At 36.9% G+C, this 72,089-nt stretch overlaps 2 protein-coding genes and 1 non-coding gene across 3 annotated transcripts in view; 2 read left to right on the top strand and 1 right to left on the bottom strand.

Moving 5' to 3' along the window:
• The window catches only part of LOC107634525 (DUF21 domain-containing protein At1g47330-like), a 2,512-nt gene extending 1,805 nt beyond the window's left edge, over nt 1–707 (bottom strand). The window contains exons 1-3 of the mRNA XM_021119036.2: nt 697–707; nt 372–485; nt 233–297 (exon numbers count right to left, since the gene is read on the bottom strand). Coding sequence (XP_020974695.1) covers nt 233–297; nt 372–485; nt 697–707 — 190 coding nt within the window. The remainder of the gene's footprint in view (nt 1–232; nt 298–371; nt 486–696) is intronic.
• Nucleotides 708–8,299: 7,592 nt separating this feature from the next.
• On the top strand, nt 8,300–16,156 carry ISA1 (isoamylase 1). The gene is made up of 18 exons (XM_016333846.3): nt 8,300–8,972; nt 9,187–9,369; nt 9,743–9,838; nt 9,923–10,075; nt 10,577–10,668; nt 10,786–10,927; nt 11,025–11,132; nt 12,075–12,160; nt 12,636–12,707; nt 12,794–12,917; nt 13,302–13,388; nt 13,918–14,010; nt 14,287–14,445; nt 14,723–14,806; nt 14,880–14,960; nt 15,045–15,127; nt 15,196–15,313; nt 15,464–16,156. Exons 1-18 carry the CDS (start codon nt 8,595–8,597, stop codon nt 15,725–15,727), a joined length of 2,403 nt encoding a protein of 800 aa, XP_016189332.1. The 5' UTR covers nt 8,300–8,594; the 3' UTR covers nt 15,728–16,156.
• Nucleotides 16,157–70,051: 53,895 nt separating this feature from the next.
• LOC148571618 (small nucleolar RNA R71) lies at nt 70,052–70,159 on the top strand. The gene has a single exon (XR_015907902.1). It is a non-coding gene; the product is annotated as a small nucleolar RNA R71 (small nucleolar RNA).
• Nucleotides 70,160–72,089: the final 1,930 nt, after the last annotated feature.

Here is a 72,089-nt window from a genome sequence, read left to right on the forward strand (position 1 = left end):
ATGTTTGTTTCTTCTCCAAAATTTTTCCTTTAATTATAGCCTCTACTATTTTTTTTTCTTTTATTATTAATATTTGGTTAGATATTTTCACAAACTTTAGATTATTAGCAAGCAACTAACATTGTATATGTGTATATAAAAAAGTAGAGACTTGGATAAAGTAAATGTCTCTTAAAACAAAAATGATGTATCAATTTTAAAGAGTACAAAAAAAAAATAATGTCATGCATACCATATTGTACAGAAGTCCGCTGCTTTATGTCTTTAATCTGAGGGCAATTCCCTTGAAAGCTTGATCTGTTTGACAGAATTCATGTAAATGTGGAGGTTGAGTAGAATGGCAAAACATGAAATGAGGATTAAATAAGTACCTTGGAACATGCAAACATTTGGGTAAGCTCCCAACAAAGAAGTTATATGAAAAATCTGCAACTTTTAATTGAGACGTACGACACAAGCCAGTTACATTCACATTTGAGGCATACCTGAAGAAAATTATAAGAACTGTAAGAGACAGACTCACCAGAAATAAATTTTGAAGGTGTAGCTTGTATCTTATAATTTAACAGTAAACCAGATAAATTTTCAGAGCTACAATAATTTTTAAAACAACTCAAAGTCAAAGTTCATTTATGCCTCCCTGTCTATGAATTCCTGACCAGACAATAGCAACTCAATTCCAATATTTATACTCACATCTCATGCATAGTTGAATCAGAACTTCCACCAGCTACATAGGTTTAGTTGCTTGCTGCATTAAAATGCATTTAAATAAGTATAACAGGCCAACTCAGCCATAGTAAAACCTTCATAGTGATGCAATAAATTCAAGCCTCCCCACATCTTTCATTCAAGTAAAAGGATATTATTTTTAAGTACAGGTGTTGCATATAATTTGTTCACAATGTTCTTAATTAGTTCACCAAATGAGACTTGAAAAACTATCACCTAATATATGATAGTTAATTAATGTGGCATATTAAACTCGATTATAATTCCAAATGAACATTGACATATAATAATTGTGCATACACATAAAGACAATGGTCTGGTGATAGTATAAAACTACCTAAACCAACTACTACCTCTAATCTATATATAATTAAAAAGTTCAAAACACTTGCTTTAGCAAGAGTGTCCATTATTCTTTTGTCGTATATATGGTAGTTGTTGTAGTTCTCTCTTTGGATCATCTTGCTTTGTCCCCAACTCTCCCCTTCATGGCATATAAAATAAATAGTAATAATTAAGCTGAGTAAACTCAAAAGTTAATTTGCATTCTCATAAGTCATAACACAGGAAAACATTTTTTATATTCAATGCAAACTGAGTTCTTCAAAGCTAGCTAGCTCCTTGCTTGTGCTGCCATTACCTACATACCTTCAGCATTTCGTTTTTTAATGTTTACCTACTTACCTTAAGTTAGTTGAAAGTATTGTGAACAAATTAAACAAAATCGTGAAAAAATGAGGAAGCTTGACATACTTGCAGAAGTTCTAGATGACAAGTCATCTTAGGCTAGTTTCACAAGCCTATTTCATTAGTTTTTACTTGGTTTTCATGCATTTTTAGGCAATAAGTAAGTGTTTGAGTGAGAATTTCATGCTTGTCTTGATTCAATCGAACATTGGTAATTTTATGCATTTTCATTATATTTCTTGCAAGATTTAGTTGATAATATGAATGATGCAAGATTTGATTATTATGCCAAGGCTTTGATGAATCTGTTTGGTTGATGATAGGTGAAAAGATGAAGGACAAGAAGCAGAAAACACAAAATAAGCTCAAAAGAAGAATTCTGGACACATTTTAAAGTTTGAGCACGCTTTGGAGCCTTAGGCCACGCTTTTAAAAGCGTGGCCCATGATTTAAACAAGGAGAGCACTCTTGGCGCGAGAACGCCACGACGCGCACGCGTATAGGACGTTTATGCGTCGGCCAACGAATTTTGAATACCCACATGTACACGTACATGACGCGTACGCGTGGAAGTGATTGGAGTTCATTTGCAAAGAAAACGCTACGCTGCATGAGTGAGCATTTTCGAGAAAAACTAAATTTGGAATGGAAGTTTGGCCATCGATGCGTACGCATGCATGACGCGTACGTGTGGGTGTGACATACTTGATGAAGCACACGCAAGCGTGGGCTGAGCGGCAGTGTGGAAGTAGCATTTCGGAACACCATGCGTATGCGTAGGTGATGCGTACGCGAGGTACAGCGTTGTCAAAGCAAACGCTACGTTCACAAAGTGAACACTGATATGGACGCGCGCGCGTATAGCACGCGTACGCGCCACAAGCCTAAAATCTGAAGGTCAAGCGTATGCGTAGGTGACGCGTACGCATGGAAGGCCCAAAACACAAAGGACACGCACGCACAAGGGACGCGTACGCGTGGGTGAATGAACACTGCGCTCAATTTGAAAATGCTCCATTCTCTTGGAAGCTGCAACTCTGGCTCAATTAATCTGATTCAAAGCCCATTGAAAATTAAAAGCAAGCATAGCCCATTGACATCACTCAAAGGCACAAGACACAGTTAGAATAGGAATTTCATTTTATTTGTAATTTGTTTGCAATTTTATTTTCTTTTTGTAAAGCCTATATAAAGGCATTAGTTTCATTTCATTAGAGGTAGAGCGCTGGAGTAGGCTGCATTAGTAGTAGGCAGCAGTAGGAGTAGGAGTAGGAGTAGAATAGAAGGTTCTCTTGAAACACTTTTATTTTTTTGCACTTTTACATTTCAGTATTGAATATTAATTTAGCTTATGCAATTTTAGTTTCTGATAATTCTCTTCTGCAAATTTTCCTTTCTGCAATTTTACAATTCAGTTTACATTGAGCTTGATTTACCTTCCTGCAATTATGTTCCTCTGCAATTTTACATTTGAGTTTGCTGTGAGCTTGAATTACATTTCTCTGCAATTTAAATTTTCCTGCACCCAATTCCCTTTACATTTGCTGCAATTTACATTTCTTGCTCTTTAAGATTCTGTCATTTACATTCTGGAATTTACAATTCTCTGCAATTTACTTTCTATTGCTCAAATCTCACTCAATTCACCACTGTTAGCTTAACTAAACTAATCACCTCACTAAAGTTGCTTAATCCATCAATCCCTGTGGGATCGACCTCACTTCTGTGAGTTATTACTACTTGATGCAACCCGGAATACTTGCCGGTGAGTTTGTGTGGAATCGTTTTTCCCTCATCAGTTCTTTCTCTCTAGAAGCTTTCCATTGCCGAAACTATTCTAATTTTTGTTTCTAGATTCCACATTAACAACAGCAAAATAAACAACAAGCTGGTAAATCTAGAGCATAAATTCACCAAAACAAATGTCAAATCAAATATGAATCCTACCAAACCACAGTGACCAGCAAAAAAATGAAAATTCAATAGGTAAATCAAATCTCCAAATAAAGAAGAATTGATTATGCTAATTCAGAATTTCATGATGAAGATAGTAGATACAAAAATTGAAAAAATAAATATAATAATCAAAGAGAGATAGAGAGAAACTTACAAGGAGCTGCGACGGCGACGGGCTCATAGCGACGGCGACTGGCAAAGATGTTGCAACAACGAATCTGTGGAAGAAGAAGAACTTACATATAGATTCACAAATCACAATGTGATAGTGTGATAGAGAGAGAGAGCGCGAGAGAGAGGAACTTGCATGAAGAGGATGGCACGGCGGCAGGCTCGGCGGGGGAGAAGAAGAAGAAGAAGAAGAAGAAGAAGAAGAAGAAGAAGAAGAAGAAGAAGAAGAAGAAGAAGAAGAAGAAGAAGAAGAAGAAGAAGAAGAAGCTCTGCTCTCCGGCGGCTCTCTGCCCCTCTCCGTGAGTGTGACTTCATCTCTGGCCTCTATTCTCGGGCGTTGGAGAAGAAGAAGCAGCCTCATTAAGATTTTAAGGTTAATTTTTGGGGTTAAGTAGCGTAAGTTCTGAATCTATGAAGGTTTGGGATTAATTTTGGAGAAATTGATTGATACTGTGGGCGCGGGAAGTAAATGCGGGCACGATTTTTTGTTGGTTAAAAATCGATGGTAGTTTTGTCGATTTTAATTAAAATAAAAATCAACACTTCAGCCGTCTATTTATATAATAAATTTATACCGTCCAATCAGTTTCAGAAAGAAATCTCAATCATCTAAATTTATTGACGGTAAAAGCCGTTGACATTATAATTATTAAAATATACAGCTAATCCGTCGATTTTAAAGAAAAAAATTTCACCCACCATTTCGTCGATAATGTGACGATAAAACTAAAGTGTTAAAAGGTTGCTAAAATAATTTACGACATGGTCGTCGATTTTAACATTTTATTTTTAATAATTTCTTTTTCATTTTATCGATGACAAGCCGTCGAAAATTATCGACGGAAAATCTGGCCATCGATTTTTAGCGTCGATAATTAGACAATTTCTTGTAGTGCGTAAGTTAGGTGAGTTGCTGTCACACTTTGAAGTTTTTAGCCTGAGTAAAACAACGACGGCAAGAGAGAAAGAGAGGAGAGCATAGGCACAACTCTAAGGGAAAGTGCAGAGCGGAACGGCGGCGGCAATGGCGAGGTAGACGCAGATGCGGCGAACGATACAACAAGACGATCCTCGGGAGTAACTGATAGTACGATTGACAAGCGTCCGAGACACATGGCGCGCCTTACTCGACGAGATCGTTGGTGTTACTGTCGACAATGAGGTTAACCAGATGATTCCTTCACTTCTCTGTTTGAGCTCAAGAAAGAGAAGAAAGGAGATGGAGCTTGCTGGAAATTAAAACAGGATTTAAGTTAGAGTTTCATTTTAAATTTAGAAGTATTTTTGTAATTTCAAATATTTTAGTCACTACTTTTATCTCAGACTAAACAAAATGTTAGGACATAATTCAATGTTATATACTTTTATATCAAACACAATATTAAAATTTATTTTAATTCTTATTTTCTAATCTCAGCTTCTCCTCCAGACGCTATCTAAGTCTTTTAGTATATATAATGGTATTATCACTATAAGCTTGGAATTTAGATAAATAAAATCCAAATCTAGGTCACTAGGTGATTTTTTCAGTCTTGCCCTCCTAAAATATTCACGGCTTTAGTATGTGCAAATGTCAATACTCAATAGTCAATACCCAATAATGGAGGCAGTTTGCACAAGCTGCCACAATACAATATAAATAAATAAATAAATATAAATATGTCAGGGTATGCACGCATGCTTATTGTGGTAAGTTTCTGCTCTAATACAGGTCATGTCTCAATCTCATGAGTCATGACGAATGTCAACAACACGATAGTTAATTAATGATGTTCTGCTGTCAATTAGGAGAAGGGTTGCAGTGCAGAGCCTCTAATTTTGAAAACTTGTTGCTACTTAGTACTTACAATGTTATATAAAAACATACATTATCAATTCTTATAATTAATATTAAATTGTCTAAATCTAATCATTTGAATAATTTATAGCAATTAGCCAATTACTCTTCTCTCTGGCCTCCCTGAAGGCTTGAAGTGGACTTTCTTAAAACAATTTGACAGCATGAAGAAACTTATTTGAGCATGCTTAACCATCTCATTAAATTAGAGCTCTTCAATTGCGGGTGGATTGAGTTAGCTTGTCAGTTGTCACCAGAGAATCAAAATTGAAAAAACAAATTGGCTTTCTTTTTATGAATTAAGAAAATATCAAATTGACTCAACTCATCCCAGTTGAAGAATTAAATATATTGGTTTGTGTGACTTGTTTTATTTTATTTTTTTAAAAGATAAATTAACAAAAAATACTGAATAATTTTAGCAAGTTTTAGCTAATTTAAATGCAAGTAAATTTTTTTATCATATATATTTTCATACTAAATTCTAAAATTCTAGTTATATATATGAAGAGTCAAACATGTGAATTCATATCTGTTTGACCTAAACTTGCTTAACTTGCAAATTATCTGACACAAACTAAAATGATTTGCTTATAAATGAGTTATATTTTTACTAACTTGAACTTGCTCATTTTTATGCACGAATGAGCCAATTCACAAACCGAGACTATACATTAAATAATAAATGCATTCTGTCTCTCTCTTCTTTTTTTTTGGAAATTTCTTTAGTGAATAGTAGAATTGGATGAAGAGTGAATATTTTCACTAAATTTATAAAGAATATGTGAATTGCATATGATAATTTTTTTTTTTTTTTGTAAATTTTTTAACTAAAAAAATATTTACTTCGTTCTTTTTTTAACATTATCATTCTGTATGTGTGTTTTTTAATGGGGTTTCAACATTTTGTGTGTAAGTGTGCCCAACACAAGAAAATTGGCCTCTTTCAACCACTTTACCCAAAACAAAAATAGAAATATTGGGCTTTCAGTTGTATAATTCTGATAAAAAAAACCGTTATAGAACAGGAGATTGCACACATATAAAATGGAAACACCATACCCAACACAAGAAAATTGGGCCTCTTACAAACCACTTTACCCAAACAAAATAGAGTTATTGGGTTTTGGGTTACAAAATTTTGATAAAAATAGTTAAAACTTAAGAGAATAGCTTCAACCAAAAATAAAAAGGGTAAAAGAGTAGCAGATTGTCAAGTCCAAAAAAAAAAAAAAAAAGAGTAGCAGATTGTATGTCAGTACATGAATGAGTGAACAATTATTTAAAGAGTAAAGTATACTTTTTTGTCCTTGAAGTTTGCTAAAAGTTTTAAAAATATCTCTAAGTTTTGATTTGTTTCAATTTTGTCTCTTAAGTTTTCGATTTGCATCAATTTTACCCTTATTACTAATTTTTTGATAATTAATATTTTTCTTTCCAAATATACCCCTCCCTTATACCTACCATCATCGTCATCATCACAACCCTCTGTCTCTCTTACTTTCTCTCTTTTCATCTTCACCTTCCTCTCCACCACCATCATCATCACAACCCTCTGTCTCTCTTTCTTTTTCTCTTTCTCCGACTCTCCATCTCCATCACCACCATCTCCGTTGAGCCCCATTCTTTGATGACCACCACCCTTTTTCTTCTTCTTCGCGCAAACCCAGACACAACGAAGTCATCGCTCTTCATCCTTCTCTGTTAGCAAACAGAGAATGAGATGTGGGATAGGTTCTATGGAACCGGTTTTTGGAGGAGCTCTTCTTGCAGGATCCCTCTAGCAATGCTTTTACCACTTTTCACTCTCAATATGTTCATTGAAATTTCAAAAAGCATGCATTTTTGCCCAACAATGAAGTTTAAAAAAAAAAAATCATACTTTTTGATGATGCAAGTGTTTAAAGATGTGGTCTTTTCTCTCATCCTCCTCTTCTTCTTATTTTCTCTCTTTTTTAATTTTTTATTTTTTTTTGGGAGAGGGGAGGAGGTTGGAGTATGATCATGATCATGATGATAATTTTGTTTGTTTTGGATGTTAGCATTTTGAGAAATGAGAAGAATTGTGTTGAAATGGATCATGTTTGGTTCTTTGTCATTTATTTTTTGTGTTATTAATTTTTCAATGAGGTATGGTACAAGTAATATTGAAAGAAAGAAACTTTGTTGTTGGGGTCAGGGTTTCAGGTTGGTGTGGCAGCAAAAGGATTTTGCTTTGCTTTGTGTGAAATCTGGAAACAAAAAAAAAGGAAGAAACTTTGTTGCTGGGTTCAGAGTTTCAAGTTAGTGTGGCAGTAAAAGAATTTTATTTTGCTTTGTGTGAAATCTGGAAACAAAAAAAGGTATTAACCCAACTAGTACTAATAATTAATTAGGCTGGGTTTGCTAACAGAGAAGGAAGAAGAGCGATAGCTTTGTTGTTGTTGGGTTTGTGCGAAAAAGAAGAAAAATGGTGGTGGTCATTGAAGATTGGAACTCAACGGAAATGGTGGTGATGGATATGGAGAGTCGGAGAAAGAGAGAAAGAAAGAGAGACAGAGAGTTGTGATGATGATGGTGGTGGAGAAGACAGTGAAGATGAAAAGAGAGAAAGTAAGAGAGACAGAGGGTTGTGATGATGATGATGATGATGAGAGGGTTGTGATGATGATGATGATGATGATAGGTATAAGGAAGGGGTATATTTGGAAAGAAAAATATTAATTATCAAAAAATTAGTAATAAGGGTAAAATTGATGCAAATCGAAAATTTGAGGGACAAAATTGAAACAAATCAAAACTTAGGGATATTTTTGAAACTTTTAGTAAACTTTAGGGACAAAAAGTATACTTTACCCTTATTTAAATAATAATTTGATTAGGATTTGAAAGAAGAATGATGATAGCAAATCAGCTATAAAAAAATTGAAGGGATCCAAAACAAAGTAAAAGAAAAGAGGGGTGGCCCCAACAAAAAAGCTTGAACAAGAATGTTGTTTGTCTCCGCTCAGAAACTAGCAGATATGTCCGTCCATCTGTCTCCTTCTGTTTCATGCGTATAATCATTTCGACTATGATTACGATTACGATTACGATGATATTAAATATAAGGAGTCACAAGTGAGTGACTACAATCCACACCTTCCAAATCGGGATTAGAAAGAAAGTCTTGTTTCCCTGCATTGCACTCCTTGTGTTTGATGAATGTTCAACTCCACCACTCTCATTCCCAATGCCAGTGTTAATGTCAATGGGGTGCTTCACTCTCATTCACAGTGCCTCATGCTCCCTCTTACCCTCTCCTCAAAGGGTGCTTGAGCTTCACTCTCATTCCAACTTTGGAGGGAGGATTAGAGTTACTCTTACTCCTCTCAACACGAGGGTCTCCAAGAACCTCAATATCACCACTTGTGCAGCCGTAGGGAATGGAATTGAGACCGACACAGCTGTCGTCGAGAAGCCTCAATTGGGTAGCCGCTTCCAAGTTTCCAGGGGATACCCCGCCCCGCTTGGCGCTACCCCACAAGATGGCGGGGTCAATTTCGCCATTTACTCTCTCAATGCTGTCTCAGCCACTCTCTGTTTGATCTCTCTATCTGATTTGCAGCATGTAAGTTCTTCCTCTTTCTTTCTTTCTTTCTTTCTTTCTTTCTCAGTATTTCACTTTTTGTGCTTGAGAAATGGAAACTCGAAATAAATCAGTTCATACCAATTAGACTTAAATTTTGAACATGTAACTTCAAAATATATTCTCAAAACCTCTGCTTGATTTCACAGATTAGTCTGTTGGTCTCGAAAGTTTCAATTTTCTTTTTGTGCTGTAGAATCAAGTGACGGAGTGCCTTCCTCTTGATCCGTTGATAAATAAGACTGGAGGTGTATGGCATGTATTCCTAAAAGGAGATTTTAAAGATATGCTGTATGGATACAAATTTGATGGCAAGTTTTCTCCACAAGAGGGACACTACTTTGACTCTTCTCGTGTGGTGCTGGATCCTTATGCAAAAGTTAGTAGCTCTACACTCTTAATTATTTTTAAAATGTTATATATGCATATCAAATGTTACTCAAAGCACTAGTGAACACTCTACACTGAATAGCAATACATATCCACTGTTAAATGAAACGAAAAAAAAAAAAAAAGAAACAGAAAAAAGAAATTCCCAGCCAAAACACTTCCTACGAATTTCCAGAATAATGTGCCAAGATATGGGATTAGAACCTCATAGTTTTTAACCACCCATTCCATCCAGATTCCAGCCACACTTAGCATTTGCTACATACGTGACAACTGTATCTTCAAAACAAACTTGGGCAAAACTAACAAGGCTGCTTAGCGTAGCTTTTTATTAATTTAATAATGTAATGCTCATTGTCTAGGCAGTAATAAGCAGAGGAGAATTTGGAGCTTTAGGACCTGATGGTAACTGCTGGCCCCAGATGGCTGGCATGGTACCTTTTTCTGATGATAACGAGGTACTTTACTTATTTTATGGTTGTTTACTCAAACTTTTCCAAAAACTAACTTTCATACACTTATTCTTTCTGTGTATTGTTTAGTTTGACTGGGAAGGAGATTTACCACTGAAGTATCCACAAAAGGATCTTGTTATATATGAAATGCATGTGCGAGGGTTTACAAAGCATGAGTCAAGCAAGACTAAGTTCCCCGGCACATATCTCGGTGTAGTGGAGAAGCTTGACCACTTAAAGGTGAAGTTTCTTAATATTTTTCTTTTAAAAAAAATTTTCAAGTGTCCCTTGGGGCTTTTCTTTTTACTGGTGGATATTCTGTGTAACAGGATGGTATACTGTTAGAAGTTATAATTTCAATAATTTTTTCATTTCTTTAGTGGGAAAAGTATATTGTTGATCTTTTATGTGCTATTATGTGAATTGTAAAGAAATTCATGAAAAAAAGAGAATTACAGTACAGCTTCCTGACTGTTCTCAAATGGGAAGTAGTATTAAATCAAATACACAGTGCCCAGCACGATGATTGAGTCTCCTAGCCTTGGTGACTTTGTCTGTTATATTACTGTTGTATCAATGCCATAAATTTAAGGTATGTAGATATTACATACAATTTAAGTTGGATTTCATTATGTTTCTCCTTTGAAGTGTATATTAAATCACTGCATCAAAGAAAGACGAATGCCGTAGCTGTTAACTAATTCATAATAATGTGTTAATTTCAAATTATTCATTTTGCAGGAGCTTGGAGTAAATTGTGTAGAATTAATGCCATGTCACGAGTTCAATGAGCTGGAATACTTCAGTTACAATTCTGTACTAGGGGACTATAAGTAAGATTCCTTAAGTGAATCACTTAGTCTCTACACAATTCTCATTTTAAGTCCTCTTTTTTTCTTGAAGAAATTTGTTTCAAGAGTATGATAATGCTGTATCTTTCACTTTTTCAGGGTGAATTTTTGGGGGTATTCAACTATCAATTTCTTTTCACCAATGATTAGATACTCATCTAATGGTATAAGAAATTGTGGCCGTGATGGAATTAATGAAATGAAGTTCATGATCAAAGAGGCACACAAACGTGGGATTGAGGTGACCAGGATAACATTTGATTTCATTTGGTCAATTCTCGTTTATTTTATTTTTTTCGGAATTAGATTATGTTTTTATTGCTATATTACTGGAGCAGGTTATCATGGATGTTGTTTTCAATCATACAGCTGAAGGGAATGAGAAGGGTCCCATTATTTCTTTCAGAGGTGTGGACAACAGTATTTATTACATGGTAGCGCCTAAGGTATACTTCAATATTTTGTTCTCAGCTTCACCTAATTGGTTGGAATATTTGAAGCTATGGAGGATCTTAAATCTTGACTCAACTAGTTAACAGTGGTCTAAAGAGGTTATTTTGTAACCTCTTTTTGACTTAGTTAATGTCTTGAGTGGCTTACTATATACACTTAAATATTTACCAAAACTCCTTTTATGAGTGTCCATAAATGTTATATGATATGTATCATCTTTTCAGAATCATCTACTTTTAGTTTACAAGAAAACATTTAAGTATTCTATTAGTTCTAGTTTCTTGATATTGATTCTCATGTAGTTGAGGAAAAATGGTTCTTTTGTAGGTGTGTGAATTCATGAAAATTAGACTTAACGCACCTGATAATTATCAGTCATGTTGCTTCCAGCAATTGGCCTCAGGTTCTGTCGCTAGAATTTGTTTTTGGTTCACTGGATATATGCTTCTTTAAGAAACCACAGACATGGGGACTAGAGGAAGTAGTATGATTGTATTATTCACACTGATGAGTCTGGATCTCAGCTCACAGATGAAGAGAAGATAGAAGAAAATGTGTGTCAAGCAAAGAGAAACAGGGCACTATATAGCAGCCCCACTCTCCCAAGCCAACTCCCAAATTTAGCTTCCTCCTCTTTCCCTTAACAGGAAATACACACACAATATGTACACACCCACATGGAATCATGGCATTCCCTTTGTTCTCAATTTCTGCACAAGTTAGTTAAGAGTTGAGGATTCAGTCAATTTTCCCACTCTCTGTTATGCTTAATTCCAAAGCTGTACCTGAACCTTTCGTGCTTGTGTACCTGTTTGGGGTATTTATCCTTAAAGCTAACAATTTCCTTTGTGACTATTTGCTAACTTATTTACACCTGCAAGTTTTGTTTTTTAGATCATGTTTAATGTTAATTTGGTCTATTCTCGCATTTTAAGGGGGAATTTTATAACTATTCTGGATGTGGGAACACATTCAATAGCAACCATCCAGTTGTGCGACAATTTATCGTGGACTGCTTAAGGTATTGTTACTATGATTATCAGTGTGTTATATTTATATGAAGTTATTTCTCATGGATCTGTTTAAATTATTATAAATTTCTTTTTGAATATTATATCTCTTTTTAACTGGAAAACTTTTTATTTAGTTCTTAGAAGATCGTTAACTTTGTGCTCGTGGGCATTTCTTTGTTTCTAAATTACCTCACCAAAGATATACTGCATCTTTATACCATAATTTGAGATTTAATAACACATGAAACAATTTATTGAAGTCATTAGAGAATATGTAAAATCTATACCTTACTAACATACCGCTCGAAAAATAATTTAACTTACAATGCTACCTTTCACTTATAGACAATACCTTTAGATTTATATCATAGGTTAAAATTATTGAATTCTGGCCAGATTTCATTCAAGTATTACCTACTATAGGGTTTACAAGTTGTTATCGTACTGGATTGAAGGCCTAACTATATTTCTGTTATGCAACAGATATTGGGTAACAGAATTTCATGTGGATGGTTTTCGCTTTGATCTTGCTTCAATTATGACGAGGGGAAGCAGGTTGTGTACCATACTTTTACTCCAATATTTTTCTAGAGACTGATTCATACTAATGTTCTTCTTTTCCTTTCCTTGTTCGTCATCAGTCTCTGGGATGGAGTTAATGTATTTGGGGATCCAATAGGTGACTTGATGACAACAGGAACTCCCCTCGGCAGCCCACCGTTGATTGACATGATCAGTAATGATCCAATCCTACGTGGAGTGAAGGTTTTTCTACTTAGATTATTCCTTTGATTACTAGTACAAAGGTTGATTTTACTTTGAGGACTTATAGATTTTCATTTGTCTAAGTAGATGTATATGGCAATTAAATCGGGTAAGAAGATGGGGAACTAGGTTATAGAATTTATTAACTCTTCTTGGATGGAATAAGTTAGACAGCATTCTTAGGTAGCCCTTCCTTCTAGGTGCTATTTCTCTCTTGCTTCACCTGGATTTCCAAATGCAAGTAGAAAGGTTTCCTTTGACTTCTCATAAAATATTTTGATTGGTTTATTTTATTTATTAATTATTATTGACCTTACATATCAGCATTCACTCATTTGGAAGCAGGTAACTAATATGTGCAGTTTCTTAATTTCCTCTTTCTAGCTTATAGCTGAAGCGTGGGATGCTGGAGGCCTCTACCAAGTTGGCACATTCCCTCATTGGGGTATTTGGTCAGAATGGAATGGGAAGGTCAGTGCAGATACATAAACGATGTCTTCATAACCCCATCATTATGCTGCGACTGGAAACTAAGAAAATATGGCAGCACAACATCAAATGGTTAAATTTATGGAAAAGAGAATTTGATAGTGCAACACTGTGAAATATCATAATTTTATCAATTTTACGTCATCATATCACATAAATCCTAACTAATCTTGTGGCTTGAAAAGTGAGATTCCAGAGTAACTGCATCAGATCTCATTTGTTTTGGAAGTCCTTTAATTTGATAAACTTGTGAACACCGAAATGCATGTAAACCTTGTTTGTGATTTATATTTGTCTATATTTGCTTATGATTTATATTTGTCTACATAATCTTTTCACCATTTATTTCCAGATCTATCCTTAATGGTGGATTGGTAGGGTCTCTGTTAATTGGATTATTAAAAACAGCATATCAATCTTGACTTTTTCAAATGTTCAAACACAGAAAGGTTTTGAACTATGGGTTCAGCATAAAAGTATTCCATTAATGAGCAATTCTTGCATTTTGCAGTATAGAGACACAGTACGCCAGTTTATCAAGGGTACTGATGGCTTTGCTGGAGCATTTGCTGAATGCCTTTGTGGCAGTCCTAACTTATATCAGGTTTAATCTGTTGTCTCTTATGACAATTGTGTTCCTTTTTTGGCTCTAAACTCCCTCTTAATTTTGCATGATTGCTATATGCTATTATTAGTATATACTACCTACTAAATCATATTAAATATCCTAGTTGTCTGGCTTCAAACTTTGTCACTAAATGTATTCTCCAGGGATTAGTATCTAGTTCAGCTGATTTCATTGCTTAGGTCTTTTATTGCTATCTTTTCTTTTGTGTTTGTGCTTTTGTCTGGTTGACATTAAGGTATATCTTTGGCACAGGGAGGAGGAAGAAAACCATGGAATAGTATCAACTTTGTATGTGCGCATGATGGCTTTACTCTGGCTGACTTGGTGACTTATAACAACAAGCATAACTTGCCCAATGGGGAAGACAATAATGATGGAGAAAATCATAATAATAGCTGGAACTGTGGTCAGGTAGATGTTAAAGAATTGTTCTGAGAGTTCATCATAAGATTATGGCTCTGAACACCATTAATATTTCAAAGCACGGCCAAATATGCTACTGCTAATATTCTGATATACTTTCATGTAGATGGTAACATACTAGTATGTGAGCCTAAATTGTTCCTAGCTGCTGTTTTGCGGTCTTGTCATAAGAATAGTTGGAGATTGAAGCTTATGCTGCAGCTGTATGTTGAAGTTAATACGAATTTTGCATCAAATATTAATTCCATTTCTCAAACTATTGTAGGAGGGGGAGTTTGCTAGCACCTTGGTGAGGAAATTGAGGAAAAGGCAAATGCGAAATTTCTTTCTCTCACTCATGGTTTCCCAAGTAAGGCCCAGTTTAACAGCATATTGATAGTTACAGCAGGAATTCTGTTTACTGACTTCTAGTTTCTTATCAGGGAGTTCCGATGATATATATGGGGGACGAATATGGACATACCAAAGGGGGAAACAACAATACCTATTGTCATGATAACTACGTGATTCTCTTTTCTATTTTCGTTTTCTCCCTTTGATGTGCATCCATCATATTATTAATTCCATTGAGTTCATGCTTTTTGCAGCTTAATTACTTCCAATGGGACAAGAAGGAAGAGTCCTCGTCAGACTTCTTCAGATTTTGCCGCCTTATGACTGAATTCCGCCAGTGAGTACCATTTGCTTTCTTATTGGTATCTTGTATTTTTCATATATTCTAATAATGGAATCCTACAGGGAATGTGAGTCACTGGGCTTGGACGACTTCCCAACAGCGGAGAGGTTGCAGTGGCATGGTCATTCTCCTGGAATGCCAGACTGGTCTGAAACTAGCCGTTTCGTGGCCTTTACCATGGTACAATTATCTTGTTGCCCACATTCAGTGTCACCTAGATGCTTTTTAAGTCCGTATTATGCACCACAGTGCATGGCTATCTATATTCATTGTTGTGATACTGCATCAGTAATAGCTTCTTACCCTTGATTGGAATGAACATGAACCCAGGTGGATTCGGTGAAAGGAGAAATTTACATTGCTTTCAACATGAGTCATTTACCTTCTGCAATTACGTTGCCAGAACGTCCTGGATACAGATGGGAACCACTTGTCGACACGAGCAAGCCTGCACCATATGATTTTCTCAGTCCTGATGTTCCTGGAAGAGAGATTGCAATACAGCAGTATGCTCAGTTTCTTGATGCCAATTTGTATCCTATGCTTAGTTACTCTTCCATCATCCTCTTGCTTACTCCTGATGGAAGTGCGTAGCTTGGAGATTCGTTATCCTTTCTAGACACATTGCTCCCCCTGTAATTAGCAATATATGAATAATAATCAAAGTGGAGATTTTATAATGCTTAGAGGAATCTCCAACAGAAAGGGGAAACATCAAAGCAGAGAAAGAAGCTGTACTTATTGAAGAAAAAATGGATGTGGTGGGAAAAGTGAACTATTTTTATTTCCATCAATTCAATTGATGTGAATCTGCTCCAAGTTTCACAAATTTCAAGTATTGAATTAAATAAGTGTAAAACAATTTTATAATAAGACTATAGATCTGGCCATAGTGATGTTGATTTTATCAACAAAAAGCAAGAGTATCTAACTGTAGTTTCAGTTCGTACTCCCCTGACTTCTTGAAGGACTTGCTTTGACTTGGCTAGTGTTCAATGTTATGGTTATACAGTTATATGAAAATAATAGGTGTATACACTATATTTCTTAATCTTAAGAACCAAGAGACTTTTTTCTGTTTGGGTAATGCAGTATACCCATAAATTGAAATACCTAAGTTAGGATTCACATAAATGTCCAGATTACACGTTTTTAGGCCAACGAGAACAAATTTATAAGCGTTTAATATAATCCCTGAATCGTTGATCATTAAAGAAAAGCAAAATCCATGAAGTTATTAATTATGTTCGGAGTATAATCAATGAAATTATTCAGAGGAGAATCGAGATTGCTGTAGCAAAATATAGCAACGGGTTCGATGAGTTTCTAAAACTAGTTTTTTTGAAGTGATATTTATTTAAAGAGTCTTTATATTGTACAGATGCAAATTTATATAGTATGTCCAGAGATTTCTTTTTGGGTGTTTTTTTTACACATGTTCTGAAAAATGAGCATTTTGTCTTATAAATGAAAGATGACTTACAGCTTAAGCTTTGGATGGAGCTTGGAGATGAGTGGAACTGACTTCCTCTCATAAATACATGGGTAGTTCTTTTTGTTTGGGGTGAATTCTATTTTAGTCCCCAACGTTTAAAGTGTCCTATTTATGTTCAAAATAGTTTTGATTAGCATCAATCAAGTCCTACCATTAAGTGGGAGTGAAATTGTTAACGGCGTGTTCGACGTGACAAACTGAAGGGGTAGGGGTTAATAGACGTGTCATGGTTCCCGCGTTGAGACAGAACACATACTTATTCTAAGACTGACTCTTCTTCTTGTGAAGCACGAAGCGATTCAAAGCTAGAGAGGTGACATTGTCGTTCAGTAAAATTCAAGTTCCACCAAAGTAGTTAGTTTGAAACCCTTCGTATCTGGAAGAATATCGTGTCAGGTATTCCTTTATCAAATCTCCTCAACCCATTTGGTTTTCATGTTAATGCATATTAATATGTGATGATGTTGTGTGTGTGATTGTATTGTTTTATAGTTCAATATTTGTTTCCTGTTTTGTTTTAGAAGTTTTTATTTTACCCTAGTGATTGAATTTATGCCTTTCTATTGTTGTTGATCAATGTGAGAATTTTATTGTGTATGTTATGTTTGTCTTATAGGTTGTTGGGATAATGAGTTATTTTAGTGTCAAGATACACGATGTGGAAAAGTTTGGGTTTGATGATGAACCTTTACACTATGTGGGGGTGAGACTTCGATAGTGGAATACTGTGATGAAGATAGGTGAAGTAGGTTCGAGGCTACTGACATAGTAGTCGAACATGGATATTTGGCAGAGAACATCACTGCGATGTGCTATAAATCTCCAAAAGAGGAAACAGAGGAAGGACTGAAGATGCTTCAGACAAACAAGGATGCAATGGAGATGGGCAGAATTGGACTGAGGGACAACATGGTAGAGCTTTTTGTTGTTCACAAAGATGGTGCTACTACTAGGAAAGGTTGTACAATTGAGGAAGTTCACGAGATAGATGGTGGTGAGGCTGGTGCACCCATTGTAAAAACTGTTGGGCCTGGTCCAATTGTACTGCATAAGGCCCAATTATCTAAACAGACCAAGGGGGTAAGAAGCCCAAGGTTGTGACAGAAGCCCAAACTTCTATGTTGGAGGAGGATTTTATATCTGCAGAGAGGTCAGATTCTTCAGGTGATGATGAATCTAAGGATTATGACTACCAGCCAGAGAATGATGATGGCATTGATAAAACAAACAGTGATGAACAGTGGAGTGAAAACAGCTCTGAAGATAGTGCAATGGAAGTAACTTTTGATGACAGTGATGACGATTGGAATGGTGATGGGGGTTTGTATGATGTTGATATTACAACTATGAAGGATTCTCAAAAGATGAAACAGAGTGTTCCAACTGAGAGAGTGCAAGGAGAATTCAGTGCTAGTGTTACTACGGGAAATGAGAAAGTGGTGGCTGTTGGACTAAGGGATGAAGATGATAGATATGAGAGTGAGGAATTATGGGATGTCCCTGTAAGTGATGATGAAGGGGATCCCTCGTTGAGGAAGTACCATTTGCACAAGAATTTGAAGAACATGAAGAAATATAAATGGGAGATTGGGACAATGTATGTGGCTAGTAATGCTTTTAAGGAATGTGTAACTAGCTATGCTGTGCACAGTGGCAGAGGAGTATGGTTCTCAAAGTGTGATAGCCATAGGTGTAGGACGGTTTGCCAAGAAGGATACAAGTGGTTTGCATACTGCCATAAGATGAAGAGGGAGGATACATGGTAGTTGACCAGCTGTTATAAAAAACACACATGTAGCAAGGCAACCAAAATTGGTATTATGAGTTCTCAATGGCTTAGCAAGGCATTTATGAAGAAGATTTGTGAGAACCCAAAGATCAAGTTGAGAACCTTGATGAGAAAGGCTCATAGCAAGTGGAATGTTGACCTCACAAAGACCAAAGCTGCCAGAATGAAGCAGTTAGCATTGAATAAGATTAATGGTACTTATGGAGAGCAATATAGGAGGATACATGGCTATGCTGCCAAGTTACTGAGGTCGAATTCGGGTACCACTGCTCGGATACAAGTTCAGAGACCTCTTGAGTTTCAATTAGAGACACCAATCCCTGGTAAGGACATGAGACCACGGTTTGAGAGGATCTATATCTGCTTGGATGCTTACAAAAGGAGCTTCATGGTGTGCAGATCCATGATTGATCTTGATGGATGCTTCATCAAGACTCCATATGGAGGTCAACTTTTAACAGCTATTGGATGGGAATCCAACGATCAGATTTTTCCCATTTCCTATATTGTTGTTGAAGCAGAGACAAAAGACTCATGGACTTGGTTTTTGTTGAATTTATGTGATGATTTGGGTGTGGACAAAATCAGAAGGTGTACATTCATGAGCAACCAACAAAAGGTAACCCTCAAATTTAAGCAGTTTTTACTTCAAATTGTGTACTTGATTATGTTTTTACTTCAAATTGTGATGTTATTGACTTGTTCTATTTTTAAATTCTGTTATTGACTTGTTCTGTTTTTAAATTTTGTGTCCAAGGGATTGATTCCTACCTTTGATGAGTTGCTGCCTGGCATAGATCACAGATTTTGTGTCAGGCACTTATATAGCAATTTTAGAAAAAGGTACCCAGGTGTTTAGCTGAAAAATGATGATGTGAAAGGCTACAAAGGTAACATATGTCTAGGAGTGGGAGAGAAGGATAAAGGAGATTCAGATGGTTGATCAAGGATCTTATAAGCATCTCATGGAGATCCTTGCTAAGTATTGGAGCAAGTCCAGATTTAATTATTTACCTAAATGTGATGCACTTGTAAATAACATGTGTGAATGTTTCAACTCTATTATCGTAGAAGTTAGAGAGAAACCCATAATGTCTATGTTAGAAGATATTAGGATTTATCTTATAAATAGGTGGGATGATAATAGACAAAGTATACTGACATATGCTGGAGATATTTTGCCAAAACTAAACAAGAAAATTGAAAGAGAGTTTGATAAAGGTAGGGAGTGGTTGGCCATCTATGCGGGTAGGGACAAGTATGAGGTGTTCAGCAGCCTACAGGAACAAATTTGTTGTAGACTTAAAGAACCATGAGTGCTCCTGTAGAAAGTTTCAGCTAACAGGTTATCCTTGTGAGCATGCCATGAGTTGCATTAGGAAAATGTGTGTAGATGTTAAGAACTATGTGAATAATTACTATAAGAAAGAGACTGATAATGACAATTATCATCGGTCTAGATTTTCTTCTTATAGAAAAGAATTTTCGTTGTAAGCATAGTTCTAAATCAACAAACAATTCCCACATCAAAAATTTACGTTGTCACAATTAACAAACCCCTAATAAGAATTAACCGGAGTATTTGGACTCCGGGTCGTCTCATAAGGAATTGCAATGAAGTGTATGATTATTGGCTATGAAGGAACAAGGGGGTTTTTTTGGTTTATAAGAGGAATAAGAAAAGGTAAATGACAAGAAAAATAAATCATGAAAGTATTTAAAGAAGACAAGTAAATAAGAGAAAGCAAGTAATAAAAAGAGAGACATTCATGGCAAGGGTTGAGATCATAGGCTTTCTATCCTAGTCATACAATGATTAATTTATCTTATCTAGTCAACTCCAAAAAACGGAAGAAGGTATCATGTCATCTTCACATAGGGAGAAGGTCAAACAAGACTAATTAATCATATCACAAATATAAACAAGAATTTATCTTATTACATCATCCCCGAAGAAGGTATCATATTATCTTCACACTCGAAGAAAGTCTAACAAGACTAGCTAATCTCAATCCAAAGGTCCTAATCAACTCACTAATTAAATTAGCAAAAAATTAGCGTCAATGGAAACAATACTAGCTAACAACTCTAGATCACCAACATAAGTTGGGTTTTCATGACTCAAGATTGCTTAATTACTCTTTCCAAGCCAAGAATGCTCAAAGTCTACTCTAAAGCCCAACCAAGCATTTTGTCAAACACTTGGTGGGTATAAATGAAAAGCATGGTAAATGTGCAAGAATTATAAATCTACCAATTACCAATCGTAAGGAATTAAACAACAATAAAACAATCAATGATAAAAGAACATGAATCATAAATTGCATTAAAAGAAAATAGAAGAAGAAAGAGTGCATTGGTACGCGGAATCGTGATTACACTTTAATTATGTAAAATTCATTGCTCTTTCTTTCCCTGGTAATGGCGCCAAAAACATGATGCCAAGACCATGGTTCACAACTCCGTGTAACTAACCAGCAAGTGCACTGGGTCGTCCAAGTAATACCTTACGTGAGTAAGGGTCGAATCCCACGGAGATTGTTGGTATGAAGCAAGCTATGGTCACCTTGCAAATCTCAGTTAGGCAGATATAAATTGATAATGGTGTTTTCGAATTTAATATAATAAAATAGGGATAGAAATACTTATGTAATTCATTGGTAGGAATTTCAGATAAGCGAATGGAGATGCTTTCGTTCCTCTGAACCTCTGCTTTTCTGCTATCTTCATCCAATCAGTCTTACTCCTTTCCATGGCTGGATTTATGTGATACATCACCACTGTCAATGGCTACTTTCGGTCATCTCTCGGGACAATGATCCAATGCCCTATCACGGCACGGCTAATCGTCTGGAGGCATCACCCTTGTCAATGGCTTCATCTTATCCTCTCAGTGAAAATGGTCAACGCACCCTGTCACGGCACGGCTATTCATCTGTCTGTTCTCGATCATGCTGGAATAGGATTTACTATCCTTTTGCGTCTGTCACTAACGCCCTGCAATCGCGAGTTTGGAGCTCGTCACAGTCATTCATTTATTGAATCCTACTCGGAATACCACAGACAAGGTTTAGACCTTCCGGATTCTCTTGAATGCTGCCATCATTCTAGCTTACGCCACGAAGATTCCGATTAAGAGATCTAAGAGATACTCATTCAGTCGAAGATAGAACGGAAGTGGTTGTCAGGCACGCGTTCATAGGGAATGATGATGATTGTCACATTCATCACATTCAGGTTGAAGAGCGAATGAATATCTTAGAAGCGAAATAAGATGAATTGAATAGAAAACAGTAGTACTTTGCATTAATCTTTGAGGAACAGCAGAGCTCCACACCTTAATCTATGGAGTGTAGAAACTCTACCGTTGAAAATACATAAGTGAAGGTCCAGGCATGGCCGAGAGGCCAGCCCCCATGGTCTAAGAACTATGCGTTCAAAGATGGTCAAAAAGACTAGTAAAAGGTCCTATTTATAATAAACTAGCTACTAGGGTTTACAGAAGTAAGTAATTGATGCATAAATCCACTTTCGGAGCCCACTTGGTGTGTGCTTGGGCTGAGCTTTGAGTGTTGCACGTGTAGAGGTCCTCCTTGGAGTTGAACGCCAGCTTTTGTGCCAGTTTGGGCGTTCAACTCTGGTTTTGGCTCCTTTTCTGGCGCTGGACGCCAGATTTGGGCAGAAAGCTGACGTTGAACGCCATTTTACGTCATCTATTCTTGGCCAAAGTATGGACTATTATATATTTCTGGAAAGCCCTGGATGTCTACTTTCCAACGCAGTTGGAAGCACGCCATTTCGAGTTCTGTAGCTCCAGAAAATCCACTTTGAGTGCAGGGAGGTCAGAATCCAACAACATCAGCAGTCCTTCTTCAACCTCTGAATCTGATTTCTGCTCAAGTCCCTCAATTTCAGCCAGAAAATACCTGAAATCACAGAAAAACACACAAACTCATAGTAAAGTCCAGAAATGCGAATTTAACATAAAATCTAATGAAAACATCCCTAAAAGTAACTAGATCCTACTAAAAACATACTAAAAACAATGTCAAAAAGCGTATAAATTATCCGCTCATCACAACACCAAACTTAAATTGTTGCTTGTCCCCAAGCAACTGAAAATCAAATAGGATGAAAAGAAGAGAATATACTATAAATTCCAAACTATCAATGAAACAGAGCTTCAATCATATGAGCGGGACTTATAGCTTTTTGCCTCTTGAATAGTTTTGGCATCTCACTTTATCCATTGAGGTTCAGAATGATTGGCATCTATAGGAACTTCAGATTTCGAATAGTGTTATTGACTCTCCTAGTTCAGTATGATGATTCTTGAACACAGCTTCTTTATGAGTCTTGGCGGTGGCCCTAAGCACTTTGTTTTCCAGTATTACCACCGGATACATAAATGCCACAGACACATAATTGGGTGAACCTTTTCAGATTGTGACTCAGCTTTGCTAAAGTCCCCAATTAGAGGTGTCCAGGGTTCTTAAGCACACTCTATTTTTGCTTTGGACCTTGACTTTAACCGCTCAGTCTCAAGTTTTCACTTGACACATACACGCCACAAGCACATGGTTAGGGACAGCTTGGTTTAGCCGCTTAGACCAGGATTTTATTCCTTTAGGCCCTCCTATCCACTGATGCTCAAAGCCTTGGGATCTTTTTTATTTGCCCTTGCCTTTTGGTTTTAAGGGTTATTGGCTTTTTGCTCTTGCCTCTTGGTTTTAAGAGCTTTGGCTTTTTCTGCTTGCTTTTTCTTTTTTTTTCTTTCTATATTTTTTTTTCGCCTATTTTTTTTTTTCTGCAAGCTTTGTTCTTTGCTGCTTTTTCTTGCTTCAAGAATCATTTTTATGATTTTTCAGATTATCAAATAACATGTCTCCTAGTCATCATTCTTTCAAGAGCCAACATATTTAACATTTTTAAACAACAACTTCAAAAGACATATGCACTGTTCAAGCATACATTCAGAAAACAAGAAGCATTGTCACCACATCAATATAATTAAACTAAGTTCAAGGATAAATTCGAAACTCATGTAATTCTTGTTCTTTTGAATTAAAACATTTTTTCATTTAAGAGAGGTGATGGATTCATAGGACATTTATAACTTTAAAACACAGTTACTAACTACTAATGATCATGTAATGAAGACACAAACACAGATAAGCACATAGCATAGAAAACAAAAAACAGAAGAATTAAGAACAAGGAATGAATCCACCTTAGTGATGGTGGCGTTTCCTTCTTGAGGAACCAATGATGTCCTTGAGTTCTTCTATGTCTCTTCTTTGTCTTTGTTGCTCCTCCTCCATTGCTTTTAGATCTTCTCTGATTTCATGAAGGATGATGGAGTGCTCTTGATGTTCCACCCTTAGTTGCTTCCAATAATTGTGTGGAAGAAAATGTATCCCCTGAGGTATCTCAGGGATCTCTTGATTTGCAGTCAAATGTTCTACCATGCTCTGTTCTGGCGTTGAACGCCAGGCAGATGCTCCTCCAGGGTGTGATTTTTCTTCTTCTGTTTTTGACTCCGTTTTCAATTTTTATATTTATTTTGTGACTCCACATGATCATGAACCTAAGAAAACACAAAAAACAAGAATAATAGGGTTAGATAAATAAACATTGGGTTGCCTCCCAACAAGCGCTTCTTTAATGTCAATAGCTTGACAGTGGGCTCTCATGGAACCTCACAGATGTGCAGAGCTTTGTTGAGACTCTCCAACACCAAACTTAGAGTTTGGATATGGGAGTTCAACACCAAACTTAGAGTTTGGTTGTGGCCTCCCAACACCAAACTTAGAGTTTGACTGTGGGGGCTTGGGTTGACTCTGCTTTGAGAGAAGCTTTTCATGCTTCCTCTCCATGGTTGCAGAGGGAGATCCTTGAGTTTTAAACACAAGGGAGTCCTCATTCCATTGAAGGACTATTTCACCTCTGTCAACATCAATCACAGCTCTTGCTGTGGCCAGGAAAGGTCTTCCTAGGATGATGGATTCATCCTCTTCCTTTCCAGTATCCAGGACTATGAAATCAGCAGGGATGTAAAGGCCTTCAACCTTTACTAACACGTCCTCTACTTGTCCATAAGCCTGTTTTCTTGAACTATCTGTCATCTCTAATGAGATTCTAGCAGCTTGCACCCCATAGATTTCCAGTTTCTCTATTACAGAGAGGGGCATGAGGTTTATTCCTGAACCAAGGTCACACAGAGCCTTAAAGATCATGGTGCCTATAGTACAAGGTATTATGAACTTTCCAGGATCCTGTCTCTTCTGAGGCAATGTCAGTTGATCCAGATCACTTAGTTCATTGATGAACAAGGGAGGTTCAACTTCCTAAGTATCAATGCCAAATAATTTGTCATTTAGCTTCATGATTGCACCAAGAAACTTGGCAGTTTGCTCTTCAGTAACATCCTCATTCTCTTCAGAAGAGGAATACTCATCAGAGCTCATGAATGGCATAAGGAGGTTTAATGGGATCTCTATGGTCTCTAGATGAGTCTCAGATTCCTTTGGTTCCTCAGAGGGAAACTCCTTATTGATCACTGGACGTCCCAGGAGGTCTTCCTCCTTGGGATTCACGTCCTCTCCTTCCCTTACAGGTTCGGCCGTGATGCTTATGTCAATGGCCTTGCACTCTCCTTTTGGATTTTCTTTTGTATTGCTTGGGAGAGTACTAGGAGGGATTTCAGTGATCCTCTTACTCAGCTGGCCCACTTGTGCTTCCAAATTTCTAATGGAAGACCTTGTTTCATTCATGAAACTCACAGTGGCCTTGGACAGATCAGAGACTAAGTTTGCCAAATTAGAAGTATTTTGTTCAGAGTTTTCTGTCTGTTGCTGAGTGGATGATGGAAAAGGTTTATTATTGTTAAACCTGTTTCTTCCACCATTATTAAAGCCTTGTTGAGGCTTTTGATCCTTCCATGAGAAATTTGGATGATTTCTCCATGATGAGTTATAGGTGTTTCCATAAGGTTCACCTAAGTAATTCACCTTTGCTATTGCAGGGTTCTCAGGATCATAAGCTTCTTTTTCATAAGAAGCCTCTTGAGTACTGTTGGATGCAGCTTGCATTCCATTCAGACTCTGAGAGATCATATTGACTTGCTGAGTCAATATTTTGTTCTGAGCCAATATGGCATTCAGAGTATCAACTTCAAGAACTCCCTTCTTCATAAGCGTCCCATTACTCACAGGATTCCTCTCAGAAGTGTACATGAACTTGTTATTAGCAACCATGTCAATGAGTTCTTGAGCTTCTGCAGGCATTTTTTTTAGGTGAATGGATCCACCTGCAGAAGTATCCAATGACATCTTTGATAACTCAGATAAACCATCATAGAATATATCCATGATGGTCCATTCTGAAAGCATGTCAGAAGGACACTTTTGGTCAGCTGTTTGTATCTTTCCCAAGCTTCATAGAGGGATTCACCTTCCTTTTGTTTGAAGGTTTGAACATCCACTCTAAGCTTGCTCAGCTTTTGAGGAGGAAAGAACTTGGCTAAGAAAGCCGTGACCAGCTTATCCCAAGAGTTCAGGCTGTCCTTGGGTTGAGAGTCCAACCATATTCTAGCTCTGTCTCTTACAGCAAAAGGGAAAAGCATGAGCCTGTAGACTTCAGGATCTACTCCATTAGTCTTAACAGTATCACATATTTGCAAGAATTCAGTTAAGAACTGAAAAGGATCTTCAGATGGAAGTCCATGAAACTTGCAGTTCTGCTGCATCAGAGAAACTAATTGAGGTTTCAGCTCAAAGTTGTTTGCTCCAATGGCAGGAATGGAGATGCTTCTTCCATGTAAATTGGAATTAGGTGCAGTAAAGTCACCAAGCATTCTCCTTGCATTGTTGTTGGGTTCGGCTGCCATCTCCTTTACTTGTTCGAAATTTTCAATCAAGTTGTCTCTGGATTGTTGTAATTTAGCTTATCTTAGTTTTCTCTTCAGAGTCCTTTCAGGTTCTGGATCAGCTTCAACAAGAATGCCTTTTTCTCTGTCCCTGCTCATAAGAAAGAGAAGAGAAAAAGAAAAGAAGAGGAATCCTCTATGTCACAGTAAAGAGGTTCCTTATTGTTAGTAGAAGAAAAGAAGAAGAGAAAAATCTGAACTCAGAAAGAGAGAGAGGGTTCGGATTTTTGGTGGGTGAGGGAGAGATGTTAGTAGATGAATAAATAAATAGAATAAGATGAGAGAGGGGAAATTTCGAAAATAATTTTTGAAAAAGAGTTAGTGATTTTTGAAAATAGTTTTTGAAAAAGGTTAGTAGTTTTTTTCGAAAATTCTTTTTTTTTAATCAAAAATAAAAATAAAAATAATTAGTTAATTAAAAAGAAATTTTTGAAAAAGAGGGAAGATATTTTCGAAAATTAGAGAGAGAGAGAGTTAGTTAGGTAGTTTTGAAAAAGATAAGAAACAAACAAAAAGTTAGTTAGTTAGTTGAAACAAATTTTGAAAAGATAAGAAGTTAGGAGGTTAGAAAAGATATTTTGAAACCAACTTTTTGAAAAAGGTAAGATAAGAAGATATTTTAGAAATTAGTTTTGAAAAAGATTTGATTTTTAAAATCTCAATTAATGACTTGATTCATAAGAAATCACAAGATATGATTCTAGAACTTAAAGTTTGAATCTTTCTTAACAAGTAAGTAACAAACTTGAAATTTTTGAATCAAAACATTAATTGTTATTGTTATTTTCGAAAATTATGATATAAAATTAAGAAAAAGATTTTTGAAAAATATTTTTTTGAATTTTCGAAAATAACTAAGAAGTTTGAAAAAGATTTGATTTTTGAAAAAGATTTTGAAAAAGATAAGATTTTCAAATTGAAAATTTGATTTGACTCATGAGAAACAATTTGATTTTAAAAATTTTTGAAAAAGTCAATCCAAATTTTCGAATTTGATGAGAGAAAATGGGAAAGATATTTTTTTGATTTTTTTGAAATTTTTATGATGAGGGAGAGAAAACACTAAAGAGATGAAATGCATGAAATTTTTAGATCAAAACAATGAATGCATGCAAGAATGCTATGAATGTCAAGATGAACACCAAGAACACTTTGAATGTCAAGATGAACACCAAGAACATATTTTTGAAAAATTTTTAATGCAAGGAAAACATGCAAGACACCAAACTTAGAATTCTTTAATGCTTAGACACTAAGAATTCAAGAATGCATATGAAAAACAAGAAAAGACACAAAACATGCAAATGCAAAGATCAAACAAGAAGACTTACCAAGAACAACTTGAAGATCATGAAGAACACTATGAATGCATGATTATTTTCGAAAAATGCAAGATGCACATGCAATTGACACCAAACTTATAACATGACTCAAGACTCAAACAAGAAACAGAAAAATATTTTTGATTTTTATGATTTTCTAATTTTTTTGGATTTTTTTCGAAAATTATTTGAAAAACAAAAATAAGGATTTCAAAATTTTTAATATGAATTCCAGGAATCTTGCCATGTTAGTCTAAAGCTTCAGTCCAGGAATTAGACATGGCTCACTAGCCAGCCAAGCTTTCAATGAAAGCTCCGGTCCAAAACACTAGACATGGCCAATGGCCAGCCAAGCTTCAGCAAACATAGATACCTCTCATGTATACAACAGCTGATATTTCATCCAACTTCATATACTTATGAGTGGAAGCCTCAGTCCAAAAGAATTTAGACATGGCTTTACAGCCAGCCAGGCTTCACATGCTTCATGAAACACTAGAATTCATTCTTAAAAAATTTTGAATAACAAATATATATTTTTTTTTTCGAAAACAGGTGAGAAATTTTTGAAATATTTTTGAAAAATTTTTGAAAAGAAAACAAAAAGAAAGTTACCTAATCTGAGCAACAAGATGAACTGTCAGTTGTCCAAACTCGAACAATCCCCGGCAACGGCGCCAAAAACTTGGTACGCGGAATCGTGATTACACTTTAATTATGTAAAATTCATTGCTCTTTCTTTCCCAGGTAATGGCGCCAAAAACATGATGCCAAGACCATGGTTCACAACTCCGTGTAACTAACCAGCAAGTGCACTGGGTCGTCCAAGTAATACCTTACGTGAGTAAGGGTCGAATCCCACGGAGATTATTGGTATGAAGCAAGCTATGGTCACCTTGCAAATCTCAGTTAGGCAGATATAAATTGATAATGGTGTTTTCGAATTTAATATAATAAAATAGGGATAGAAATACTTATGTAATTCATTGGTAGGAATTTTAGATAAGGGAATGGAGATGCTTTCCTTCCTCTGAACCTCTGCTTTTCTGCTATCTTCATCCAATCAGTCTTACTCCTTTCCATGGCTGGCTTTATGTGATACATCACCACTGTCAATGGCTACTTTCGGTCATCTCTCGGGAAAATGATCCAATGCCCTGTCACGGCACGGCTAATCGTCTGGAGGCATCACCCTTGTCAATGGCTTCATCTTATCCTCTCAGTAAAAATGGTCAACGCACCCTGTCACGGCACGGCTATTCATCTGTCAGTTCTTGATCATGCTAGAATAGGATTTACTATCCTTTTGCGTCTGTCACTAACGCCCTGCAATCGCGAGTTTGGAGCTCGTCACAGTCATTCATTCATTGAATCCTACTCAGAATACCACAGACAAGGTTTAGACCTTTCGGATTCTCTTGAATGCTGCCATCATTCTAGCTTACGCCACGAAGATTCCGATTAAGAGATCTAAGAGATACTCATTCAGTCGAAGGTAGAACAGAAGTGGTTGTCAGGCACGCGTTCATAGGGAATGATGATGATTGTCACGTTCATCACATTCAGGTTGAAGAGCGAATGAATATCTTAGAAGCGAAATAAGATGAGTTGAATAGAAAACAGTAGTACTTTGCATTAATCTTTGAGGAACAGCAGAGCTCCACACCTTAATCTATGGAGTGTAGAAACTCTACCGTTGAAAATACATAAGTGAAGGTCCAGGCATGGCCAAGAGGCCAGCCCCCATGGTCTAAGAACTATGCGTTCAAAGATGGTCAAAAAGACTAGTAAAAGGTCCTATTTATAATAAACTAGCTACTAGGGTTTACAGAAGTAAGTAATTGATGCATAAATCCACTTCCGGGGCCCACTTGGTGTGTGCTTGGGATGAGCTTTGAGTGTTGCACGTGTAGAGGTCCTCCTTGGAGTTGAACGCCAGCTTTTGTGCCAGTTTGGGCGTTCAACTCTGGTTTTGGCTCCTTTTCTGGCGCTGGACGCCAGATTTGGGCAGAAAGCTGGCGTTGAACACCAGTTTACGTAGTCTATTCTTGGCCAAAGTATGGACTATTATATATTGCTGGAAAGTCCTGGATGTCTACTTTCCAACTCAATTGGAAGCACGCCATTTCGAGTTCTGTAGATCCAGAAAATTCACTTTGAGTGCAGGGAGGTCAGAATCCAACAGCATCAGCAGTCCTTCTTCAACCTCTGAATCTGATTTCTGCTCAAGTCCCTCAATTTCAGCCAGAAAATACCTGAAATCACAGAAAAACACACAAACTCATAGTAAAGTCCAGAAATGTGAATTTAACATAAAAACTAATGAAAACATCCCTAAAAGTAACTAGATCCTACTAAAAACATACTAAAAACAATGTCAAAAAGCGTATAAATTATCCGCTCATCATGCATCAACAACAAAGTAAGAAATTACAAGAATGAAATACAAAATTAGAGAGAGAAAGAGTATAGGAACAAGAAATTGTAAAGGAAAAGTAAATCAAAGCATGAATTAAACCTAGATCTAAGAAATTTTATCCTAATTCTAGAGAAAAGAGGGAGCTTCTCTCTCTAGAAACTAAACTACATGATACAAAAACTTCAAACAATTGTTTTGCCCTTTGCCCAAGCTTGAATTCTTCATGAAATAGCATTAGAAATGAGTTGGGTTGGGCCCAAAGTGCTTCAGAAATCGCTGGGGGCGATTTTACTTTAGTGGGCCACGAGCAGCATCGACGCACACGCATACATGGCGCGTGTGCGCCCCTGAACGCGAAGTAACATATGACAAATTTTTTATCATTTCGAAGCCCCGGATGTTAGCTTTCCAACACAACTAAAACCGTCTCATTTGGACCTTTGTAGCTCAAGTTATGGTCGATTGAGTGCGAAGAGGTCGGACTTGACAGCTTTACGGTTCCTTCATTTCTTCATGAGTTCTCCCACTTTGCATGATTTTGTCCTCACTTCTTCCATCCAATACTTTTCTTATGGACTTGAAATCACTCAACAAATACATCAAGGCGTCGAATGGAATTAAAGTGAATTGAATTTAGCTATTTTAAGGCATAAAAAGCATGTCTTCACATTTAAGCACAAATAAAGAGAGAATTGCAAAACCATGCTATTTCATTGAATAAATATAGGAAAAGGTGATAAAATCCCCTAAAATAAGCACAAGATAAACCATAAAATTGGGGTTTATCAAATCTCCCCACACTTAAACTAAGCATGTCCTCATGCTAAAATCAAGAAAGAAGCAAAGGGACATCAACATTTATTCAATGCAAACTAACTAAATGCAATCTATCTATATGCAACCTATCTACATGAATGCATCAACTTGGTCAAAAAAAGTCAACTTCCAAGAAAACATATTTAAGTGCAAGGGCTAAAGCCATAGCAGTCAAATCAAACCCACAATTGAATTGAATTATTAAAAAGATTTTACAAACTTGCAAGAAAAGATGATCATGTGTGGAGACATATAATTGAGCGATCGAACCCTCACCGGATGTGTATCCGCTCTAGGCACTCAAGTGTATGGGGTTGATTCACTCAATTCTCCCCTAATCATGCTTTCCAAGATTTGTTTTTCATCTAACAATCAACAATTACTTTATGCATGCATACAAATATCATGAGGACTTTCCCATAGGTTGTAATGGGGCTAGGGTCAAGGTAGGATGCATATGGTCAAGTGCGCTTGAAATTTGAATCTTTGATTAACTTAAAATTCCCACCTAACCTATGACAACCTATACAATTCTAAACAATCCTAGCTATCCATTTCTCACTTTTTCACATACTCATGCATTCTCTTTTTGATCACCACCCATATGTATTGACTTTTATTGAACCTTATTTTGGAGCATTTTTGTCCCCTTTTTATTGTAATTCTTTTTCTTTCTTTTCTATATATTTTCTTTTTTCTTCTTATATATATATATATATATTTTTTTTTTCTTTTTGTTTTTCTCATTTTTTTTCAAACTAAAATATATACAAGAACATCAATGCATATGGTTTACACATGATTAATACATGAGTATGTTCCCAATTCCCAAGATTCTCAACACAAATACAAAAACACACTTTTATCTCTACCCAATGTTTCCAACTTTTCCAAAATTAAATAATGAACACTCTCACTAGCCTAAGCTAATCAAAGATCCAAATTAAGGACATTTATTATTTTTCACCTAGGCTTGTAATGTGCTACAATTAAGAACAAATGGGTTAAGTATAGGCTCAAGATTGGCTAACAATGGAAGATAAAAGGTAGGCTATTTGGATAAGTGAGCTATTTGAACAATGGCCTCAATCATATAAATGCATGTATACACAAAATAATGGACATAAAGAATCAAACAAATCAAAGATTACAATCATAGGAAGAGAATAATGCACACAAGAATGAAAATAAGTGGTTATATATGATGTAACCACACAATTAGGCTCAAATCTCACATGCTTGTGTTCTTAGCTCAAAACATGATCCACAAAGTATATAATTCAAGCAAGTTCTAAATTTTTTTTTCACAATCAATAGGGGTGCCCTATAGATAAAATCTTTGGAAAATATCATGATTTTGACTAAGCTTAATATATACATATGCAAAATGAGAAAGTGCAACTAAAAATCCTAAAATGAAATGCAAGAGTGTTGAGATTAGAAACTTGTTACGCAAAAACGCTGAATGGTCGAACGACCTCCCTACACTTAAAAGTTTGCACCGTCCTCGGTGCATCCAAAGATGAACAAGGGGGTACGGCGACTTTCCTAGTTGCTACCTTCAATTGGTAGGTCAACCGATGCTGCGTGTTCTTCTCCCGCTTCCGTTTTTGCTTATGATGACTCATCCTGAACATAGAAAACAGGAGATAATAAGACAAGTAAATGCACAAGCAAGGAAGCATGGATTGTTGGAATAAGGTAAATCACTAGAAATGAGTGAGTGAATTAGTGTGACAATAATGAAAAATAAGTGTGTGGGTCCTAATTTGCATGCGGTTTAGAACTCACACCCTAGTATTTAAAAATCATGTCACAATTATACAAAAGAAAACATGCACTTCACTCATTCTAGTGTGCTTGAGATACTTTAAAAGACTTGTAGGCTAAAACAACCCAATGAGTAGTGAAGAAGCATAAAAGCATTCAAGCAAAAATCAAGCAATTGTGAAATTGGATAATGCATGGACATTGATTGATGTGTAGGTAGACTTAGTGAACAAAATGGTATATAAAACTCACACAACAATCAATGACACATATTGAAGTTGTTGCAACACCTAAGTGACATAGAGGTAAAACACATGGATGCTATGGAACTTAGGAAAAAGAAGATAGAAGTAGAAATCAATCACATAGCAAGTATGGCCCACAAAGCTTTACAAAGCTAAAAAATATGTCACTCGATAAGCTTTCGATCCAATTTCACAATTCTACAATCTCAATGCATGAAATAACTGATGTGAATAAGGGTAAACCATAAACAAGAATCACCTAAAAAAATGCAATGATAATATAAAATTGCCTAGCAGTGGGTGATGAATGCATGGTGGCTAAAACATGCAATTCAAAGAGGTAAGATGCATGAAGGCAATGTAACAAGTACTTGGTATTCAAAAGTGTTAAGCATGAAAAATTCCAAACCAAGTAACCAAATACAACCCCAACAAAGAAATCCAACAAGTACAATTAACAACAATGATGTTAAACTAACATCCTATCAATAAGCAGCAGCAGTAAATAGTAAACAAGATTAGTAATCCAACACTTATAATGGAAAACAAAAGTTAAACGAAAATTAAACTAACTAAAAGAAATGGTGTTACATGATATTTGGTAGTGTTGGATGATGTTTGAAGGGTGGAAAGAAAAGAAGAGAAGAGAAAAGAAGGAAAGAAATAGAAAGAGGAGAAGAAAAGAAGGTGGTTGATGCAGAATAGCCCACGCGTGCGCGTGGAATGGTGAAATGGAAGCGATGCGTACGTGCGGCTGATGTGTACGCGTGCATGGCAAAGCAGAGAGTCATCACGTACGCACAAGGTACGCGTGCGCGTGCCCTGGGGCACAAAGTTGGCACACTTTAGGCACAACTCTCGGGTGAATGTATGGGAAGTGGAAAAATTCAATCCACGCGTACGCATACATGACGCGTGCGCGTGGAAGGCCGAAATTGCTTGATTCACGCATGCGCGTGAAGCACGTGTGCGCGTGAAGCACGCGTGCGCGTGGATGGTACTCTGTTTTTTCAAAATTTTTCTATGCTTTTGCACCAAACCAAGCATTTCAAACCTCCAAACACCTACCAAAACACCACAAAACCTTATTTAACACACTAAACTACCAAGAAAACTTAACAAATCAATCAAAACATGAAATTAAACCTATTTTACCAATATGTACAAAAGAGAAAAAATGAAAGGATATTACCATAGTGGGGTGTCTCCCACCTAGCCCTTTTGTTTATTGTCCTTAAGTTGGACTTATGGGGAGCTCTTCATCAAGGTGGCTTGTGCTTGAATCCATCCTTGAAAATCCACCAATGCTTGGACTTCCATTGTGCTTCATCATTAAAGTTAATAACTCCAAAATTGATGGAGTTCTTCACAACCCACGGGCTCCCAAAGTTGATCCTCCTTTTGTAAGCCGGGATCCCATACTTTGTTTTCACACCCGTCCTTGAGTTGATCATGGTGATTTCCTCCGGGTGGCAAGAGAGATGAATTCTCATGGAAGCACCAAACTATCCTCCTAGACCTATCCAATTGAGCACTAGTCCAACCTTTACTCCTTGAAGCATCAACCATAATGAGCCTAGACTTACAACGCCAACCACTAAACATCCTCCTCTTACGCTTAATTCCACAAAGCGCCTTAAGTTGGCCATCCGTCTCAAGAAAATCATATTCAAGTGGGATAATAAAGCTAAGAGTTAGAAGTTTTACCCACTCAAATGAAGGATTAGATGACAACCTAGGTGGAGGAGTTCCCGACGGTCTTGACAAGGCACGCTCTACTCCCGTCCATCATTTCCTAGAGGCTTCCACCACTTGGCAAGGTTCTTCAAGCTTTACCTCTTGCCAAGCTTCCTCAAGTTCAAATTCTTCTTCACCAATGTTCTCTAGCTCTTCACCATCACTCAAATCATAAATAGGAGGTTGAGTAAAATCTACCTCATCATCAATTCCGAGCATAGTGGGGAAGGATTCTTCAAATTCAAGAGGAGCATATGTTGATGCAGAGTCATCATAAATAGGAGGGCCTATTGATTGGAACACTTCTTCCAATTCTTCAATCACATTGTGCTTTGGAGGTTGTGCACTCTCCTCCTCAACATCAATTTCGAACTCCATGGAAGAAGGCTCTTCAATTTGTGACTCCTCTATGTACTCAACATATCCTAAATTAAAGCTCCAACCACTACTTCTTCTTGTTCAATAATCTCTACCTCTTCCTCTTGTTGCATTTCTTGCTTTAACTCCTCTTCTTCACCTTGGAGCTTCAAGTTCACTCTCTCACTAAGCTCCTTGGTTGCTTCTCCACATTCCACAATGGAAGTGCCTTGATCGCATAGGCTTAGGCGGGATGAGACTGTGTTGCCAATGGCTTCTACCATGATAGCCACTTTTGCTCTTAACTCCTCAAATTTCTTTTCATCCTCCTCGTGTTGCCTTAAGATATGAGATTCAAGATCCCTTAATTCTAGCATAAAGGCTTCATCAGAGGGTTGTGGTGGAAGAGAGGGTTCATTGTTTGAGGGAAAGGTATTATAGTCGGAAGGTGGTTCATATTGGTGAAATTCTTGAGGTGGTGTGTGTGGACTTTGTGGTTCTTGGAAGTATTGGTGTTGGAATGGTGGTGGCTCTAGATATGGTTCATATGGTGATTGGTATGGTGTGTATGAGTTGGGATCATATGGAGGTGAATGGTGGTATGAGACTTGTGAGTATGGTTGTTGAGGGCTATGTTGAGGGAAAGGATCATCACATATATTAGATTGGAATGCATTAGGATTAAGATTATACGCATAAGAGTTCGGAGGAGGTTGTTGCCAAAAAGGTTGTCCATAAGCTTGGGGCTCCTCCCATCTTTGATTTCCAAATCCTTGATGCACATCCTCATTGAAGCTTCCATTTCCTACAACATAGTTTGAACCACACTCATAGCCAAAGTGATGAGAATTCATGGTGAAAGAGAAAATAAAAACAAAAGCTAACAAGAAATAAAGAAAACTAAGTCCTACAACTAGCAAAAACCAACAAGCAAGCCAAAAATCAAGCTATTCACAATATATACAATAGCCAATAACATAGCACCATAGCAACTCCCCGGCAACGACGCCATTTTGATAATGACAATTGTCGTCAGTCTAGATTTTCTTCTTATAGAAAAGAATTACTTCGTTGTAAGCATAGTTCTAGACCAACAAAGAGTCCTCACATACAAAAATTTAGGTTGTCACATGTACAAACCCCAAATAAGAATTAACCGGAGTATTTGGACTCCGGGTCGTCTCACGAGAAATTGCAATGAAGTGTATGATTATTGGCTATGAGGGGACAAGGGGGTTTTGATTTATATAGGGACAATAAAATATAAAGGGGCAAGAATTTAAATGACAAGAAGAGTAAATCAAGCAAGTAAATAAGAGAAAGAAAGTAATAAAGAGAGAGACATTCATGGCAAAGATTGAGAATATAGGCTTTCTATCCTAGTCATACAATGATCAATTCATCTTATTTAGTCAACTCCAACAAATGGAAGAAGGTACAAGTTATCTTCCATGAGAGAATTTCAAACAAGATTAATTAATCATATCACAAATATAAACAAGAATTTATCTTATTACGTCATCCCCGAAGATGGAAAAAGGTATCATATTATCTTCACACTCGAAGAAAGTCTAACAAGACTAGCTAATCTCAATCCAAAGGTCCTAATCAACTCACTAATTAAATTAGCAAAAAATTAGCGTCAATAGAAACAATACTAGCTAACAACTCTAGATCACCAACATAAGTTGGGTTTTCATGACTCAAGATTGCCTAATTACTCTTTCCAAGCCAAGAATGCTCAAAGTCTACTCTAAAGCCCAACCAAGCATTTTGTCAAACACTTGGTGGGTATAAATGAAAAGCATGGTAAATGTGTAAGAATTATAAATCTACCAACTACCAATTGCAAGGAATTAAACAACAATAAAACAAATCAATAATTAAAGAACATGAATCATAAATTACATTAAAAGAAAATAGAAGAAGAAAGAGTGCATCAACAACAAAAGCAATTACAAGAATGAAATACAAAATTAGAGAGAGAAAGAGTAGAGGAACAAGAAATTGTAAAGGAAAAGTAAATCAAAGCATGAATTAAACCTAGATCTAAGAAATTCTAATCCTAATTCTAGAGAGAAGAGGGAGCTTCTCTCTCTAGAAACTAAACTACATGATGCAAAAACTTCAAACAATTACTCCTCCTTTGCCCAAGCTTGAATTCTGCATGAAATAGCATTAGAAATGAGTTGGGTTGGGCCCAAAGTGCTTCAGAAATCGCTGGGGGCAATTTTACTTTAGTGGGCCACGAGCAGCGTTGGTGCGCACGCGTACATGGCGCATGCGTGCCCCTGAACGCAAAGTAAAATATGAAAAATTTTATATCATTTTGAAGCCCCGGATGTTAGCTTTCCAACGCAACTGAAGTCGCCTCATTTGGACCTCTGTAGCTCAAGTTATGGTTGATTGAGTGCGAAGAGGTCGGACTTGACAGCTTTACGGTTCCTTCATTTCTTCATGAGTTCTCCCACTTTGCATGCTTTTCTCCTCACTTCTTCCATCCAATACTTGCCTTATGGACCTGAAATCACTCAAAAAATACATCAAGGTATCGAATAGAATTAAATTAAATTGAATTTAGCTATTTTAAGGCCTAAAAAGCATGTCTTCACATTTAAGCACAAATCAAGGGAGAATTGCAAAATCATGCTATTTTATTGAATAAATGTGGGAAAAGGTGATAAAATCCCCTAAAATAAGCACAAGATAAACTATAAAATTGGGGTTTATCAGAGACCTATGTGGATTGTTATCAACATGTAATCTACCCTGTTAATGGACCAAATCTGTGGGATCGGATTCAGAATGATAATGTGCTACCACCAGTCTTTAGGAAACCAATAAGGCATCCTAAATTAAGCGGGAACAAGGCTGGTGATGAGCCACGGAACAATGGACCATTGTCTAAATTATCCAAGGCTGGACAATAACAAAAATAATGCTCCTACTATTTTGCACTTGGTCACAATAAAAGAACCTGTCCTAGAAAACGTAGGGTAGAGGCCTCAGCAAAAAAGATAAATTTGTTGATATCAATTTAGACTATGCTTCTATGGATTAAAGATAATTTAGACTATGTAATTGATTATTACCAATTTGTTGAAACCAATTTGTTGATATCTCTATTTTTTGTTACTGGTTGTAGAATGATGCAGCTCAACAGGGCAAGAAAAGTGTGGCACAATTAGGACCAAAAACCCCATCAAGATTGCAGCAAAGGCAACAGCAAAAGCAGCAACAAAAACTCAGCCAAAGAGAAAGAGCAATACACAAGGTGGAGGGACCTAACAGTCACAAACCTCCTTCAAGAGAGCTAAATGCAGCAGCAGCGCCAGTCAATCACAGCCATCGAGAATAATAATTAATAGCCCATCAAGAAAGACCTTGAAGTACATGGCTAAAACACCACCTAGGGCCTGGAAATCATTGGGATGAATTTATAGTAGCTTTTATTGTTTGAATATATGTTTTGTAATGAAAGTGGCAATAACCAAGAGCTGATGTCCCTGTAATACTTTAGACAAGCTACTTTAAGACTTCTATTTTGACGGTTATCTTTTGTGTTGTTATGCTTTTTCTGGTTATGTTCGCATACTTTAAGACTTGTTTGGAGATTGTAATGGTTTAGAGAAGCTACTTTAAGACTTCTCCAGTATTAATGGTTAAAATGAATTTTCAGGAGTATGATTATGTGAATTGCTTCTTTAAGTCTTCTGTTTATTGGTTGTCAAACTGATTTAAAATACTACAATGCCCAATATTGTATCTCAAAATTCAAAAACTCATATTTTTTCATTTCACTCAATACTTGACAATGTTACGTCACATACCTTTACACATAACTGTTATCACCCTAAATGTATGTCAATTTTTTTATTTCACTCAATTTTGACATTCATATCAAACTAGGGACATCAGGAGAAAAATGAATAAAGATAATTGTTAACCCCCTAAATCACAACTCCAAATCTTGCAGCAATTCAAATGTATGTCAAACTCATATGCCTTGCATAATTAAATCGGTCATATAGCAGCAACCCAGCTGTTATCCATCCAACAACTCCAACAGCAAGTGCCAATGCAAATTTCCTTTCAGCTTTCTGCAGGTTGCCTTCAACACACTTGCTTTCTTCTTTAGTTTTTGAATTTATGGGTCTTCTCCTTCATCCTCTGCCCAAGCAAAATACTCACATTCTTTTCTGATCTGTTCTCAGAAAACCAAAAAGAGGACACTAAACAGTTCAAAACCTCCATACACTAGCACCAAACAGTATTTCAAAAGAAGAGACTGCAGAGAGGAGACTTACCTGATAGTTGACGCATCCCCAAAATCTTCTTCCAGGGTTCTTTTCTCTAGATGATGTCTACAACACTGGTCTCTCCCCACAAAAGCACGTCCTTCTTCTCCCACGAGTCTTGTTGCTGCTACGCGAACCTTGAAAAGACGATTGAGGAGCCATTCTCAGAAGATGAAGAACAACAATGTCAGGAGATTAGGGTTTACTTATTGACCCTAATTTCTTTTTCTTTTTTTTTTAAATCTTGCTTCCAACGATTAACTCGAGTGTCTATTGCTGCGCGAATTTGTGACTCGCACAACTAAACCAGCAAATGCACCAGGTCGTCCAAGTAATACCTCAGGTGAGTGAGGGTCGAATCCCACGAGGATTGCCGGATTAAGCAAGCTGTGGTTATCCTGCAAATCTTAGTCAGGCGAATAGAAAGTTGGTTGTTGTTTATTATAGGCGCATAAATAAGCAATAATAAAAGCGATAAATAGTTGATGTAAAGACAGTAATGATAGATTAGTTAAGGCTTCGGAGATGCTTCTTCTTCTAGATTAACACGTCATGCTCACTACTTCAATGATAAGTGATTCCTTCAATGGAAAGGCTGTAAGTGATTAAGTCATTGGTTGTGGTTATTAATCTCCTCGGGTCTAAACCAAACATCCGAACGGACTAGATCAATCTGGGAGAGGGTGAAGCACACGCAATTCAATATCTTGATGATCCTACTCAAAATGCCACAGACAAGGTCGGATCTTCCAGATCAGAGATTGATGCTCTTATGGTTCTAGCCCTTAGAGCCACAGGAACCTTAATTACCCTTGACTAACGAGGTTTTATGTCAGATACCCCAATTAGCCCAGATAACTTGTTAGAACCCGTGATGCATTCTCAAGCTGTAGCTCAATACTATCCGGGTCAAGACTCGTAAAGAACTCATGTAGAATCGAAATTCATAAGGATGAAGAATGACAATGCATCATAGAATAGAATCAAACATATATTGAAGTAGAAAAGTAATTGCATTGATCCATAGGAATCAACAGAGCTCCTAACCTTAACCTAGGAGGTTTAGTTGCTCATACTGTACAGAAAATAATATCTTATTCGAATGTGGTTGAAAAAATCCTAAACAGTGGTGATCTTCCGTTATATATACTAATGACTAAACTTAAAAAGAAACTAATAATAATTAGAAATTACAATAATGAAAGAAACTAAGCTAAAAGGTGCGAAAATCCACTTCTGGGCCCACTTACTGAGTGTCTTGGGCGGAGCATGATGCCAAGGCATCTTAGGCTAGTTTCACTAGCCTTTTTCTTTTATTTTTAGTTGTTTTATGCATTTTCTAGAGCCTTAAGTAATCATTTTGGGGCAAATAGTCATGCTTGTCTTAAATCATTCAACATGAAGATTTTGATGCAAATTCCATGAGTTTTTAGTTATATTCCTTGAAAGCTATGAATGGAAGAATTCTCATGAATTTTTGCAAGACTTTGATGCAATTGTTTGGATGATTTCAGGGAAGAAGAGGCTAGGCAAGGAAGCAACAAAATCAATAAAGGAAGCTTGAATATCACATGTGGAGTTTAAGATCCAGTTTAAGCCTAAACTGGAGCTTAAACGCCAGAATCATGAAGGCTAAGAAATGCTGGAACTGGCGTTTAACCTCCAGTTTAACCTTAAACTGGAAGTTAAACGCCAGAATGAGAATTTCACCAAGGAAGCATTTCCACGTTTAACCTCCAGTTTAACCTTAAACTGGAGGTTAAACGCCAGAATTGAGAAATGAACCAGGATGGCTTTCCTCCATTTCCACGTTTAAGCTTCAGTTAACCTTAAACTGAAGCTTAAACGTGTTCGACAATTCCACACTCCAGGGTTGCCTTCTTCCATTTCCACGTTTAAGCTTCAGTTTAACCTTAAACTGAAGCTTAAACGTGCTCGAGCTTGTGCCTCCAGGGAGTGCCAGCGTTTAAGCTCCAGTTTAAGCTTAAACTGGAGCTTAAACGTGTTATATGGAACAGCTTGACCATGTCTTCTTCAAACATAAATAACTTGAGCTACAAAACTCCAAATGAGGTGATTCAAAATGCATTGGAAAGAAGACATCTAGAGCTTTCCGAGCATATATGGCATGCATGGTGGATACTAAAAATTGAGGGAGAAAACAGCCCCGTAATGTGCATAGAAGAGCATAGTACCAACATGCAATCAGGCCAGCTGACCTCTTCACCTTCCATGGAGTATAACTTGAGCTATAGAGATCCAATTGAGGTGCTTCCAGTTGCGTTAGAAAGCTGACATCCATAGCTTTCCAACGAGGTATAATAGTCTATATTTGGCATCAAATTGGCAAGGTTGACAAAAGAACAAAGTGACGACTCAAGAAAGGGGGGTGCAACGTTTGAGTGTAGTTTAATGGATCATTATCCTTTTTGGATCAATTATGTCACTCTACCCTTCAAGCAAGCAAGGCCCATCAACAACACCAAATCAAGGCCACAAGAATCATCTAGAATAGTTTATTTTCATTTGATTGTAATTTGCTTTGAATTTTATTTTCATTTTGTAATTTAGGGAGCCTATTTAAAGGCCTTAGTTTCTGCATTTGAGACGGGGGGGATTGAAGGGGAATCCAGCCCCTGAGGGGGAGAGAACTGGAAATCATTTTCTTTTAGTTTTGTAATTGAATTCAGAGCTATGACTCACTAAACCCCTTTCATTGGGTTGGGGAGCTCTATTGTAATTCAATGAATCAATAATAGTTTTATCTTCTTCTTCAATCTTTTCTCTTGAATTTTGTTAGAAAGCTTCTCGATCTAATTCCATTGGGTAGTTGTCTTGGGAAAGAAACTACCCATAATTGGAATCCTTCGGAACCTTGGGAAAGGAATGGAGGATTCATGCTAGAGAAGCTTTCTCACAGTGAATTGGATTAGGGTTTGGATGGATATTGTGACATGTAATCCTACCAAATTGTGGTTCATGAAACTGTGTGGTATAATCAGTGATCGAGCATCATCTCTTCTTATGAACATTTAAACCAAGGGATTGGGAATTTGTTTGTTTTTAGAGAGAATTGGTGAGCCAAGGGATTGGGATCCAATCATATAAGATTGCCAAGAAAAATTCAATGAATGCATTGGTTGAGGAAGAGATAAAAGTTGTTTTGATTCGGAGATCTCAATATCTCCTAACACCCAATGAATTCCCCATTTCTGATTTACCACTTTCTCTTTACATTCTGCAATTAAATTCATGCAATCACCCCCATCCCTTTTAATTTCAGCAATTTAGCTTCTCGCTCTTTAATTCATGCAATTTTACATTCCGCAATTCTCATCTAAATCTTGATTCCGCTCAACTAGAACATACTTCTAATCCGAATTGCTCACTCAACCAATCCTTGTGGGATTCGACCTCACTCTATTGTGAGTTTTTACTTGACGATAACCGGTGCACTTGCCGGAAGGAATTTTGCCGATCGTGCAATTTCCTAATCGTAGCATAACAAGTTTATGCGCATCAAGTTTATGGCGCCGTTGCCGGGGATTGGTTTTCGATTGACAATTCTCCAATTGGAAGTTAACTAGATTGAGCAATTTTTCTTTTCTTTTGTTAATAGTTTTTGTTTCAGTTTATTACTGCTAATTTCTGCAAATTTTAATTTGTTTTCTTTGCTTATTCACTTGTTAGCATACTAACCACTAGCTGTTTGTGATATTGCCTCACTATGGAATTTCCACTATCTTTGGATGAGTATTGTTTGAGACTGAGCACATTGCAAAAAAGAAAGGAGTATCCATCATCTTTTGGTCAATCAAAATTCATGAGAGACTCTCCACCACCACAGAATGATTCATGTTATTATGCTCATGGTGGGTGGGAGTATCAGGAACAGGAAACGGGGTACTTCCCAGAGCCACAAAATGGTCCATGTTTTGGTGAATTTGATCACTACTCAAGTTGTGGCTGGGAAGATCAAAACCAAAGAGATTTCACTTATTCACACCCCATTCATCAAGAGCCATCACCTCTGAATTATCCAACCTCACCTCCTAGTTTTACATATTCAAATTCTTCATCACTTGAGCATTTCTCAGCACAAAATTCCTTCTCAAATTCATACAATTCATTTCACTATCCACAAGACTCATTCCACTACACACAAGAGTCATACCACTACCAACACTCCAACCAAAGACTCTATCAGCCCACACAAAACACATACTCCCAGCCACCATATCACAGCCAAGATAATCAACCTCATCAACCCAATCCGAACCAACAATTTCAAGATCAATTAAACAGGATAGAAGGAATGATTGCAACTATGGGCAGAGATGTGGCCGATTTGAAAAGCTTTAAGGAAGAAGTGATATCCAACTTACAAAATCATGGTGCTGCCATTCAAAAGCTAGAAGCACAAATTGGATATCTATCAAAGCAAATCCCTACCCAAAATTCTTCTAGTGATACCATGGCAAACCCAAGGGAGGAATCAGAAGAACAAGAAAGGGAGAAAGTCAATCAAGGGAGATCACACTCCAATGACACAGAGAGTTGCAAAGAGGAAGGGTTCATTGAACCACAAATTCAGGAAGCTTTTGATGAACAGGATACTCCAACTGTCCAACAACAACCAAGTTCTGAGATCAAGGATGTGAAGGCAGTAGAAACAAGCACCAAAATGAGGATTGTGACCGAGAAACAAAGGATCATATCCATGAAGAAGAGAAGGTCGAAGAACAATCCAACTCCTGAGCCAACAAGCAAGTTCACTCAAGCCAATGACAAGGGAAAGCTTGCTGGAAAGAAGCATTCACAACAAGGGGCACTAACTAGCTCCTTTATCCACTTGAAGTCATTCCTCTTAACAAACTGGAAGAAGAGGAAGAAAGTCAGGAACAGCATGTCAAGCTAATGACGTTAAAGAAGCGCTTGTTGGGAGGCAACCCAACCAAAGGTAGTTTTTCTTTTCTAGTTATTTCAATAAAAGAGTTAAGTAGATTTATCTGTATTGCAAGGAGCTAAGTTTGGTGTTGCACACCAAAACAATTCAAGGGTGAATGTGAGATTCTAAGTTTGGTGTTCCACCAAAAAAAAAAAAACTTCATTAAAAGCACATTTCTACCTCAGCATGACTAGGCACTAGCTCCAACCAATCAGGGAAACTACTTAAACAATAGTTTAATTTCTAGTTCATAGTTTCTTTTTCTAGTTCATAGTTATTTTCTTAATAAAAGCACATGAGGTTTTCTGCATATGATCCCAATTGCTGCATATGGCAAGGAACTAAGTTTCGTGTTCACACACCAATCTAAGTTCAGAGGCCTACAAACATCCATGCATGCTAACCAATTCTCAAAGTGCTTGGGGAACAAGCAACTTCTAATAGCTTTGCAGGAAGACAATCAATCTCATGGAAGGAATATACATCATCATCAAAGAGAACACCAAGGCTAGGAAGGATGATGAACAACAAAGAAGATGCTAAAAGGTTGTATTGTCACTTAATTACTTGTACTTTGAATTGCTGATATTTGAAGTTTGCATGCACCCCTGCTTTAAGTTTGAGTCATTGCAGTTTTTGTTTGTCTGTTTGTTTAATTTTCAAATAAGTGATAGTCTAAGTGTCTGGATAACTTCATCTTCTTAAACAAATGCTTGCCATGCTTGTTCTGTTTCCATAAAATAAAAGAAATGTTTGAACAAAAGTAACTCAATTCCATTTGGTAAGAAATCAAATAAGATTAAGTGTTGGTATGCATGTTTGATTGAATAGTCAGCTCACTAAGAAATAAAGTTAGAATTGTCACTTTTAGTGGAAATTAGGATGCTGTCTATGGATCTTGATGAATAAATGTCTTTGGCCATGAAAAAGAAAGAAAAAGAAGAAGAAAAAGCCACTGAAAAAGGGCAACCAAAAAGCAAAAAAAAAAAAATTGAGAAAATAAGCTAGGCACCAATGGTTTGAACTTCTGAGACAAATGCCTGTGGTGTTTATGTATTAAGGATATGCTTGGATGAATAGGTTCTGAGGAGTGTTTCAACACTTGGTAACTTGGGTTAACTAACCCGGGATTATCAACCAAAAGTCCATTATCAAGAGCAACCTAAATACAAAACATTTAGTCACACAAAGAGGTGCTGGGCACCAATGTCTCAAGAAGAAATGTGAACTAAAATGCCTGTAGTGGATATGTGTAGTGCACTAATAAGAAAAAGAAAATGCCAAAGGCTTGAGCAACACATGACACTGAGCAACAAGGAGCAAATAAGCTCAAAGAAAAAGAAAAACAAAGAAAAGAAACTTGCCAAGGATATGTGAATAACAAGAGGCCATAAGCAGTGTTTTAGTGGAAACATAAAAAGTGACATTCTTACCTAAGAAACAATAAAGTGATGCTGCAGCAACTTTCTGCATGAACACCCCATTAATCAATGTCAATTACTTACTGATATGGCTAATGAATTTACTTTCTGTTTCATTCTTTCTTCTCAATAATTCAGAACTTGCTTGGGGACAAGCAAGGATTAAGTTTGGTGTTGTGATGCCAAGGCATCTTAGGCTAGTTTCACTAGCCTTTTTCTTTTATTTTTAGTTGTTTTATGCATTTTCTAGAGCCTTAAGTAATCATTTTGGGGCAAATAGTCATGCTTGTCTTAAATCATTCAACATGAAGATTTTGATGCAAATTCCATGAGTTTTTAGTTATATTCCTTGAAAGCTATGAATGGAAGAATTCTCATGAATTTTTGCAAGACTTTGATGCAATTGTTTGGATGATTTCAGGGAAGAAGAGGCTAGGCAAGGAAGCAACAAAATCAATAAAGGAAGCTTGAATATCACATGTGGAGTTTAAGATCCAGTTTAAGCCTAAACTGGAGCTTAAACGCCAGAATCATGAAGGCTAAGAAATGCTGGAACTGGCGTTTAACCTCCAGTTTAACCTTAAACTGGAAGTTAAACGCCAGAATGAGAATTTCACCAAGGAAGCATTTCCACGTTTAACCTCCAGTTTAACCTTAAACTGGAGGTTAAACGCCAGAATTGAGAAATGAACCAGGATGGCTTTCCTCCATTTCCACGTTTAAGCTTCAGTTAACCTTAAACTGAAGCTTAAACGTGTTCGACAATTCCACACTCCAGGGTTGCCTTCTTCCATTTTCACGTTTAAGCTTCAGTTTAACCTTAAACTGAAGCTTAAACGTGCTTGAGCTTATGCCTCCAGGGAGTGCCAGCGTTTAAGCTCCAGTTTAAGCTTAAACTGGAGCTTAAACGTGTTATATGGAACAGCTTGACCATGCCTTCTTCAAACATAAATAACTTGAGCTACAAAACTCCAAATGAGGTGATTCAAAATGCATTGGAAAGAAGACATCTAGAGCTTTCCGAGCATATATGGCATGCATGGTGGATACTAAAAATTGAGGGAGAAAACAGCCCCGTAATGTGCATAGAAGAGCATAGTACCAACATGCAATCAGGCCAGCTGACCTCTTCACCTTCCATGGAGTATAACTTGAGCTATAGAGATCCAATTGAGGTGCTTCCAGTTGCGTTAGAAAGCTGACATCCATAGCTTTCCAACGAGGTATAATAGTCTATATTTGGCATCAAATTGGCAAGGTTGACAAAAGAACAAAGTGACGACTCAAGAAAGGGGGGTGCAACGTTTGAGTGTAGTTTAATGGATCATTATCCTTTTTGGATCAATTATGTCACTCTACCCTTCAAGCAAGCAAGGCCCATCAACAACACCAAATCAAGGCCACAAGAATCATCTAGAATAGTTTATTTTCATTTGATTGTAATTTGCTTTGAATTTTATTTTCATTTTGTAATTTAGGGAGCCTATTTAAAGGCCTTAGTTTCTGCATTTGAGACGGGGGGGATTGAAGGGGAATCCAGCCCCTGAGGGGGAGAGAACTGGAAATCATTTTCTTTTAGTTTTGTAATTGAATTCAGAGCTATGACTCACTAAACCCCTTTCATTGGGTTGGGGAGCTCTATTGTAATTCAATGAATCAATAATAGTTTTATCTTCTTCTTCAATCTTTTCTCTTGAATTTTGTTAGAAAGCTTCTCGATCTAATTCCATTGGGTAGTTGTCTTGGGAAAGAAACTACCCATAATTGGAATCCTTCGAAACCTTGGGAAAGGAATGGAGGATTCATGCTAGAGAAGCTTTCTCACAGTGAATTGGATTAGGGTTTGGATGGATATTGTGACATGTAATCCTACCAAATTGTGGTTCATGAAACTGTGTGGTATAATCAGTGATCGAGCATCATCTCTTCTTATGAACATTTAAACCAAGGGATTGGGAATTTGTTTGTTTTTAGAGAGAATTGGTGAGCCAAGGGATTGGGATCCAATCATATAAGATTGCCAAGCAAAATTCAATGAATGCATTGGTTGAGGAAGAGATAAAAGTTGTTTTGATTCGGAGATCTCAATATCTCCTAACACCCAATGAATTCCCCATTTCTGATTTACCACTTTCTCTTTACATTCTGCAATTAAATTCATGCAATCACCCCCATCCCTTTTAATTTCAGCAATTTAGCTTCTCGCTCTTTAATTCATGCAATTTTACATTCCGCAATTCTCATCTAAATCTTGATTCCGCTCAACTAGAACATACTTCTAATCCGAATTGCTCACTCAACCAATCCTTGTGGGATTCGACCTCACTCTATTGTGAGTTTTTACTTGACGATAACCAGTGCACTTGCCGGAAGGAATTTTGCCGATCGTGCAATTTCCTAATCGTAGCATAACAAGTTTATGCGCATCAAGTTTATGGCTTCTAACTTGAAGGAGTGGGCGTTGGATGCCCACTAGGGAGTAAATATGCTGCTCCTTGCTCCCCTTGTGGTGTTGAACGCTAGGTTTGGGCGTTCAACGCCAGCCTTAGTCCTCTTGGGGCGTTAGACGCCCACTAGGGGGTACTTTGGGTATTCAACAACCGTTTTGGGCTGTTCAATCCGAAGAAAATTATAAACCATTATATATTTCTGGAAAGATCTGAAAGTTAGCTTTCTAACGCCATTGAAAACGCATCATTTGGACCTCTGTAGCTCCAGAAATGCTCGTTTAAATGCAAGGAGGTCAAAATCTGACAACATCTGCTATGCTTTCCTTGCCTCTGAATCAGACTTCTCCAAAACATGCCAAATTCATCCAAAATTCACCTAAAATCATAAGAAAAATACAAAAGTTCAGAGTAGCAACCAAATAGTGAATTTTGCAATAAAACCTACTAAAACATACTAAAACTTAACAAAGTATACTAAAAATACTAAGAAAATAACATAAAAAAGCGTATAAAATATCCACTCATCATCTGTACCAGGTTTGCCACGTCGGACACGCTGTTGACAATTTCACTTCCACTTAACAGTAGGACTTGATTGATGCTAATCAAAACTATTTTGGACGTAAATAGGACACTTTAAATGTTGAGGACTAAAATAGAATTCACCCCAAACGTAGGGGACCAATTTAGTACTTTACCTTAAATACATATTAAAATTTGGCTATTCATACAAGTCTCTCAACACAACTCCAGTGTTTTTTATTTTATTTTCTTAACCCATATAATTCAATATTTTTTTTAACATTTTGCAATAATTTTGATCTCACACGGTTAAATATATACACTTTACACTTTTTTCTATAAGTATATCAATAAATTCAAAATTTATATTGTTTATGATATAACATGATTTTTATTATGTAAGTATTGATTCAACAAAATTTATTCTAAATTATAATCTATACTAGTATTTTTACTTGTAAATATAAATCTTTTAAAACTACATCAGTTTTGTCCTAACATTATAGATTATGGCACAAAAGATTTATAGAATCAAATTACTTTTACAAAAAGATCGAAAGAGACAAAAGTCCTTGTCGATTAAGAAGACTAGGGTCGTCATAGATAAATAATCAAATAATAAAATTTTTAGTTATTATTTTCATGTGAAAGAGTTTAATTTATTACTAATAATTGATTTTAATATTCATTATTTAAAATTTGAAACAATTTAACTTGTATACTTTTGATTAGGTATTAAGTCTGTTGCACAAATAGAAACAATTAATTTTTATACTTGCTATTTAAAAATAATATTTTTTCTCTCTCTATGTATATAAAAATATAATTAGATATTAGCATAAAAAATTATATTGATAGTTATAAAATTAACTCAAAATTAATTTTTTTAAACAATTTAATTTTGATTTTAACTTTAAATCATAACATTAGTATTCTTTCCAAATTATATTTAATAAATATTTGAAAGAAGAGAAATGAAAATATAGATTAGAAAGTTAAGCAGCGAAAATTTAAAACTAAAGAAAAAAACTAAAAAAATTGGTATATAATAATAACATTTTTTATTTGAATTATATTATTTTGTTAATTTTATTTTTTGTAGAACAAAAAGATAAAAAAAAATAGAAAATGAGAGAAAAGAGAGAGAAAGATAAAGATAAAGATTGGGAGATGGAGTTTGTTAATTTTGAAAGAAAAAATTTTATTTTAATTATAATAAAAAAATATCAGGTGACACATTTTGATTTCTCAAATTACTAATATAAAATATAAATTATAAATTTTACATAGAGTGGGAAGGATAGAGAGAAATAGAAAAAGGAAGAGAGATAAATGAGAGAATTTAGAAAGTGAGTTTATTAATTTTGGAAAGAAATATTTTCTCTCAATTTTAATAAGAGAATGTCATCTGACACATTTGGTTATTAAATTAGATAATAATATATACATGTATAATAAATTATATATAGAGTGAGAATGGTAGAGAGAAATAGAAAAAAGGGAGAGAGGTAGATGAGAGAATTTAGGAAATGATTTTATTAATTTTGGAGGGAAATATTTTTTTCATGTTTAATAAGAGTGTCATGTGACACATTTTGTTATTAAATTAGATAGTAATATATAATATAATATAATATAATATATAGTTATATTTCAATTTTAATATTTTCATTTTAATTTTAATACAATTAAAGAATGTCATGTTATACATTTTGATTATCAAATATGTAATTGGTCATTGATAATGATATATAAAAGAAAAAGAGTGGTTGAAAGAATAAGAGGGATAGATAAAGGGAGAGGGAGGAGGCGAGAACTCTTTAATTTTGGAAGGAAATATTTGATTTCAATTGCAACAAGAGAACGACATGTGGCACATTTTGGTTGTAAAATTAGTAAAGAGGAGGGAAGGACTTTTTAATTTTGGAGGAAAAGATTTGATTTTAATTGCAATGAGGGAGTGACATGTGACATTATAATATAATATAATATAATGTAGGTTTAATTACTCTGTTGGTCCCTATAGTTTCGCAAAATTTTCAATTAGGTCCCTATACTTTTTTTCCTTTTAATTGAGTCCTTGCACCAAATTTTTTATATATATATAGACCAACTCAATTTTTTCTAGTATAAATATAGCTTATTTAAATAACTCTGTTTTGCTTTGTTTACAGCAAACCAATGATTTGAGATGCTCTACGCGACTATTGAATGAACATTTTGAAAAAATGAGCGAGGCAAAGAAGGCCATCATCCGGGAATCAGGATTGGATGGTCTGATGCACATCCTCCAATGAATGTGCCACACAAACTGTTGAAGGAGTTGGCTAATTCCTTTAATTTGAAGAAAAACAAATTGGACACAAGGCACGGTTCATTGAAAATTAAACCCAAAAAATAGGAGCCGCCCTTGGCCTCAATGCATCAGGTAACTAATTACAGAAACCTTTATACTTGCATTCTTTGTAATATATTCTTTGTAATATATTCTTCTGATCTCATGTAATTAAGAAATAAATTTAGTTGTATATGACTGGTATTTGGGTGACTGGGTGTATTTCAAGTGATTTGGAGTGTAATTGGTGTTCTTTTTTGTAGGAGACCTATTTCCTGAAAAAGTGAGTTTTAAAGACCTTTCTGACGAGAACAAAGAAATTTTTGGAAGGTTCTAGGGAAAACATTAAAGAATCTGACCAATCAGATGATGGATATCGATGTTGACAATGATCAAGATCACCTAATGTTCAAGAGGATTTTCATCCTCTACATTCAAATGGCATTCTTGTTGTCAACTACGCTAAACAAAATATCTCCTGTCCACATGCCTCCAATTTTTCAACTGGACAACATAACAAAGTGGAACTGGGACAGTCATGTTCTCGATTTCATCATCAAGAGCATAACCAATTACCGTTTAAAATAAAAAAAAAATTGATTGATGGCTGATCTATGCCTTGATAGTATATTTTCATCAAACAAAACACACAGACAAAAAAGGAGAAGCAATCCCTGGACTGCCCTGGGTTAGCCATTGGAATAGGGAGCTATTGGTTCAGAGGATCAGAGCAGAAATTGACGGTCATATGGTAACGGAACATAATATTTTCTCTAATTTGGGTGTATTTGATTTTTATAGATGGTGTAAACTAACGTTTTAACTGTTTTAGGTCATCGTCAAGAGGGAAAAACAGAAAAAGAAACTGAAGAAAATGAGAGAGGAAGAAAAGAAAGAAAAAAAAAGAAAAAGACAAAAAAGAAGAAGGAAAGTTCATTGGAGAGTGATTCATCCGAGAGTGAATTTGCTATTTTCTCTGAGTCTGAGCCTGAACAAGACTCAGAGAAACCAACAAAAACAAGAAAACAACCTACCAGGACAGCTAAAAAATAAGTAATATTTTTAGGTGTATTTTGTCATTTTTAGAGTGTATTTTTCTAATGATTATTTGCTGTCTAGAATAGTATCCAGAAAGACGAAGAAGATTGTGGAGGATTCCTCTTCGGAAAGTGAAAGCGAATCCGATGATGAGTAAGATTCTGAAATTCTAATTTGATTGGTTTCTTTTCTGTTTATGTCAAAATTTTATCTATTAACAGAGTGTTTCTCATTTATTTTCAGAAGTGAAGAATCAGAACCAATAATAAAACAAAAATCAAAGAAAAAAGTTCAGATCAACCCAAAAAGTATGCATTTCTTTCGACAGTATTTTATTGTAAATTTTATATTTGTGTGATTGATACTTCTTTCATTTCCAGGACGCAATCCAGGAAAAAAAAGCACGTTGTTGAGGATTTGTCTTCCAAAAGAGATACCGAATCCTATGATCTGTAAGATACGTTGTAAAGCTAACTTCCTCTTTGTCATAAAAAAATTATTTGTTAACTTATTCTCTTGCATGTACTGTCAGAGTTGATATCAATACTAAAGAAATACAACAAATTTTTCGAGATTTAAAAAAGAAAAAAAAAACAAATGAGAAGGCTGCACAGGGGTATGTTTGATTTAGGTGTATATTGCCGATTTTAAGGTGTTTCTGTTGCTGATGATTGTTTTTGCTTTCCCAGGATGCTGCCTGGGCTTCCATTGACAGAAGCTCACTATGATTCATCTAAAAGGTAAGATCCTTTATTTGATAGAATTTCGTAGATCCTGATGTAATTAAATAGTCTACTTATACTGAATGATGTTTATTTTCTGCTTAGAATGTCGGAGGACAACCTGGGAAGTGAAAATGATAATGTGTTTCAAACACAGACGGAGCAGAGCAGTGTAAACAAAACGAGCGATAGCATGTAATTTCTGTTTCTATTGCCATTTACTTAATTCTTGTGTTACCATCTTCTGCTTCTGATTGTGTATGTATTTTTTTTAGAAGAAAAAGCCCTTTAATGTTTTATTCAAGAAAAAAAAAGGCAGAAAAAAAAAAATATCTGCAACTATGTAAGTTCTCATAAAATAGAGGTTGTGTTTCTATTCAATGATTGGGGTGTATTCTGACATGATTTTGGTGTATTTCAGGTTGGATGTTGAAAAAGAATCATTCACTGACCTGGCTCAACAACAGATGATTGTTGTTCGGAAGGACACACATTCCCAATCTGAACCTCTTGAGATGTGAGTTTTACAACTAAATTTCAACCTTCTAATGTTCTATTTAAGCGAGTTTGTTAACTTTTTAATTTTGTCTTGGTTAGAGCTCCGCTTCAAGTATGTATGCCTCCATCGGAGACAAGAGCACCAAGCCCTGTGGAGACTGAACCAACCCCTCCAAAGTCTCTAAGGAAAAAAATTGGTGAAGAAACAATTAAGGGGTAAGGGATAATATTTGGCTACATGTCTTTTATATATAGGTGTATTTGGTACTTATTTGGGTGTATCTCTGCTGAATTAAGGTGAAATTTGTTTTTTTTTTCTTATTTAAAAACTTTTCTTTAATCGTGCAGCACTCCACAATCCCATCAACCTGCTAATGGCACACCTGCAGTGCCTGATGCTTAGGCATCTTAGGCTAGTTTCACAAGCCTTTTTCATTTGTTTTTACTTGGTTTCATGGACTTTCTTAGGCAATAAGCAAGCATCTAGATGAGTAATATATGCATCCCTTGATTCAATCAAACATTATTATTTACAAACATTTTCATGAGATTGATGCAAGAATTACTTGTTGCAATGAATGATGCATTATCTTGTGATTATGGCAAGGCTTTGATGCATTTGTTTGGTTAATGATAGGTAAGGAGAAGCAAAGCAAAGGCAAAGAAGAAGAAGAAGCTATAGCGTTAGTGGCCAAAGTTAGCCCACTAACGCTATGGTTAACGTTGCCATTAATCTTGGCTCAAGGAGAAGGGAAGCAACGTTAGTGGCCAAAGTTGGCTCACTAACGTTGCTAATAACGTTGCCAAGGAAGAGGGAAGCAACGTTAGTGGCCTAAGTTGTCTCACTAACTTTGCCCACTAACATTGCCAAGAATGAGAAGCAACGTTGGTGACCCAAAGTTAGCCTACCAACGTTGCTACACAAAGAATGGTGCCAACGTTAGTGTTCTAACATTACTTCAAGTTAGCCCACTAACGTCTTCGACAAATTTTCAACTTGGAGCTGGAAAAATTGCTAGTGTGCGTACGCATGGGGCATTGTGCGTACGCACAAAGGGAAAATTTGCCAGTGTGCACACGCAAGAGGCATTGTGCGTACGCACAACAAGCAGAATGTTAGTGGCACCATTGGTGCACTAACGCCCGTGGCAACGCCCTGGTAGCTTTCAAAGGGAACGTTAGTGCCACAATTAGTGCACTAACGGTGGTGACTAACGCCAGTACCAACTTTCATTTCAATGGCACCCATGCAAGTTTGTGAATGTTAGTGAGCTAACGCCTGGGCTAACTTCAGAGAGAGCCACCCCTAACTGCTTCAACTAAGGCCAAAGCCCACATCCAAGTACTTGAAGATTGCTTGAGGAATGTATATATAGGATAGATTTTAAACTTAAAAAAGAAGGCTGTGAAGCAGGGACCCTAATTGGGAAACCCCGAATCAATTTCTTTTGTACTTAGTTGCTTTCATGTACTTTTCCTTTCTTTTTTGAGATTTTCTGAGCAATGATGAACTAAAACCCACATCATTAGGGGGAGGAGCTCTATTATAATTCCAATGAATGAATGAAATTCTTCTTCTTCTCAATCCGCTTATTGTAGCTAAGAGATAACTTCTGTGTTTATTTCATCTACTCACTCCGGAAGGGGGTTTAGATCCATTGAATTTCTATGTGAGCCTCGGAAGGGGAATCATAGAAATTAGTTTGGAGCTCTATCTCTCACAACTCTCTTGATTAACACATTCGAGATGAATTGAGATCTTGAGAACTTGTGTGGCTTATGGATAAGAGAGGTACACTTAACCTCTTCTCATGATAATTAAGATCAAGGAATTGGCAAATTGATTGTGTTAAAAGAAATTGGGTTGCCAAGGAATTGGGACTCAATTAATTACAATCTACCATAGATCTACTTCATATGATTGAGAATAAAGTTGAAACCCATTGATTCATGATGGATTATGATATCTCCAATCCCTAATGAATTTTTCTCTTTGATATTCTTCACTTTAATTACCTTGAGTTTCCTTTAATTGCCTTGAATTTACTGCTTTCTTTAATTCCCATCACCCAAAGCCCATTTAGATTTCATGCAATTTCCATTTTATCGCCATTTACATTCTTGCCTTTACTTTCTTGCTATTTAAGTTTCAGCTCATTTAAGTTTCTTGCCATTTAAGTTTCAGTTATTTAGTTTCTTGTCATTTAAGTTTCCACCATTTACATTTTGCAATTTACTCTCAGCACTTTACTTTCCAGCAATTTACTTTCTGTTGATTTAATTTCACCAAAACCATCAACTATTCGCTTGACTAGACAAATTACCTAACTAAAATTGCTTAATCCATCAATCCATGTGGGATCGACCTTACTCTTGTGAGTTATTACTTGACAATTCGGTATACTTGCCGAAGGGGATTCATGCTGTGCGGTTTCCCGGTCATCAAGTTTTTGGCGCCATTGCCGGGGATTAATTTAGATTGACAATGATTAAGTGGGTGATAGTCTAGATTAAGCATTTTTCTTTTTTTTCTTTTAAGCATACTAACTGTTTGACACATTGTGTCTACTAACTCGAACATTCACTCTAGCAATAGAGTGTTCAATTGTCATTTTGTTTATTTTGTGTTGTATATGCCAGGAGGAAGAAGAGGTGCATCTACTTCTTTTGATTCGGAACCCGAAAGAACCTTCCTGAGACTTAGAAGAGAAGCAAGAGGGAAGGGAGTGATTGGAGAAGAGGATTCAGAAGAAGGAGATCAAGTCATGGAGGACAACCAACACGACCTACCTGAAGAGGTCGCCAACAACAATGCTCAACCTGCAAGGAGGGTGCTAGCCTCCTTTACCATCCCTAATCCAAGAAATTATGGGAGTAGCATTCTTACTCCTAATATTTATGCCCACAACTTTGAGCTTAAACCACAGCTCATTACTCTGGTTCAGAATAATTGCCAGTATAGATGAAGTACTTCAGAGGACCCAAATCAACATCTCTCTGTTTTCTTGAGGATATGTGACACTGTCAAGACTAATGGAGTACACCCAGACATCTACAAGCTGCTGCTATTTCCCTTCTCTCTAAGGGACAAAGCTACTCAATGGTTGGAAACCTTCCAAAGGAAAGCATCACAAACTGGGATGACTTGGGTAGCAAGTTCTTGGCCAAGTTCTACCCCCTCAAAGAATCATCAAGCTCAAGACTGATGTGCAAAAGTTCATACAATTGGAAGGAGAATCACTATATGAAGCCTGGGAGAGGTATAAAGCACTAATCAGAAGATGTCCTCCAGACATGTTTAGTGAATGGGTGAAGCTCCAGAATTTCTGTGAAGATCTATCCATGAAAGAAAGAAAGGATTTGGACTACTCTTCAGGAGGGTCACTTCAAAATAACCAAAATAACTTCCACTAACCATCAATATCCCACACACAACCACAACCACAGCAATATTCTTAAAGAATCTCTAATCTAGAGATGATGATAGAGAAACTCATGAAGAATCAGGAGATGGCAAACAAGAATTATGAAGCATTAATGAGGAACCTTGGAAGGCAAATTGGGCAACTGTCTAAGCAGCATGTTGAGAGACCAATCAACATATTCTCAAGTGACACCATTCCTAACCCAAAGGAGGAATGCAAGACAATACAACTTAGGAGTGGCAAGACATTGGAGAATGACACAAAGGTTTCTAGCAAAGAAGAAATAGAAGCTGAGAAAATTGACAAGGTGGATCCCAAGAAGGATGATGAACTACAAGCTCCAAAGAAGGGCAAGCAAGCCTCTGAGACACAAACACAAGATCAGAAAAAGGAGGTGAAGCCCTATGTCCCTCCTCTACCTTATCCTCAGAGATTGCACAAGGAGATGAAGGATCAACAATTCCCTAAGTTCTTGGAGATTTTCAAGAAATTGGAGCTCAACATTCCACTTGCTGAAGCCTTAGAACAAATGCCACTCTATGCAAAGTTTCTCAAGGAGCTCATCAACAAGAAAAGAAGCTGGAAGGAGAAGGAATCTGTGATCCTCACCCAAGAATGTAGTGCTGTGATTTAGAAGGGTCTGCCACCCAAATTCAAAGATCCAAGAAGTTTCTTCATACCATGTACCATTGGAAACATACCAATTGATAAAGCTTTGTGTGACTTGAGATCAAGCATCAATCTAATGCCACTTTCTATGATGAAGAAGCTGTCAATAGAGGAAGTTAAACTTACCAGAATATCACTACAACTAGCTAATAGATCCCCCATAATCCCCAATGGAGTGGTGGAGAACCTTCTAGTTAAGGTTGGCAAGTTCATCTTCCCTACATAATTTGTAATTTTGGACTTGGATGAGGGAAGAAGTGATTCAATTATTCTTGGAAGACCATTTCTGGCCACAGTGAGGGCAATTATTGATGTGGAAAAGGGTGAAATGATCCTAAGAGCATATGATGAACAGATAACCCTCAATGTCTTCAAGGATATACAATACCCTGGTGAAAAGGAAAAATGTATGAGGATTGAGGATGATGACTTAAACTGGAAGGAAAAGCCTAAGGGACCATCTCTAGAACTTATAAACTCAGCCTTGGGGAAGAAGGATGAGACCAAAAAGAAGCCAAAGGATCAAGAGATCAGAAAAGCTGAAGAAGAGTTACAAGAAAAGACTTCAGATGTGACAAATAAGAAGAAAGCTCCTGACATTGAACTCACCAAGAAGGAAGAGCCATCAAAAAAGGGAAATAAGAGCAAGAAAAAGGTGCCTAAAGGGTGGAGATACAAGAAGATTCCAACTGAAGGATTTTCACCAGGAGACAAAGTGAAGTTAATTTATCAACAGTTGGAAACATCTTCACACCCTTCTGAATATTACACTGTCAGCAAAATCCTTTCACTGGAGCATATAGAGATCATCAAACAAGACACTGGAAGGAGGCTCACAGTGAGAGGAGATAAATTGAGGCACTATGATCATCAACCTCCCTAACAAAGAACAACCGTCAAGCTAGTGACGATAAAAGAGCGCTTCATGGGAGGCAGCCCATGTTTAGCATTTCTCAATTCTTGCTTTAGTGATAATAACAAATGATTTTCTACCATGAATTCAGACTTTCGTAAACAATTTGACAGTTGCATTGAGCATTTTTATTAAGCATATGATCAACTTCTAACTTTGGTGTGCCTGGAGGCACCCTAAGATGATCTCAAGCATGATGGACATATTGACATCTTAGGATAGTACTCAAGCATTTTCTTGAAGTATACAGCCAAACATTAAGTTTGATGTTCCACATATGCTAAGAGTATGAATGATGAGAATCAAATTATTTTTAAAGTCCTGAATTTCATGAGAAGTGACCCATGCTTTGCAATTTTTTAGTTTATGCTTAGATAGTAAAGTAGTCCTCAGGATGATCAAATTAAAAGTGACTAGGATTTAATTGAACTTTAGCATGAAACTTTAATTGTCATAAGGTTCATGATATGGATATCCTAGGAATTTAATCAATTTCTTTGTACCACATGACCAAACACTAAGTTTGGTGTTTACAAATGTCACATGCACACCTACAAGGAGTCACGTTGATTTTTATTCATGGGGAATACTTAGCTTTTGTTGTTTAATTTGTCAATTAATGCAAATTTGAAAGTTAGTTGCTCATTTCACTTTTTGCCACCACCAATTTGAGTCAATTTTGTTTTGTTGTTTTAATAGGAATATAGAGGAGGAGATTGATGGAGATGACAATTCAAGGAGGGGTTCGGCTACTCTAGAGCAAAAGCAAGTCACATGTCCTTGGAAGTTGCTCATTGGGAAGCGCAACCTTGCACACATTGGTTAGTTAGGTGTGTCATAAGAATACCTTGATGATCGAACCTACCAACCTCAAAGAAGCAATCCATGTCTCCATTCAATCTTACATGCACACCCTTCATTTCTACCATCCAAATAAATCTCTACCACCCATTTCTTCACCATCTTTCACTATAAGTAACCTCCATTGGTTTGGACTTCACACTCAAAGCCACATTTGCTTGCATCCACAATTCACTTCTTGTGTTTCATTGATCACCCTTGTACTTCCTTGTTCAACCATTTCTTGTTTCACTTAACCAATCATTTATCTTCACTCTCAAGATACACTCTCATTTTCCCTTATACAAGCTATCCTTGCCACTCTTCCCTATCCCTTCTTTCTCTTCTATTCGGCTTATTTGAAGTAAAAAAATGGTAGCATCATCAAGCTCTAAAAGGAGAAAGGGAAAGGAGCCCGTGGAGGAAATTCTCTTTGATAATTTGGGGTTCAAGTCCATGTTTAATGAGATTCAACTTGAATGGATGAGACCCAAGAAAATATTGCCAGAGTTAACTTTCCAACTTCCGGATGATGAGTACCATGAGATCAAAGAGAAGATTGAGAGGAGAAGATGGGAGCTCCTCACCAATTCGATCACAAGAATAAATGCAAATCTTGTTAGAGAATTCTATGCTAATGCGGTAAGGGAGGATCCACGCAACAACACCCCTTACAAGAGCTATGTAAGTGGATGTGAAGTTGATTTTAGTCCAAAATTTGTCATGAGGGTCCATGATAAACCCCAATTTTGTGGTTTATATTGTGTAGAATTTGAGGGGTTTTGTCAATATTTTCCGCACTTATTCACAAGAATTGCATGGTTTTGTGTTCTCTTCCTAATATTGCTTCATGACGGAAAACATGCTTCTTTTGCCTTAAAATTGCCATATTTTGATCCTCTTTTATTACCATTCGATGCCGTGATGTGTTTGTTGAGTGATTCCAGAGTTTATAGGGCAAGAATGGCCTAGAAGAGAGAAAGAAAGCATGCACAGGTGGAAGGAACATAAATAATTGAATTTTGGGGAATTCAGCTTCGACGCGCACGCGCACCCTACGCGCACGCGTGGGTGCGGAAAGTTGGGAATGGCATGCGAAGATTGGCGCATCTGCGTGGATTAGCAAGATCTCCATCGACGCACACGTGTGCTGGACGCGCACGTGTGGATCACGAAATTCAATCGACACGCACGCGTGCATGACGCGTACGCGTGACAAGCTGCACGTGACCTCATTAAAAGAAATCGTGCCTGGCGATTTCTGAGGCTCAACAGGCCCAAATTCAAGTTGGTTCTGCATGGAAAAGACCCCAGAATTCTAGGGGGAAAGGGGGGATCATTCATTACACACTTAGACACAATTTTAGCTAGTTTTTGGTTTTTGTTCTGCTAGAGAGAGAAACCCTTGTTCCTCTCTAGATCTAGTTTGATTTGATCTTCCCTTGTTGAATTCTGAATTGGATCTTGTTGATTTCTAGTTTTGATTACTTAATTTGAATTCCTTAGAATAATTTTGATAGATCTTGTGTTAGATTTATGTTTTCTTGTCAATTGTCATTTTCTACCCATTTTGTGAATCTTGTGGATCTTGAATTGTTAATGTTACATTGATGATTTCCATGATTAATTGTGTTGTTTGAGTGATTTTCAATTGATAATTGTTAGTGAGTACCTTTTAATTTCAATTTAATTGCATTTTGAATATGTCTTTTAGTAATGCTTACCATGTGTTTGATGAAATGTTTCCTTTGATTATGGAGTAGTTTTCTTTACTCTTGGCCTAGGCTAAGGGAATTGGGTAAACTTGAGTCATTGGGTCTAATAGATTTGATGATTTGAGAACCCTTAGTGGTCAGTTTGATAACCATTGACACTAGCCTACTACTAAGTCAATTGGTAGCTAGTTTGGACCTTATGGATTGATGTTGACCAAGCCATTTAATATACTTCAAGTATAGAAATAAACTTAATGAGTTTGCTTCCTCGTAATTGTCAAGATATGGTTATTAGACAAGGATAGTGATCCCAATTCCTATGCCTAGCCAAGAGTTGCTTTTATTAATCATATTTGAAACCCAACAATTCCAATTGCTTTGTCTTAGTTATAGTTACTTGTTTAGTTTTAGAGTAGAATTATATTGGATATTCTCTTATTAGTTTGGATTTGCTCATACCTTGCTTTAGTTACTTGAATTAGTTTCTTGCACCTTAAGATTTCTTGCTTGATAAGCCTCTTAGTTTAATTTCTTGCTCATGACTTGCAACCCCGGAATTCTAACCAATGTTGATGTGCATGTTTGCCCATTCCTTGTAAGACGACCCGAGGTTTGAATACTTCGATTACTTTTATTGGGGTTGAACTTGTGACAACCAATTCCTTAAAATTTGATTCGAGAATTATTTGTCGGTTGAGAGCTATACTTGCAATGTCAATATCTTGTGAAATTTCTTACCGACGGTAGTCCGCCCATTAAATTTTTGGCGCCGTTGCCGGGGAATGGTTGCAACGTATGCCTTGACATTGGTTATGTGAATATTGTAGATAGTTTACTTGCTTTCAATACTTAGTTGTAGTCTAGATTTCTTTTGTACACGTGCTATGACTCCCAAGTTTGATGACTCGGTCTCAACCGAATTCTACTTAGCCGAGTTTGACCCTGAGATTGAAAGAACTTTGTTACACACTCGGCAAGCTAGACGGCGGTTGGACTATACGGCTAGTACTTCAGCCTCTCTTGAGGAGCATACCGAATCACTAGACGGTACCGAGAGTGACTTGGAGTCCGCTACTTCTTATTCTTCTATTGGCACCACTAATACATCTTTGCATCCCACAGGTGAACCATACATGGTGGAGCCATGCCGAATCACCTTGCATGAGCAAGGAGCTCCGGACATCATACTCCCACCTTTGCAAACAAGGTATCCCAACCTTGATCCAAACTTTGAGTTAAAGAATAGCTTGATAAATCTATTCCCTAAGTATCATGGGCTTCCAGGTCAAGACCCTATCCGACATCTAAGAGATTTTCAAGTTGTTTGTTCTATGGATCGAAGACATGGAGCCGATGAGGTGGCTATTATGGTTTTTTCCTTTCCCTTCTCTCTTGAGGGGCAAGCAAAAACGTGGTTTTATTCGCAACCGGATGTGATTGTGACCATTTGGAATTTCTTGAAAAGAGAGTTTCTAGACAAATTCTTTGCGTCGGAGAAGACCGACTATATCCGGAAGGAGATCTCAGGTATAATGCAAAAGGACCAAGAGAGTTTGTACGAGTATTGGACTCGGTTCAAGAGGCTATTGGAATCTTGTCCACACCATGGATTGGATACTCACTTGCTCATTAGTTACTTCACCGGAGGTCTTTGTGCAGAAGATAGAAGATTGCTCACTGCTTCTAGTGGTGGTTCCCTTTCCAAAAACAAGACGGCGGGAGAAGCTTGGAGCTTGATAAATGATATTGCCGAGGCTACACAACATGTAAGGGTAAGGAGCGATCCCCTCAAGGGTGTGGTGGAAGCACCACCTTTCGAAGCAAGCTTAATCAAGGTGCTTGGGGATATGACCACCATCCTTACGGAGATGCATAAAGAGCAAAAGACATTCTATTCCATCCAAGCCATCCAAGCTCCACCCCAAGTTGCTCAACTTGAAGGTCTTCCTAGAATTTGTGGTTTGTGCTCTAGCACCACGCATTACACCGATCAATGTCACCAAATTCAAGAGGAGTATGCCCTTGCCATAGCCAATGTGAATTACAACAACCGTCCAGCCTATCCCTCTCAAGGCCAAAACAACTACCCTTGAGAGGGTGGACGATTGTTGTAATTCACATTGGCTACGGCAATGGCGTACTCCTCCTGAATTTGGTGACATTGATCGGTGTAATACATGGTGCTAGAGCACAAACCACAAATTCTAGGAGGACCTTCAAGTTGAGCAACTTGGGGTGGAGCTTAGATGGCTTGGATGGAATAGAATGCCTTTTTCTCTTTATGCATCTCCGTAAGGATGGTGGTCATATCCCCAAGCACCTTGGTTAAGCTTGCTTCGGAAGGTGGTGCTTCCACCACACCCTTGAGGGGATTGCTCCTTACCCTTACATGTTGTGTAGCCTCGGCAACATCATTTATCAAGCTCCAAGCTTCTCCCGCCATCTTGTTTTTGGAAAAGGAACCACTACTAGAAGCAGTGAGCAATCTTCTATCTTCCGCACAAAGATCTCCGGTGAAGTAACTAATGAGCAAGTGAGTATCCAAACCATGGTGTAGACAAGATTCCAATAGCCTCTTGAACCGAGTCCAATACTTGTACAAACTCTCTTGGTCCTTTTGCATTATACCCGAGATCTGCTTCCGGATATAGTCGGTCTTCTCCGACAGAAAGAATTTGTCTAGAAACTCTCTTCTCAAGAAATCCCAATTGGTCACAATCTCATCCGGTTGCAAATAAAACCACGTTTTTGCTTGCCCCTCAAGAGAGAAGGGAAAGGCAAAAACCATAATAGCCACCTCATCGGCTCCATGTCTTCGAGCCGTAGAACAAGCAACTTGAAAATCTCTTAGATGTCGGATAGGGTCTTGACCCGGAAGCCCATGATACTTAGGGAATAGATTTATCAAGCTATTCTTCAACTCAAAGTTTGGATCAAGGTTGGGATACCTTGTTTGCAAAGGTGGGAGTATGATGTCCGGAGCTCCTTGCTCATGCAAGGTGATTCGGCATGGCTCCGCCATGTATGGTTCACCTGTGGGATGCAAAGATGTATTAGTGGTGCCAACAGAAGAATAAGAAGTAGCGGACTCCAAGTCACTCTCGGTACCGTCTAGTGATTCGGTATGCTCCTCAAGAGAGACCGAAGTACTAGCCGTATAGTCCAACCGCCGTCTAGCTTGCCGAGTGTGTAACAAAGTTCTTTCAATCTCAGGGTCAAACTCGGCTAAGCTAGAATTCGGTTGAGACCGAGTCATCAAACTTGGGAGTCATAGCACGTGTACAAAAGAAATCTAGACTACAACTAAGTATTGAAAGAAAGTAAACTATCTACAATATTCTCATATTCACATAACCAATGTCAAGGCATACGTTGCAACCATTCCCCGGCAACGGCGCCAAAAATTTGATGGGCGGACTACCGTCGGTAAGAAATTTCACAAGATATTCACATTGCAAGTATGGCTCTCAACCGACAAATAATCCTCGAATCAAATTTTAAGGAATTGGTTGTCACAAGTTCAACCCCAATAAAAGTAACCGAAGTATTCAAACCTCGGGTCGTCTTAAAAGGAATGGGCAAACATGCGCATCAACATTGGTTGGAATTCCGGGGTTGCAAGTTGGTATGCGAAATTGTTACTCTGAGGTTGTAAAATTTGTTGTTCGTTCTCTCCCTGGCAATGGCGCCAATAACTAGTGCACAATACCATGGTCCAAACATAACTTCACAACTTCGCACAACTAACCAGCAAGTGCACTGGGTCGTCCAAGTAATAAAATCTTACGTGAGTAAGGGTCGATCCCACAGAGATTGTTGGTATGAAGTAAGCTATGGTCATCTTGTTAATCTCAGTCAGGCGGATATCAAATGGTTATGGAGTTTTCGAATAATAATAATAAATAAACAGAAAATAAAGATAGAAATACTTATGTAATTCATTGGTGAGAATTTCAGATAAGCGTATAGAGATGCTTTCGTTCCTCTGAAGCTCTGCTTTCCCGCTGTCTTCATCCAATCAGTCTTACTCCTTTCCATGGCAAGCATTCTGTAAGGGCATCACCGTTGTCAATGGCTACATCCCATCCTCTCTGTGAAAATGGTCCAAATGCTTTGTCACGGCATGGCTAATCATCTGGAGGTTCTCGATCATACTGGAATAGGATTTACTATCCTTTTGCGTCTGTCACTACGCCCAGCACTCGCGAGTTTGAAGTTCGTCACAGCCATCCCTTCCCAGATCCTACTCGGAATACCACAGAAAAGGTTTAGACTTTTCGGATCTCAGGAATGGCCATCCATGGGTTCTAACTTATACTACGAAGATACTAATAACTCGGACTTGGTCCCCTGTATTAGATATCTAAGAGATACTCATTCTAGCTTGGTTGCATGTAGAACGGAAGTGTTTGTCAGGCACGCGTTCATAAGTGAGAATGATGATGAGCGTCACATAATCATCACATTCATCATGTTCTTGGGTGCGAATGGATATCTTAGAAGCGGAATAAGCTGAATTGAATAGAAAATAGTAGTACTTTGCATTAAATCATGAGGAACAGCAGAGCTCCACACCTTAATCTATGGAGTGCAGAAACTCTACCGTTTGAAAATACATAAGTGATAATGGTCCAGGCATGGCCGAATGGCCAGCCCCCATGAAAGTCTCCGATAGCATAAAACTGATCAAAGGTCCCCCCTTTTATACAATAGTAAAAAGTCCTATTTATACTAAACTAGTTACTAGGGTTTACAGAAGTAAGTAATTGATGCATAAATCCACTTCTGGGGCTCACTTGGTGTGTGCTTGGGCTGAGCTTGAAGTTTACACGTGGAGAGGTCATTCTTGGAGTTGAACGCCAGTTTGTAACGTGTTTCTGGCGTTCAACTCTGGTTTGTGACGTGTTTCTGGCGTTTAACTCCAGACTGCAGCGTAGAACTGGCGTTCAGCGCCCTTTTGCGTCGTCTAAACTTGGCCAAAGTATGGACTATTATATATTGCTGGAAAGCCCTGAATGTCTACTTTCCAACGCTATTGGAAGTGCACCATTTTGAGTTCTGTAGCTCCAGAAAATCCACTTTGAGTGCAGGGAGGTCAGAATCCAACAGCATCAACAGTCCTTCTTCTACCTCTGAATCTGATTTTTGCTCAAGTCCCTCAATTTCAGCCAGAAAATACCTGAAATCACAGAAAAACACACAAACTCATAGTAAAGTCCAGAAATGTGAATTTAACATAAAAACTAATGAAAACATCCCTAAAAGTAACTAGATCCTACTAAAAACATACTAAAAATAATGTCAAAAAGCGTATAAATTATCCGCTCATCACAACACCAAACTTAAATTGTTGCTTGTCCCCAAGCAACTGAAAATCAAATAAGATAAAAAGAAGAGAATATACTATAAATTCCAAAATATCAATGAAATATAGCTCCAATCAGATGAGCGGGACTTGTAGCTTTTTGCCTCTTGAATAGTTTTGGCATCTCACTTTATCCATTGAGGTTCAGAATGATTGGCATCTATAGGAACTCAGAGTTTAGATAGTGTTATTGATTCTCCTAGTTCAGTATGTTGATTATTGAACACAGCTACTTTATGAGTCTTGGCCGTGGCCCTAAGCACTTTGTTTTCCAGTATTACCACCGGATACATAAATGCCACAGACACATAATTGGGTGAACCTTTTCAGATTGTGACTCAGCTTTGCAAAAGTCCCCAATTAGAGGTGTCCAGGGTTCTTAAGCACACTCTTTTTTTGATTTGGACCTTGACTTTAACCGCTCAGTCTCAAGTTTTCACTTGACACCTTCACGCCACAAGCACATGGTTAGGGATAGCTTGGTTTAGCCGCTTAGGCCGGGATTTTATTCCTTTAGGCCCTCCTATCCACTGATGCTCAAAGCCTTGGGATCCTTTTTATTTACCCTTGCCTTTTGGTTTTAAGGGTTATTGGCTTTTTGCTCTTGCCTTTTGGTTTTAAGAGCTTTTGGCTTTTTCTGCTTGCTTTTTCTTTTTCTATTTTTTTTCGCCAAATTTTTTTTCTTTCTTTTTTTTTTCTGCAAGTTTTGTATTCACTGCTTTTTCTTGCTTCAAGAATCATTTTTATGATTTTTCAGATTATCAAATAACATGTCTCCTGTTCATCATTCTTTCAAGAGCCAACATATTTAACATTCATAAACAACAACTTCAAAAGACATATGCACTGTTCAAGCATTCATTCAGAAAAAAAAAGTATTGTCTCCACATCAAAATAATTAAACTAAGTTCAAGGATAAATTCGAAACTCATGTACTTCTTGTTCTTTTGTTTTTAAAACGTTTTTCATTTAAGAGAGGTGATGGATTCATATTCACTACTTTAAGGCATAGACACTTAGACACTAATGATCATGTAATAAAGACACAAACATAGATAAACATTTAACATAAGAAAACAAAAAACAGAAAATTTAAGAACAAGGAATGAGTCCACCTTAGTGATGGTGGCGTTTTCTCCTTGAGGAACCAATGATGTCCTTGAGCTCTTCTATGTCTCTTCCTTGTCTTTGTTGCTCCTCCCTCATTGCTCTTTGATCTTCTCTAATTTCATGAAGGATGATGGAGTGCTCTTGATGTTCCACCCTTAGTTGCTCCCAAAAATTGTGTGGAGGAAAATGTATCCCCTGAGGTATCTCAGGGATCTCTTGATTTGCAGTCAAATATTCTACCACTGAGCTATAGACCCTTGAGATGAATCTCTCCATCTCCTATGACTCGGAGGTGGAAGCTTTTGTCTTCCCTTTCCTCTTTCTAGAGGTTTCTCTGGCCTTAGGTGCCATCAATGGTTATGGAAAAACAAAAAAGCTATGCTTTTACCACACCAGACTTAGAATATTGCTCGCCCTCGAGCAAAAAAAGAAAGAATAGTAGAAGAAGAAGAAGATATGGAGGTGAGTTGATGGTTTGAATTTGAGTGGGTGGGTGTAGGTGGGTTGTATGATGGTTTTAGGGGAGTAATGGATGTAAGTGGTAAAGGGTTCTTGGGAAAGGGTGATATAGGATTATGAGGAGGTAAGGTGAGTGGAGGTATGTGGGGATCCTGTGGGGTCCACAGATCCTCAGGTGTCAAGGATTTGCATCCCTGCACCAATTAGGCATGTAAAACACCTTTGCATGCAATTCTGGCGTTTAAACGCCGAATTGATGCTTGTTCTGGGCGTTCAACGCCCAGATGTAGCATGTTTCTGGCGTTGAATGCCAGCTCTATGCTTTTTTTTGGCATTCAGCGCCAGCTCCATGCTCTGTTCTGGTGTTGAACGCCAGCCAGATGCTCCTTACTGGCATTTAAACGTCAGTAAGTCCTTCCTCCAGGGTGTGATTTTCCTTCTGCTGTTTTTGATTCTGTTTTTAATTTTTGTAATTATTTTGTGACTCCACATGATCATGAACCTAATAAAACATGAAAGAACAATAAAAATAAAAATAAAATTAGATAAATAAAAATTGGGTTGCCTCCCAACAAGTGCTTCTTTAATGTCAATAGCTTGACAGTGGGCTCTCATGGAGCCTCACAGATGTTCAGAGCATTGTTGAAACTCCCCAACACCAAACTTAGAGTTTGGATATGGGAGTTCAACACCAAACTTAGAGTTTTGTTGTGGCCTCCCAACACCAAACTTAGAGTTTGACTGTGGGGGCTCTGGTTGACTCTGTTTTGAGAGAAGCTTACTGTGCCTCTTTTCCATGTTTACAGAAGGATGTCTTTGAGTTTTAAACTCAAGGGAGTCCTCATTCAATTGAAGGACTAGTTCACCTCTGTTAACATCAATCACAGCTCTTGCTGTGGCTAGGAAGGGTCTTCCAAGGATGATGGATTCATCCTCATCCTTCCCAGTATCTAGGATTATGAAATCAGCAGGGATGTAAAGGTCTTCAACCTTTACTAATATGTCCTCTACTTGTCCATAAGCCTATTTTCTGGAATTGTCTGCCATCTCTAACGAGATTTTAGGAGCTTGTACCTCAAAGATTCCCAGTTTCTCCATTACAGAGAGTGGCATGAGGTTTATTCCTAACCCAAGATCACATAGAGCCTTCTCAAAGGTCATGGTGCCTATGGTACAAGGTATTAGGAACTTTCCAGGATCCTGTTTCTTTTGAGGCAATCTCAGTTGATCCAATGCATTTAGTTCATTGGTGAACAGGGGAGGTTCATCTCCCCAAGTCTCACTACCAAATAAATTGGCATTCAGCTTCATGATTGCACCAAGGAACTTGGCAACTTGCTCTTCAGTAACATCCTCATTCTCTTCAAAAGAAGAATACTCATCAGAGCTCATGAAGGGCGTAAGGAGGTTTAATGGAATCTCTATGGTCTCTAGATGAGCCTCAGAGTCCTTTGGTTCCTCAAAGGGAAACTCCTTGTTGATCACTGAACGTCCCAGGAGGTCTTCCTCCTTGGGATTCACGTCCTCCCCTTCCTTCTTGGATTCGGCCATGATGGTTATATCAATGGCCTTGCACTCTCCTTTTGGATTTTCTTCTGTGTTGCTTGGGAGAGCACTAGGAGGGGTTTCAGTGATCTTCTTACTCAGCTGGCCCACTTGTGCCTCCAAATTTCTAATGGAGGACCTTATTTCATTCATGAAACTCAGAGTGGCCTTAGATAGATCAGAGACTAAGTTTGCTAAATTAGAGGTATTTTGTTCAGAGTTCTCTGTCTGTTGCTGAGTGGATGATGGAAAAGGCTTGCTATTGCTAAACCTGTTTCTTCCACCATTATTAAAGCCTTGTTGAGGCTTTTTTTGATCCTTCCATGAGAGATTTGGGTGATTTCTCCATGAGGGATTATAGGTGTTTCCATAGGGTTCACCCATGTAATTCACCTCTGCAATTGTAGGATTCTCAGGATCATAAGCTTCTTCTTCAGGAGATGCCTCTTGAGTACTGTTGGATGCAGCTTGCATTCCATTCAGACTCTGAGAAATCATATTGACTTGCTGAGTCAATATTTTATTCTGAGCCAATATGGCATTCAGAGTATCAATTTCAAGAACTCCCTTCTTCTGAGGCGTCCCATTACTTACAGGATTCCTCTCAGAAGTGTACATAAACTGGTTGTTAGCAACCATGTCAATAAGTTCTTGAGCTTCTGCAGGCGTTTTCTTTAGGTGAATGGATCCACCTGCAGAAGTATCCAATGACATCTTAGCTAATTCAGACAGACCATCATAGAATATATCTAGGATGGTCCATTCTAAAAGCATGTCAGAAGGACACTTTTTGGTCAGTTCCTTGTATCTCTCCCAAGATTCATAGAGGGATTCACCTTCTTTCTGTCTGAAGGTTTGAACATCCACTCTAAGCTTACTCAACTTTTGAGGAGGAAAGAACTTGGCTAAGAAAGCCTTGACCAGCTTATCCCAAGAGTTCAGGCTATCTTTAGGTTGAGAATCCAACCATATTCTAGCTCTGTCTCTCACAGCAAAAGGGAAAAGCATGAGCCTGTAGACTTCAGGATCTACTCCGTTAGTCTTAACAGTGTCACATATCTGCAAGAATTCAGTTAAGAATTGAAAGGGATCTTCAGATGGAAGTCCATGAAACTTGCAGTTTTGTTGCATCAGAGAAACTAATTGAGGTTTCAGCTCAAAGTTGTTTGCTCCAATGACAGGGATGGAGATGCTTCTTCCATGTAAATTGGAATTAGGTGCAGTAAAGTCACCAAGCATCCTCCTTGTATTATTATTATTTTCGGCTGCCATTTCCTCTTCTTGTTCGAAAATTCCTGTAAGGTTATCTCTGGATTGTTGTATTTTAGCTTCTCTTAGTTTCCTCTTCAGAGTCCTTTCAGGTTCAGGGTCTGCTTCAACAAAAATGTTCTTGTCTTTGCTCCTTCTCATATGAAAAAGAAAGGAACAGAAAATAATAATAGGGATCCTTTTTACCACAGTATAGAGGTTCCCTTGTTGTTAGTAGAAGAAGAAAGGGAATAAGAGTGAAGAAGAATGGATAATCCAAACACAAGGGTGAGGATAGCAGAGATATGAGATGAAGAGAAGTGTTAATATATGAATAAATAAATAGAAGGAGATGAGAGGAAGAAGTTTTCAAAAATAAATTTTGAAAAAGGGTTAGTTATTTTCGAAAATTAGATAAGAAATAAAGTTAGAATTAAAATTTGAAACAATTAATTAATTAAAAAGAATTTTTGAAAAAGAGGGAGGTATTTTCGAAAATTAGAGAGGGATAGTTAGTTAGGTAGTTTTGAAAAAGATAAGAAACAAACAAAAAGTCAATTAGTTAGTTGAAAAAGATTTGAAATTCAATTTTGAAAAGATAAGAAGATAAGAAGTTAGAAAAGATATTTAAAAAAGATAGGATAAAAAGATATTTTTGAAAACATATGATTGAAATTAGTTTTGAAAAAGATTTGATTTTAAAAATCAAAATTAATGACTTGACTCACAAGTAATCACAAGATATGATTCTAGAACTTAAAGTTTGAATCTTTCTTAACAAGCAAGTAACAAACTTGAAATTTTTGAATCAAAACATTAATTGTTGATGATATTTTCGAAAATATGATGTAAAATTAAGAAAAAGATTTTTAAAAAATATTTTTAAAATTTTCGAAAATAAATAAGAAAAAAGAAAGAGATATGATTTTTGAAAAAGATTTTGAAAAAGATAAGATTTTTAAATTGAAAATTTGATTTGACTCATAAGAAACAATTGAATTTTAAAAATTTTTGAAAAAGTCAATCCAAATTTTCGAAATTTATGAGAAAAAAAAGGAAAGATATTTTTTTATTTTTGAATTTTTAAAGATGAGAGAGAAAAACATGAAAAATGATGCAATGCATGAAAATTTTGGATCTAAACATGTGATGCATGCAAGAACACTATGAATGTCAAGATGAACACCAAGAACACTATGAATGTCAAGATGAACATCAAGAACTTATTTTTGAAAAATTTTCAAGAAAAGAAAACATGCAAAACACCAAACTTAGAAATTTTTCATGTATAGACACTATGAATGCAAGAATGCATATATGAAAAACAAGAAAAGACACAAAACAAGAAAATATGAAGATCAAACAAGAAGACTGGCCAAGAACAACTTGAAGATCATGAAGAACACTATGAATGCATGAATTTTCGAAAAATGCATAAAATTTTTAGAAAAAATGCAATTGACACCAAACTTAAAAATTGACTCAAGACTCAAACAAGAAACACAAAATATTTTTGATTTTTTATGATTTTATAAATTTTTTTTGATTTTTTCGAAAA

Source organism: Arachis ipaensis, chromosome B3 (assembly GCF_059453495.1).
Source record: "Arachis ipaensis isolate K30076 ecotype BB chromosome B3, ASM5945349v1, whole genome shotgun sequence".
Taxonomy (NCBI): domain Eukaryota; kingdom Viridiplantae; phylum Streptophyta; class Magnoliopsida; order Fabales; family Fabaceae; genus Arachis; species Arachis ipaensis.

Coding starts and splice junctions, on each gene's coding strand:
- ISA1 (XM_016333846.3), top strand. CDS start 8,595: ATGCCAGTGTTAATGTCAATGGGGTGCTTCACTCTCATTCACAGTGCC. Junction 13,389..13,917: donor GGTCAGAATGGAATGGGAAG/GTCAGTGCAGAT, acceptor TGCATTTTGCAG/TATAGAGACACAGTACGCCA. Junction 15,314..15,463: donor GTTTCGTGGCCTTTACCATG/GTACAATTATCT, acceptor ACATGAACCCAG/GTGGATTCGGTGAAAGGAGA.